The sequence below is a fragment of the Callospermophilus lateralis genome, chromosome 3 (assembly GCF_048772815.1).
Source record: "Callospermophilus lateralis isolate mCalLat2 chromosome 3, mCalLat2.hap1, whole genome shotgun sequence".
Taxonomy (NCBI): Eukaryota; Metazoa; Chordata; class Mammalia; order Rodentia; family Sciuridae; genus Callospermophilus; species Callospermophilus lateralis.
This window is the reverse complement of record NC_135307.1, coordinates 32,728,104-32,800,192: the sequence shown is the minus strand read 5'-3', so window position 1 is coordinate 32,800,192 and position 72,089 is coordinate 32,728,104. Positions and strand designations below refer to the sequence as shown.

General features: G+C 36.9%; 1 protein-coding gene and 1 pseudogene across 5 annotated transcripts; one reads left to right on the top strand and one right to left on the bottom strand.

Annotated features, from left to right (window-relative positions):
* Positions 1–16,792: 16,792 nt before the first annotated feature.
* Positions 16,793–40,119, bottom strand: Med6 (mediator complex subunit 6). Of its 4 annotated transcripts, XM_076848125.1 has the most exons (9): positions 40,063–40,119; positions 33,369–33,528; positions 32,012–32,103; positions 30,105–30,187; positions 29,412–29,520; positions 26,529–26,644; positions 18,697–18,755; positions 17,930–17,957; positions 17,145–17,202 (listed from the first exon to the last, which is right to left on the bottom strand). In XM_076848125.1, exons 1-7 carry the CDS (start codon positions 40,082–40,084, stop codon positions 18,708–18,710), a joined length of 630 nt encoding a protein of 209 aa, XP_076704240.1. In that variant the 5' UTR covers positions 40,085–40,119; the 3' UTR covers positions 17,145–17,202; positions 17,930–17,957; positions 18,697–18,707. The 4 variants fall into 4 exon arrangements, with proteins under 4 accessions (XP_076704239.1, XP_076704241.1, XP_076704242.1 ...); XM_076848124.1 differs by lacking the exon at positions 18,697–18,755 and having other exon boundaries at positions 16,793–17,202; XM_076848126.1 differs by lacking the exons at positions 18,697–18,755; positions 40,063–40,119 and adding an exon at positions 39,753–39,786 and having other exon boundaries at positions 16,793–17,202.
* Positions 40,103–52,347, top strand: LOC143394569 (heterogeneous nuclear ribonucleoprotein A1 pseudogene; annotated as a pseudogene). Its single transcript, XR_013090715.2, has 3 exons — positions 40,103–40,127; positions 40,388–40,454; positions 50,456–52,347. The product of XR_013090715.2 is annotated as a heterogeneous nuclear ribonucleoprotein A1 pseudogene (transcript).
* Positions 52,348–72,089: the final 19,742 nt, after the last annotated feature.

Here is a 72,089-nt window from a genome sequence, read left to right as displayed (position 1 = left end):
TCATGGTTACTTTATTCATGCAGTTTGCTTTCACTCTGCCCCTACCCAACCCACTCCAGACATCTTATGTAGTCCCAATACTAAGTTTACAGCCAAAAGACCCACTTAAAGGGCTCAGAAGTAGTGGTCGATCTCCTACAATTGATGAATTTTTATCCTTAGCTATTCAAAACAAAGAAGGGATATGAATGAGGTAATGGAGTGGGGGAAGTTTTGGGGGCACGGCACACAGCCCAGCTGTCTCCAACCATAGCTTGCAGACATAGCCTTCTCCCCAAATAGCCCACCAGCCTCATGTTCTAAATCCTCAGGGGCTCACTGTGGTATGTCAATATGAACTCAAGTCTAGTTTTCCAATGGCTGGCTGTTGAGTTACCTGGATCAATTCTATTCAATGTCAATTTTCCAAAGGATGCTGCATGAAGAAGATTCAGCCTTGAGTTCATTAAAAAGGTCATAAGACCACAATGAGTGGACTTGAAAACCTCACTACTATTGGATAAACTTACTCTCAGGTAAAAGCTAATCTGGGTCATTTACTGACTTTCACCTAAATGCCAAATTAATAATCTGCCTTGTCTTTGAGATCAAAATTAAAACAAACTTAGAGCCACATTGTTATCACCTACTGTGGGCTTAAATGTCCTAAGTAAGGGTGTCACTGGGATCAGCAGCACAGAGCATGAGCAATACTCTTGGAACTGAAAGTCAACAAAACCATGCACCCATCTAGGTAGGATTCCAAAACTAATGAGTGGCTAATGAATTCCACAGAGGAAACCACTGTCACTAGAAAATACCTCTGACACAAAGCATTTCTGAGAAAGATGCACTCCATTCACCAGATGTCCTTTCCATCTTTCTCTTCATCATATCCTTGGTATTTATTAGAGTTTTAGATAATAAGATGGAAATGGGTAGTGCGATAGGATTATGAAAAAGACTCAGAGAGAAGATAACAACATCCTAACAATTGTCAAAAATACAAGGTTTATAGAAAAGTTTATGGTGAGGAATGTTTGTGATAGGCAAGTCTTCGTCATCAGCAATAAGGAAGGCTGCATTCCCATAAATTACATGAAGTGGTGTCCACTGCACAGTCCTTCCGCTGACATGACTAAAACTCCAAACACCACGAGATTCTCCTTCTGCCTCAATCATTAACTCTTTTTTCAACTTCAAAGAACTACTTCAGACTCCTCAAGAGGCCCATTGTGCCATGTCTCCTTTTACAAATGACCTATTTCAACATTTCTCAAACAAGGGTCACAAACCTTACTAGGTCATGACATCAATTCAGGAAGATTTCAGTAAATGAAACACAATAGAGTAGAGGATATCAGTCAATTGCACACATATAAATGTAACTTGTTAACCTGTCACAAAAAAATAAGAGTCTTTATGCTCCCCATCAACTATGTTCTGAACTACAAACCTAAATTTATGGCAAGACTGTTTAGCTCCACATAATATTCTGCACATTATGTTTCCCCATTGTGAATAGGATTCCTATAGAGTTTTGCCAAGAAGAGCACTAGAAGGAGAATAATACAAAAAAAAAAAAGGGCAAAAACTTTTAGGAATGCTACTTTGGGGGGCGGGGTACTGTATGCATGCCACAGCCATGGTTCTTTGCTCTGGTGGTGACATTTGGTTGATACAGAAACAGAGAAAGCTTCATCAAGTCCCTTCCAAGGTACAAGAGCCAGCAGACAGTGCTCCCTGCTCAGAAGTCTTGAGATCTAGGACATTCCAGGACCCTGGGCAACCAATACAGCCTGACAATGTCCCTTCCTCAGATGTTCCACTACCAGCTCTATCAGACCATGACACAAAGAGCCTTGATGCCAAGTGCAAGTTGAGAGCACCCTCCCTCAGATCTGAGTCGTCACTTTTGGAGGACCTTTTCCCAAGCCCCTATGGTACCACCACTACCTCAGCATCCTTTTCTAAGAGGTCCAGCTATCAGTTGCACCTTTCCTTTGTTCCCAAATGACCAGCACCACCTATCCTCATCTCAGCTCCAGATCTCTGAGGCCCATTATAAAAGCATCTAGGTTACCATAACCCCAACCTCTTCCCCTTTCTTGGAGAAGTAGCTCCTTTTGAGAAATCCCACCTCCTGTACCTCAGTGTTCTCTTCTAATCATTTCAGTCCTCTAATACCTTTTCAAAAACTTCCTATTGTAATGTCTCTTGGTGGGTTTCTCTGTTCTGGACTGGATCTTGACAGATACAGCATCTGGTACCAGGACTGATTCTGAGAGAGAGAGGGAGAAAGAGACAGGCAAATAAGCATCTGGGATTGGTGTGCACATGTGCTTGACCTGAGACACACTGGTGAACTCCCTCCCAATGGGGAATGAGCATGAAGTAGCATCACAATTACATGAATTACCACTCACTGTTGATTGTGATGAAGTGCCCCAGTGTTGCAAGTGTGCAGGGGGACCAAGTGACTACTGAGATGATGTCCATAAGTGCCCCAAGGATTGGGGTGTGGGGCAGCTGGATTTAACTCTACTGATGATGACGGTCCAAGACCCCACTTTCTCAGATCACACAGCTTATACTGATAGATCTGAAAGAATCTCTTCTTTGTTTTACCACATCACCAAGCTTACTGAAGATCAAAATATTGTGAGCAGTGCAGAATCACCATGAGAGTTAAGCACATTCTTTTCCTGACACTCTTGTGGGACATGGTAGAGCAGTAATAGTAAAGGAGAAAACTTTGTTTTTAAGTTGTAGATGGACCTTTACTTAATTAATTAATTAATATGTGGTGCTGTGAATCCAACCTAATGCCTTATATATGCTCTGTGAACACTCTATCATTGAGCCACACACCCAGTCTCAAAACTTGGGGATTTGAAATGAGTATTTCTAGTGGGACTTGGATAGTTGGCAGTATGCTTTACAGTGTAAAAGCCCAGGTCTCTCCTATCTGAGAAACCTAGCTTGAAACTTTGTAATTGCCTCAGGTGAGAAACGTACCCTGCTAAAGGATACTTTGTCTCATATAAATACATACACCTAATGGCCCTCCACACAGACTAAAATATCTTAATATGTTCCCGTGGATCAGGATCAACTCTTAATTAAAAGGCAGTAACCTGTAATACAAAATATTTGGAATTCCTCAAATTATAATTTACAAAGGAGATCTATAGGAACCCATATAATACGATAAAAGATAAAAGTAGTAAGAGACACTGAGCATGGATTTAATACAAAATTCAACAGGAATTTGTAGCAATGTAATAAATAGCTCCAAAATATAGAAACCAATCTTGAGAGACAAAAGACATAGAAAATTCCAGAAGTCACTTGCAGGTATTAAGATACTTCTCTGGGTATTGATAAAAATCAGATAAAAACATATGGGAAAAGGTTTTGGTAATCTATTTGAATTAACCCTCCCTTCCCTTCTTAATGGGCAATTCTGGTGGGAGGTCAGAAGATCAGAATGCCAATAGGAATGTAGACAATAAGGACTGTCCTTGAATTTTTAGAAGGGAAAGGATTCTATTGGGAATTGGACTAGAGGTCATTAGCGTTACATTCTGGCCACAAAGTTTTGCCCATTACTTGAGACTTTCTGTGAGGCTAAATTAAAGGTGATGGACTAATTAAACTGGCAGAAAAATTTCAAGACAACACAGTATTCAGATGTTGGCATGAGTATTACTAGCTGCTTTTTGCCAGGTTTACTGTGATAATTGGGAACAGAGAATAGAAGAGATTTTTTTAAACTTGGATTTTTGGCATGAAAAGCACATGTAAGATTAGAGTCAAAGAAGCTGTGGATGTTGAAGAGATTATCACCGCTAAAAAGAAGCTAAGAACTTGGCACAAAAACTAGGAAAGATATCCTTCAAGGTATGTCAGAATCCACAAAACCACACCCATCACAGGCTCATGGGGATAAAAATGAAAATTCATTTAGTAAAAATTGGGGCACTGTGCTCAAACAGAGTTGCCTAGAAAATTCCTTCCTCAGGATTCATTTCACCATGCTCAATTACCCAGGTACTCAAAGACTGCTGTGGCCATGGTCAAGGAGGCCTAAATACTGCTCGAGCTGGTGGCTAACCTTAGTATCGTCCATGTGGTACTGGTTCTGCAGGAATGCAGGATACTAGAGTGAGGGGCTCATGGAGGCTTCCACCAAGATTTCTTTTATTATTACTATTACTATTATTATTATTATTTAGTTGTAGATGGACACAATACCTTTATGGTATTTATTTTATTTTTATGTGGTGCTGAGGATTGAACCCAGGGCCTCATGCATGCTAGGCAAGCACTCTAGCACTAAGCTATACCCTCAACTCCTTCCATCAAGATTTCAAAGAAAGGCCTGAGAGGCCAGGCAGGCAGAGAAGGGTTAGAATCTCTGTGGCAGTCCCTGAGAAGGTGATATATGAAGCTGTGAGAAGGAAGCCCAATCTACAGTAGTAAGTCCTTATTTATCATTCATTTACCTTGAATGTAAGTGAATTGAATTTCTCCAATTTAAGGACAAAGTCACTGAATGGATTTTAAAAAATATATATCCAGATATATGCTGCCTAAAAGAAACTCACTTCACCTACAGAGACATACATACGATGACAGAAGAGATGATAGAAAAAACAATTCCATGTAAATGGAAACTGAAAATGAGCGAGAGTAGAGTAGTAGCTTAATGGTAGAACACTGGCCTGGCAGGCATGACCCTAGGGTAAATCCCCAGCACCCCCCGCCCCCAAAAAATAGCAGAAATAGCTATAGTTATATCAGACAAAATAGACTAACCAAAAACTGTGAAGGAAATAAATAATAATATTGTATAATGATAAGGGGGTTAATATAGCAAGAAGACAATTGTAAATATATAGGCACCTAACATGGTGCACATTAATATATAAAGCAAATACTAAAACATCTAAAGGGAGAGATAATCTACAATACAAAAGTAGTAGGGGACTTTGGGCTGAGGCTGTAGCTTAGTGGCAGAGCACTTGCCTAGCATGTGTGCGGCACTGGGTTTGATTCTTAGAACCATATAAAAATAAACAAATAAAGGCATTCTATCAATCTACAAAAAAAATTAAAAAATAGTAGGGGATTTTAACAGATGAACAGGTATGGAAAATGTGGCATATATACACAATAGACTATTTTTCAGCCACGAAAAAGTACAAAATCTTGTCATTTCCTGCCAACATGGATGAAACTAGAGAGCATGTTAAGTAAAACAAGCTAGACAGAGAAAGATCATTGATCTTACTCATAATGTGAAATCTTAAAAAGCTGAGCTTACAGAATACTAAATAGAATAATGTTTGCCTGAGGTCATGAAAGGAAGAGAAAAGAGATACAGGATGTGGAGAAAGATTGCTTAATGGGTACAAACTCATAGCCAGAAAGGAATAAAGTGTTGATGTTGTATGCATAGAGGATGATTATATCTGTTTTAGTCAGCTTTTTCACCACTGTGATGAATGGACCCAACCACAACAACCATAAAGGAGGAAAAGATAAGGGATCATGGTTTCAGAGGTTTTAGTCCATAGAAGCTGGCGCCATTCCTTGGGGCTCAAAGTGAGGCTGAACATCATGGTAGGAAAATTTGGTAGAAGGAAGCAGCTCACATGATGATCAGAAAGCAGAGAGAAAGGTCTCCACTTGCCAGATAAAAAATACATACCCTATAGTCACACCCCACCTGCCCCTAGTGCCACTCAGTTAATCCCATCAGGGATTAGTTCACTGATTATGTTAAGGTTATGGCCCAGTCATTTCTCCTCCAAATCTTCTTGAATTGAGCTTTTTGGGGGACAGCTCACATCCAAACCCTAACAATACCTAACACTACAGTGTTATATAATCCAAAGGAGCTAGAAGAAATATCCTAAATACTGTCATCACAAAGAAACAAGAAATGTTTGAGACAATGGATAATCTAATTAACCTGAGTTAATCAACACATGTATAAAGATATCAAAATATCATAGTGTACCCATACAGATGTACAATATTATCAGTCAATTAAAAAATTCACTTATATGAGGTACCTAATATAGTTTCAGAAAATTGATTGGTGGTTGGCAGGAATGCGGCATTGTGGGGGGGGATGAGAAAAGGGGAGTTTAATGACCATAGCACTTCAGTTTGAAACGACTAAAAAGTTTTGGAGATGGATGGTGGTACTAGTTGCATAACAATTTCTATTTAATGCCCATGAATGTAAAAAATTATTAAGATAGTAAATTATTATGTATATTTTACCACAATTTAAGAGATACATACAGATTGAAAAGAAGTAAAACATTTTAGTCAAAACTATCATGATCATAAATGTAGAAAATCCTAAGGAATGTACAAACTAGGCAATTAGAATAACTGAATTTAGCAAGGCAGTAAGATATAGGCTCATTACACAAAAACCAAGTGTATGTCTATGTACTAAATACAAACCAAAATTAATTTTAAACACCTTTCACAATAGCATTAAAAAATAAATTATGCAAAGGGATAAATTTCACAAAATGTGTACAAGAGATGTACTTTAAAAATGCAAAGTTTTCCTGAAAAAAATTAAGCGCTAAACCAACTGAGAAATATATCACACCTGTGATTAAACTGTTCAAATGTCAGTTCTCCAAACTGATCTATAGGTAAATCCTAAGCAAATAGAGAACCACAATCCTTAATATACAAGATTACCTTCATAAACTTAGTATAGAAAAATTCAAATAAAACAAAAGTATTAACAATAAAGGAAAAGATGGCTGAACTGAACTACATTAAAATTAAGAACTTCTGTTCACTTTTAGGTCACAATTAATAAAAAAGGCAAGCCAGAGTAGGAAAAGACATTTGAACATGTCTACCCAAAATATACAAAGAACTTTTGGCACTCTAAAAGGCAAAAAAGATGAAGCAACTGAAAAAAAAAAAAATATGTGCAGAAGACTTGAACACATGTCACAAAAATGGATATCCTAATAGCTATTATATAAATCATATAAAAAGATTCTCAACATCAATAATTACCAGAAAATATAAATTGCAACCTCAATAAGAAACCACAAATCACCCATGGAGATTACTAAATTTTCTGACAGTATAGTCAACATTGCTGTGGTTATATGTAACTCTCATACTTTTGCTAGTTGAAGCATAAACTAGTATAAAACTTTGAAAAACATTTTGATATCATCAGCTAAAGTTTAATAAATGTATGCTTATGGTCCTACAATTTCAATAAAAAAATAAAATGAGCACATGTAAAATACATTTGTTACCTACAGATATTGTTATAGTTTGGATGTGAGGTGTCCCCCAAAAGCTCATGTGTGAGACAATGCAAGGTTTAGAGGACAAATGATTGGGTTATGAGATCTTGACCCAATCGTGAATTAATCCTCCCATGGGATTAACTAAATGAAGGTAGGCAGTGTGTGGCTAGAAGAGGTGGATCCCTTTTGGATATAGATTTTGTATCTGGCCAGTGAAGTCTTTCTCTGCTTCTGATCATCATGTGAGCTGCTTCCCTCTGCCACACTCTTCTATCATGAAGTTCTGCCTCACCTGGAGGCCCAGGGAATGGAGACATCTGAAACCTTGAGTCCCCAAATAAACTTTTTCTCCCCTAAAGTTGATCTTGTCAGGTCTTTTAGTCACAGCAGTGAAAAAGCTGACTTAAACAGCTCCATACCATAACATAACAAAGTACAACGAACTGGGTGATTGCCTTAAAAACAAGAAGTTTATCATCTCAAAGTTTTGGAGGCAGGAAATTCAAACTTAAGGTGTCAGTGGGCCAGGCTTCTTCTGAAACCTGTAGGAGAATCCTTCTTTGTTTTTTTAGCTTTTGGTGATTTGCAAGAAATCTTAGGCATTTCTTGGCTAGTAGATGTATAATTCCAATATTCCATCTACTCATGGCAACCTCCTTTTGGCTCTTCACAAGGCGTTCTTTTCATAAAGGCAACAGTAATATCAGATTAGGAGCCTACCATAACTCTAGCATTACTTCTTCTTAACATGTAAGATTTGCAACAATCATACTTCCAAATAAAGAAACATTCTGAGATACTGGGAGTTAGGAATTTTACATCATCTTGGAGTACACAATTCAGTCCATAACATACACCAAAAAGTATATACAATATTCATGCGTTAGAATATTCTTATATGTCATGTTAGAAGTTCATAAAAGAGACTATTCATAAAAGCAATTTTAGTAACAGCCATAGCTAACCAGTTCAAATATCCATCATCATCAGATTCTAAAAGTTATATTTAAGCAATGGATTATTTCACAGATATTAAACAACTACAATATGGAACAATTTTGTTGAACCTCACAAACATACTGTTGAACCAAAGCCATACATGAAATGCACATGCTGATTCCATTTACATTAAATACAAAATAGACAATCAAAACATTTATTTGCATTGCATGGTTACAAAGGAAAACTGTAAAACCAAATGGTTCCCCAAAAGGTGTCCTCTTATGGAAGGACAAGTATTGTGATTAGAAAGGAACATAAAGGAGATCTAGGGTGCTGGCAATGTTCAATTTCTGTACCCACATAACTCACCATAAGTACAGTGAATTTTACTCCATTATTTTGGGCATTTTTCACATTTCTGTATCCGCTATTTTACTATAGCGTACTTGAAAGGAGTTTTGCTTAGAAAAAGTTGGAAAAACACTTAAATCAAGAGTAACAAACAGGAAGAGATAAAGACAGTGGAATCACATTTTTGGCAGCTCCGTGGCATGAAACTAAGAAATCAGACAGGCAGCTTCTCTGCAAGGTGTGTGATCAAAAAACGGGGCAGTATTTTTCTGGAACCTAAAACTGGACACTCAAAGCAGACTGGGGATACAGGAGCTTGGATATAAAAACTTAAGGAAAAAATCCCCAATAGCATAGCTGCTGCCACAACCGGGCTGGAAGCTCCAGCCAGAGAAGTCCCGCCATGAGCACAGAAGAGAGATAAGGTAATTAAAGGAAACCACATTTTGGGGACATCCGAAGCATGTCTGGGTATACAGCATTTAGAGACAAGGACACTGCCCAACAAACCTGAAGGACTCACTGCATGATATCTATGTGTGGGGGAAAAAGCCATCATCTCTCCAAGCATCGTGCAGAGGACAAAAGAATCATTTTGCAGCTGCAGTGAGGAGGGCTGATTCCTGAAGAAGCTGATTCCTGGCAAACCTGAGTTTGGCCCCAAATACAGGCCCAGTAAACACATGCTGCATAACAGAGTGTGCTTGATTAACCAGAAGAAAATCAAACCTGGAGAGAAGTTTACAGAGGGGACAACTGGTACTGGAAACCCACCCAGCTCTACCCTTCCCCCTCCAATCTAATAGCTAGTGGGACTGGCTGGAAGAAACACATTTAGCCAGGAACTCAGAAGGGCAGGGACAGGACAAATTGTTTGGAGACTGAACCAGAGACCAGGAAACATGGAGTCTGCAGGTAACACAGGGGACTAAGAATTGGCTACCCTACCACACAAATGGAACCCAGGGGAGATCCCTCAGGTAAAGTCTTCCAACTTGGACCAGCAAGTACTGGGCACTAGTGGTAGACTGATTTAAAATCTCCAGACCAATTAGCAATCAGCAAAGAGCCTGGAACCCGACTAAACCTAAACTCCACCTCTAGGAATTCTACCTACAGGATTACCACTCTCACTCTAAAAATACAGAAAGTGGAGCATCACACTCCAGAAGACCCCACCTAAAACTACTGAGAAGCTGAGGATATTTTGATCTCCAATGGAAAGAATTCTTTAACTTTCATCAAGATTTTTTTTTCTTTTTTCCTAGTTCTTTTTCACTGTTTAATTGTGACCTTAATGGTACATGGACATTAATACAGTTTCCTATTTTTTTTCTTCTCATCTCTAGCATTTTTGAAGCCAGTTATTTTACATAGATGAGCTTTTTCTGAACTAGCAAGTTTGATTTTATATTTTAGTTTTGTTTGTATTCTCTTATTTTTAACTTTTTAACTATATATATCTATATATCTATATCTATCTATCTATCTATCTATATATATATATATATATACACACACACACATTTCTCCTGTTTCCCTTGATTCTTTTTGTCTGCTAACAGCCAATTTCTCTTGTTCTCTTTCACTCTTCCTTTAAATCTTTTTTTACTTCTGTCTTCTCTCCTCCTCCCTCATAATCATCACATATTATATCCCTTCTGTTTTCTTCCTATCTACTAATATAAACCCTTTTGCAAACCTGCTGTTTTTATTAAAAGGCAATAACTGATCATATAATTTGTTTATTGTAAGAATTAATATTGAAGACATCATAGTAAGAATTATTTGGTTTAATGCTGTAAATTGTTTGCATTGGTTGTTTTTATTTATTTTATATGTCACCCCCTTACAATGAGGTACTAAAAACCTTCAGGGAAATTTTAAGTACACAGGGTAGAAACTCTACTGCCTCAGATTCATACTTGTTAGATGGGTAGACACACAACTAATATGAAAAAGCAAGGGAACAAGTCACCCCAAGCACACCAAAATACTCCAATAACATAATCCATCAACACCAAAGTGAAAGAAATGTCAGGAGTTTAGAATGTAAATACACTGATCTGCAAAGTAAAGGATGATGTAAAAGAGCAAATAAAGCTGGCAAAAGATCACTTCAGTAAAGAGATACAGTCTCTGGGAAAAAAAAGAAAAGAAAAGGCAGCAGAACACATCAGACACTAGTATGGCAATATGTAAAACAGTGGATGTATAACCAATGTGATTCTGCAATCTGTATATGGGGTAAAAATGGGAGTTCATAACCCATTTGAATCAAATGTATGAAATATGATATGTCAAGAACTATGTAATATTTTGAACAACCAATAATAAAAGTTTAAAAATAAATAAATAAAAAGAAACCATGAACAGAACTTCCCAGAATTATGGGATAATATACAAAGACCAAATTTAAGATTTATCAGGATAGATGAAGGCACAGAAGGAACGCACAATCTTTTTTTTTCTTCTTCTTCTTCTTTTTAAATTTTTAGTTGTAGATGGACATAATACCTTTATTTATTTATTTTTTTAATGTGGTGCGGAGGATCGAACTCAGGGCCTCACACACACTAGGCGAGCACTCTACCACTGAGCCACAACCCCAGCCAGGAATGCACAATCTTTTCAATGAAATAATATCAGAAAATTTCCCAGATATAAAGAATGAAATGGAAAATAATATACAAGAGGCTTACAGAACCCCAGATGTGCAAAATTACAACAGACCTACATCAAGGCACATTATAATGAAAATGCCTTACACAAAGAATAAGCATAGAATTTTAAAGGATATAAGAGAAAAATATCAGATTACATATGGGGGAAACCAATATGAATCTCAGCTAATTTCTCAACCCAGACCCTCAAAGCTGGAGGGTCCTAGAATAACATGAAAGAAAATGGACACCAACCAAGAATCCTATATCCAGCAAAATTAAGCTTCATATTTGAAGATGAAATAAAAACCTTCCATGATAAACAAAAGAATTTGCACCCAGAAAGCCTGAATTTGAGAATATTCTCAACAAAATATGCCAAAAAAAGTGAAAACCAGTGAAGGAGGAACTACACTAAAAGAAGAACTATACTAAACAAAGGAGAAATTAATTCAAATTAAAACTAGAAATGAGCCAAAATGACCATGAACACAAATCATATCTCAATAATAACCTTGAATATAATAGCCTAAACTCATCAATCAAAAGACGTAGACTGACAGATTGGATTAAAAAACAAGGCCCAACAATATGCTGTCTCCAAGAGATTCACGTCATAGACAAAGACACCCACAGACTGAAGGTTAAATGATGGGGAAAAAAACATATCATTCATATGGATCACATAAACAAGCAGGCGTTCTCATCTTCATATTAGATAAAGCAGACTTCAAGCCAAAGTTAATCAGAAGGAACAAAGAAGGACATTTCATATTACTTAAGAGAATTATACATCAACAAAACATAATAATCATAAATATGTATGCCCCAAACCATAGAGCATGTATGTACATCACACAAACCCTTCTCAGGTTCAAGAATGAAATAGACTACAACACAATAATACTGGGTAATTTTAACATGCCTCTATCACCACTGGATAGATCCTCCAAGCAAAAACTAAATAAGCCATAGAAGTAAAAAAAAATTCAATTGACAATAACAGACTTAACAGATATATATAGAATATTTCATCTATGAGTAACTGAATACTCTCTTCTCAGCAGCATACAGATCCTTCTCTAATATAGACCATGTTATATAAGGTATCACATACATTGGCATACAACTACAATATTACCTTAATATTTTCAGTATCAGTAGGGTTATTTTGAGAGTTCCCTTTCCATTAAATTTTTTTGTCCTTGTTTTTTTTCTTGATTAGATATCTTTGATTTTTATCAAATTTTAGCTGTATTATTCTGTATTAGCTATATTATCTCCCCTATTTCTTGTTTCTGCTCCCACTTATTTTTAATTCGTATTACATAACTTGAAAATAATTCATTAATTCTTGCTTCTTTCTGTAAAAGTACTTTAAGTTATAAATGTTCACCTAAGTACTCTTTCATTCCAAAGATCCCAATATTTTAAGCTTTTATTATAACTTAGCACAAAGCACTTTTTATTTACTTTTATTGTGCCTTCTTCCTTGACCTCTGAGATATTTATAAGTGTGCCATTTAATTTTGAAACTGTTGATGTGTGGGAGTGAGGTTTTATAAATCTTAAGGTGATTGATTTCTAATGAAATAAATTATGAAGGAAACAGTCTGCATGATTTCAAATTTAAAAAAAGTAATGGAAAAAAGAAAGAATGACAAATAAGGAGTTAATATCTTTATGTTAAAAGTTCACACCTAAGTAGAAAATAAACAAAATGAAAGTTTATATAACATGCTGCCTTTCATGTAAGGGAAATAAGAAAATATCTACTCATTTGTGCAAACAGAAATACAGTAGACACTTGTTAGGTTGTCAGCTATGAGTCACTATAATGAAATCCATGATAAAAGCTACTTGTGATATAAAAAGGAATTAATTTTGAGGCTGGGCGTGGTGTCACATGCCTGTAATCCCAGTGGCTCGGTAGGCAGAGGCAGGAAAATTGCAGTTCAAAGCCAGCCTCAGCAAAAGTGAGGCACTAAGCAACTCAGTGAAACCCTGTCTCTGATATAAGTCCAAGATTGGGAAGTCCCAATGGTTTGGGTTTCTGTCGAGGGGGGCATATCATAGTGGGATCACGTTTCAAAATGGGTACTCACACCTCAAGCCAGGTAACAGAGAGAAAGAAGAGACCAGTATCCCACAATCTCTTTCAAGGGTAAGCCAATGACTTAAGGACCTCCGACTATACTTCACCTGTTAAGGGCCCGCAGTACTTCCCAATACAGTTACCTTGAGGACCAAGTCTTTATGTATGGCCCTTTGGAGAACATACTTTCAAACCACAGCAGTTACCTGAGACTGTAAGTGGGAATGAGTTGGAAAAGATAGAAGATGTAAAGAAAAGGGTATATATGTAAAATCTGTTTTGGACAGTTCTGACATTTAAAACTACACTAACATTTCACACATCCCAAAACAATACAACAAGACAAAAAGAAATCAGAATAAAGGGAGAAAAAAAAATCTAAAATAAGATTCAAAACAAAAAACTAAACTGAACCATCTAATAAATGAAGACCACAACCAAACACTGACAAGGAAAAAAGAATCTAACTAATTTTTTAACACAGAACAGAACCATATCTTCAGAATAAAGGACAAAAAAAAAACCCACTAAGCCCATGTTTAACTCTCATTAATGGCTCTTTTTGCAGTGCAGACATATAAATTAGCAATTCTAAAATTACTGTGCAATTCTAGGATTAAGCAATTAAATATACTGTAGATAATGGTAGCCAGAATTCTTATCAATGTGGCAGAAGCTTACTAATATAAAAGAGAACAGAGTGAACCCTCATGATTATGGATCAGGAGTACAGGCATCAGTGTGAAGTGATGATGGCTTTTAATCTAGACAGAAGAGACATGATGTGGATATACGTGTATATGTATATTCTCTTACACATGTGTGTATTTGTGTGTGCTTTTCCCCCCTTCCTGTCAGATGAGAGGGCCTAGAAGCAATGAAAACCCAGTGTCAAAAAGCACACCTAGCTCACATCATGATTTCCAAATGCCATTCTCTAAAAGGAACAGGAACCCTCAAAGAAATGTCTGATTTCAAGGTTGGGATCAACCTGGAATATCTTACTATGATAAAAAGCAAAGAAAACAATCAATGAATGATAAGGTCATATCAGAAGGACACAGGAATTGACTTAAAGGGGCTCTTATTAGCCCAATCTGGGACAATTTGCGCATGAATATAAATAATGAATATAAAGTAATATATTCCGTTGAATAAATAAATATCCAGAAGTCCATAATGAAATTAATAAGTAGTGAAGAAATTAGAGCTCTTATTTATGGCAGAAAAACAATAAACATAAATAAAAATGGAATTAGAAAATTATTTGGGCACCATAACAGTAACAAATGACACAGGCAAGAACTATCAGAGGAGGCTAATTAAAGGATAGAAGTTTGAAGAATAACAATTACAGAGCCTTAAAAAAAATTCCCCACAAGATACCTACAACTTACATAAGGAAGAATAATTTTAAAGTAACTTGATAGGCACTACTACCTTAACCGAGTGATCAACAATAAAATGATCAGAAATAGGACAAATTGACAGCATTTGCTCCCATAAGCATCTGAGGTAAATTTAATTATGAAGAATATATTACACAAACCCAAACAGAGAAATATCCAACAAAATAATTGGCCTGAATTCTTAAATATCAAGACCATGAAAAATAAGGAAGATAAAAGAACTATTCCAGATTAAAGGAAACTAACAACTAAAGAGACATGACAACTAAATCCAATGCACAATTCAAGATTCTGTTTTAGTATAAATGGCATTACTGGCACCACTGACAAGATGTGGTAAGATTGACAGACCACTTTTACTTTGACAACTGTACTTGATAAACGTCTTTGATTTGACAAAATGCATACTAAAGTACTTAGGCATGACTAAGTACTTAGGAAAATGGCACAACTGCTACTGAATCTAAAAAAAAGTATGTGTATATAATACATATTACACACACACTCAGAGTAGCAAGTGAAAACAAGAGTTAGAGCTAGGGAAGGAAAGGAAAGGATAAAATATGGAAAATGTTATCATATGGGGATTTGGGGTACATGGTATATATAGGAATTCTTTGTACTATTCTCACAACTTCCCTGTACATCTAAAATTTTACCAAAATAAAAAGCTAAAAAAACAAAAACCTCACAGAAAACCAGACATTCATAAAAGTAGAAAACAAAGAAGAGAAATTTTTCCATAACTTTAAATAATAAAACAGTATTTGCTGCTTATTGAGCACTAAAAATATAAGTAACAATTCTCAGTGGTAGGAGATTAACCTGATACTTTCGTAGTTTGCTTCTTGATTACTCCAGACCTTTTGAGAAAAACAACTTGGTGAGGGCAGGTGACTGGAAATAGCTATTCACACGCTGGAAGCATGTTGGCTCTGACTCATCTGGCACCTTTCACTGATGGAGGAGGCCACCTCTTCAGAGGCTGTTCCATGGGAGCGGCCGCTGGAGGCAACAGAGTTGGACAAGTCATTTTACATATCTAGATCCCTCCCAGTGGACAGATGAAGAATGAGATATCCCTAAGATAATTAAGACAGAAAGCATAGACTCAACTCTTCACAAGAGCAAGGTGAGAATTTCAAGAAATTACAGACTTAATTAAAGTGATTTGGAAAAAAAAAGTGATATGGCCAAGTAGGAGGGAGATTTGGCAATATAGATTTAGAGCAATAAAAATATAGAGTCGAGTGATATTTAGAACAGCCAATAATTTGATATTGAAATTTTTCCTAAAAATATAAATGTAAACATTGAGAAGGCATTATACACAAATATAATCACTAAAGAATCCCAATAGAACACAAGAAAAGTGTAAGAAACCTGAGACACAATCACTAAGAGGAATTATTCAGTCACTAAAATAGATGTTGTGGAGCTGAGGTTGTGGCTCAATGGTAGCGTGCTTGCCTAGCATGCATGAGGCACTGGGTTCAATTCTCAGTACCACATACTAAATAAATAAATAAATAAATAAATAAAGGCCCATTAACAACTAAAAAATAACTTTTTTAATATTGTTGTAGTTGGACACAATACCTTTGTTTCACTGATTTTTTTTTTTTTTTTTTTTTAATGTGGTGCTGAGGATTGAACCCAGGGCCTCACATGTGCTAGGTGACCGTACTACCGCTGAGCCACAACCCCAGCCCAACTAAAAAATAATTTTAAAAAATAGATGCTGTATAAAAACTAAGTAAACATAAGGAAATTCTTACAACAGGCATAATAACATGATAAAGTAAATATATGAACAGAATAATTACAAACTGGTTTAAAAAGTTATCTATGTATAGAGAAAGGAGTCAAAATTCAGAAGACTCTTGTATGATGATATCAGTTAAATTTTTCCTTTCTTTTATCGCCCAAATTACTTTAATACTGAGGAATATGCAACTAATACAAGAAAATTTAACATTAATCCTTTATGTCCTCAAAAGTGCAGCTGAAAATTTTCACAAATAGCTAAGAAGGAAAAAGCCATGAACAAACAAATACCTTTATTTTGTCTTTAAAGGTGTATACTCCAGTACACACGAGAGTAAGCAGGCTGCTTAAGTCCAGATCATAAAAGGTTACAAAAGATACTTAGAAATAGTCATATAGAAAGCAAGATGGGGATAACATCCTTTCTTAAACAAGTACATTCCACACCAATCAGAGAGCTGTGGACCAAGTATCTTAAAGCTCAAGAGCCTACCATAGTACTGAGGTATAATAATTGATAAGAGGAGTCTTGCAAGCTTCCCTTTTGTCCAATTCTCATTGAAGTCTCATCCGTTTCTCAGGGGGACCTTTTGTGGTCACTGTCTGTTGGACATTCTTTGTGGTTTCCTTCTCCTCTGATTTTACAGTTTCTGGTATAGGTTCTGCCTCTTTCTTTGTTTGATCCACTGGACATCAAATGCAGATTTTTTTTTTTTTTAGAGGAATGAAGATGAAAGAATGAGATAAATTTAGACAATGGTTAATATGAACACTCTTTCAAATTCACTTTATTAAAAAATATTTTCTTTAGTTGTAGATTAACACAATGTTTATTTTTCATTTATTTTGATGTGGTGCTGAGAATTGAACCCAGTACCTCACATATGCCAGAAAAGCACTCTACCCCTGAGCCACAACCCCAGTCCTCAAATTCACTTTTAACTGCATATCTCAATTTCCACATTTACCTTTTCCTCAGGCAGCTATACTGAATAAGCTCCGGTTATAAACCTAATAACCTATTATTAACTCAAGGAAATGTACAAAACTAGAGAAGAATACATGGCATTTAAATCAGACATCATATATGTATGAGATATAATTAAGATACATAATTATTCCATCAGTTCCACTGATAGTTTAATTCCTGTTTTCAGTGAAAAAACCACCTCAAATAACCTCAACTTCTTCATACCTCCTCAATATCTACTCCTTCCACTTAATTCATCTTTTAAATACTAGTATTACTATCACAGATACAATATCTACTGGCAATTCAGCAGATCTTAAAGGTTAGGAGTGAAAAACTACAATGGGAGAGTCTAAGAAAAAATAACCATGGCACATCTCGCATGCATTAAACACGTTGTTTGGTCTATTTCAAGTTTAATAAGAGTATCAGATGACCCATACCTGGAACAGGCTTTTCTCCAGACTTTTGCTATAATTTAAAAAACAGGGAGGGGGAGAAAAGAAAGAAGAAACAGAATAGTAAGGTTAGCAAGGTTTTCTTCTTGACTTTACAAATCTTATTAAAATGACACCTCCATCCAAATTTGCATTATAAATGATTTCATGAAGAAATATTGCTGTTCGTGTTCCATAAAAAATAAATCTGTCATTTTCTACTTCTCGAGAATACCCCATTCCAGAAAAGACAAATATAAAACTAAAACAGAATAAAACAACCATAAAAACCCCTGAACATCTAACAAAGCCCTCTGCTTCCACTTGCAGGTTACAATGCTTTACAATAGTAGTTAAGTAGAATCCAATGAGAAAAATAATGGAGACTTCAAGACTCCAGAGGCTTATTTGCTTGGAGGACATAAACTATACGAAGAATAAAGTTTGGATGCAAGCATGGGAACTAAGGAGAGAAAAGAGGTATTTTCCTATGAGCGTAAGGCATGCAGCAAGTGTTCCATTAAAAAATCAAAGTGCATAGCAAGGGCCTAAGCAACTCAGCAAGACCCTGTCTCTAAATAAAATATATAAAAGGGTTGGGGATGTGGCTTACAGATTAAGCACCCCTGGGCTCAACCCCAGTACCAAAACAAAAACAAAAACAATTGAAGTGCAGGGAAAAGTGATGGGGACATCAGAGGTTAGGAACAAGAATTTCTTTAACTTGATTAGGCTCCATTGTCCAATCACACAAATTAAATGCTCTAAAATACCTTCTTCCTCTTCAAGGCTCACAGCTTACTACTCCCTCGAAGCCAGTGACACTTACATCCTATGTTTAAAAGCAAAATGTCAAAACAATAAAGTGCCAACACTACTTCCAATCTCCTTGCAAACTTACACCTTTCATTCACACATGCATGTGCACATACACATTTAAAGTATCTCAAAAGAAAAAAATAATTTCTTCATTTCTAAAGTTAATACTTTCATCTGTTTTCCAGATTTCTTTCTGAATTTAGATATCCTCCTACCTATTCCCATGACTCATATTCTGGTGTCACATGCTCTAGATTCATGATGTCAACTGCCAAAATGCCTACTCCAATGGAAAATACTGTGAACATCTACACTCGACAAGACCAAAAGCTGAGCTCTATATTTTTACTCACTGTGCAGAAAAGGGTTACCATGGAAAGCCTGAAACTGCCATCCTGAGAAAACCCTGATTTGCAAGGTTGGCCCTTGGCTAGTATATCTAGGAACTTTAATTTTGGGAGGGTTCCCACCATCCTCTACCTGTTAACAGTAGCTGGCTGTGCCTAGACTATTTGTATAATGTAATTTATGCTGAATATCTACTTTCCTTCAGAAACTGTGGAATTTTGGTATGTGCTATACAAAGGGAATGTCCATGCTGAACCCATCTCCTTCCCTACCACAAAACAACAACAACAAAAAAAAAACACCTCGGGTGCTGAGTCTCTAATGGATTTCCCAGGGCAGAAATATACATTTTGCTGTATTTTTATTGTTGAAAAAGGAGTACATTTTGCCTTACCTCTCGTGGGAAGGAAAAAGTACAAGGAAGCCTATACATGGAATCCTATACACTCTACCTATGTCTATTTCCTTTGTGATCTGGCTGTATATCCTTACCATATCACAGTAATAAATATCAGCCATTGAATACAACTATATGACAAGTCCTGTGAGTCATTCTAGCAAATCACCAAAATAAGGGAGTGAGCAGAGGAATCCCACACACAGCCACATATCACCTATCTTGTGAATATATGAAGACTTAAACATGTCTCAAGTACTTTGGGGAAAAAATAATTTTTATCACTTTAAATGTATAGAAGGAAATGTATAGAGCAACACTGAAAGGAGTGAAAAAAATTGAGATGGGAAAATTTTCATATAGCTACTCTGAAGCATCTGAACACTACAAGACATTGAAATAACATCATTACTCACCCAACTTACACTGACTAATGTTTTCTAGTGAATACTGCTGGACAAACTAAAGAATATGTTGAGGTGAGCGAAAAAGATGGGAGTGCCTTTCTGGTCAAATGTAATGAGGACTTGGGATAAACCTCAATGAAGTAAGATCCTATTGTGTTCTAGCAGACTCTCAAAAAAATTACTGAAAATATATTCAGTACTATTCTAACTCCAGCAATAACAATAATTCAAATTCAGAAAAAGGAGACAGCAAAGAAGCAGTCCAGGCTTCAATATTCTCCTATTCACCCCCTGATAAATCAATATCCCTAGGTACCAGAAACCCAGCTGTTAAAAAAAATGGATAAGGAGAAGTTAAATTCTGAGCTACAAGTATTTTAGAAAAAACACTGTGTAGAGAATCAGATATGACTGTGAGCTTGAAAACATAATGCTTACTGACCTTGATGGAGGCTGCCTGCAAACGGGATGTTCTGTCAAGGTCTAGATAAGGTAATGGCAAGCATACTTGCACACAAGATGTTTGCTGTCTTCCATGGAGCCTGCCCGCAAAAGGGATGTTCCATCAGGTTTAGATAAGGTAACAGCAAAAATGCTTGAAAACGAGATGTTTGCTGTCCTTGGCAGGGTTTTCCCAAAAACGGGATGTTCTGTCAAGTGAGCTAGGAGGGTGCTAAGAAAATTTTTATCTATTCTTAACAAAGAGCAGAGCTCAGAATGCTCTGGCCCAAGAGTAGATTAAGCCATTAAGCAAGTCATTTCTGATTAGAAAGTTACTTCTGTATACTATGTTTAGCTAGCCTAAAGACCTGATTTATTGCTGTTGGAAGGCTGCCTTCTTTGTTTACAATACTATAAAAAGACTGCTGTATAAAATAAAGGAGCTTTTTTTTCCTTCTGCTTCTTCTGCTTGTTTTTCTTTGCTCATGCTGACCTGTGAGTGAGTTGTTTGAGGCAACACTGTGGGTAAACAGGAGTTCAAATGAGCTAAAAGTGGTCCTAGGATTATTTGCATCTCTAGGATTAAGCAAGAAAGTTTTTGGTAGTTCTAGAGATAACCATCATTTTCCTATTTTTGTTACATATTCTTTTGGGGGGAGTTAGCCACTGACCCCTGCATAGTTAAAAGAAATGTGGGGTTCAAGAAAATGACTACATAGTGTGTATGCTGTCAAACCTTTTAAAAGAAAAATGTAATGTAAATAACTTACTGAAATAATATGAGGAATGGAGTTTGCTTGAAAATAACTGGGAAGAAGTGGGAAAAAATGAACCATGTTTGATAAATGTTGAAGCAAGGCAATAGGTACATGGGAGTTTCTATCCCCCCCTCCACCTTTTTTTATGGTACCAGTGATTGAAGCTAAGGCCTCATGCATGCTAGGCAAACACTCTACCACTAAGCAATATCCCCAGTTTCTTGCTTTTCATTATTCTATTTTTGTATATTTTTGAAATTTTCGTGTTCTATAAGATTATGCTTTTTTTGTTTGAAGAGCTAAGTCTATGTCTAGCTCACCAGGACAGAATAGCATAAATGATTCAAGGCAGGATTCTCAGCCAGAAAAATAGAGTATTCACTCATCAGAGTACCTCAGAACCCAAACACAGAAGTTGCTGAATATTCTGAAGGTTATTCAAAGTAAACAAAATCCTAATAACTATATTTCAACAAAAATCTACTGTTTTTCCTATATTCTGAATTCTGGTTAACAAGCAATACCTAGTCTAATTCTAGGCCTCAAACACCAGAATCATCTTTAATGCCAATCTTACCAAACCCACCCTCCAAATTTAAGTTATCCTAACTAAAATATCTCTTGAATCTGTCTCTTCTCTATCCCATGTTCACAGAATAAATTTAGAATTTCTTCAACCTAAATTCCCTGACTCCAAACTTCAGCCTCCTAAGCATCCCCTACATTGTTATTAGTTATCTTTCTATAATACAAAGTGAAGATGATCATCCTCTTATCCTTGGAGGAAATACTTGCCAAGAACCTCAGTGGGTGCCTGAAACTATAGTAGTACCAAACCTATAAATACTATGTTTTCCCTACAAATACCTATGATAAAGTTTAACTTAATAAGAGATTAACAACAATAAGTAATAATAAAATAGAACAATTAAAACAATATATTATAATAAAAGTTACATAAATGTGGCTTCTTTCTAAAAATCTTACTGTACCATACTCAAAATTCTTTGATGTGAGATGATGCCTATATTATATGAAGTGAGGTGAATGACATAAACAATTTAACATAGTATTAGACTACTATTGACCTTCTCATGATATGTCTCCTTAAATCAGGTTAAATACTGCTGTAATCAAGTTCTTCATTAGCAAACAGCCTCTCCAATAATTTTTATATTCTTTAATCCAAATTCCTAAATCTGTGTAAACATCCCTTACTTCCAGTAAATGGCTAAGTATCACTAATTTCAGATCCTTTGCTGAAGTCTTCATATAGACTCAGTGCTTTCTTGTGCAACACAATGTTCATCAGAATGTGTTTAGTGTTCTAATGTTCCACTTACAAATTTAATGGCTTTTGCATCTTAATTAAGCACTTAAACACTACTTTAATTACAGTTGGAGTTTTGACAGCAAATCTAACATAAATTTCTCTTTTCCTTCCTCACATTATCACAGATAGAAGATCCATTATTACCATACATCTTAGCAATCACAGCATATAATTATCTTTAAGTTGAGAACTTTTATCTTTTCGCTTGAAGTAAGCACTTTACAGCTTACTTTAGCATATGCAAACTATCAGCATAACTATTCTTGTGCTTTGGAGACATTAAGTAAAATAAGGGTTACATTAACACAAGCACTGTGATGAAACAACTGATAACCAAGACAGCTACTAAGTGACTAATGGGTAAGTAGCACACACAGTGTGTATCTACTGGACAAAGGAATGATCATTTACCAGGAGGGACACAGCAGAATGGCATAAGATTTCATCACACTACTCAGCACAGGATGCAATTTAAAATTTGCAAATTATTTATTTGTATAATTTTCCACTTAATATTTTCAGACCATGGTTGAAATAGCTGAAACTGCAGAAAGCAAAATCATATATACGGGGACTACTATATATTACTCTCCTGTAACTACTTTTAAAAATTCCATTAGGTATCTGTTGAGAGCCACAGCTGAAGGGGCCCCAGCAAACTTTCAGACTGCCAGCTGATGATTGGCTCACAGCGGCCCCAGCAACATCTAGCTGATTGGCTCCTCTGTGGTGATGCTCATTGGAGATGCTCATTGAGCTGTTTCCCCGCCCATTCAGACTACCAGCTGATGATTGGCTCACAGCGGCCCCAGCAACATCTAGCTGATTGGCTCCTCTGCGGTGATGCTCATTGGGCTGTTTCCCTGCCCTTTCAGCCCACGGAGCTGCTCATTGGGGGACTTTTTCGGCTCCGCCCACGCGACCCAGCCAATGGGCCTCAAGAGCAGGAGGATTGTGGGAGGTGGAGAGGCTGGGGGTTGGGGGAGTGGCTTGTGGGAAGCCGGTGGTGGCAGTTGGGCTCTGAGGGTTTTTCCTGAGGAGCTGTTTTGTTTGGCGTGTGTGGTTCTAAAAATAAAGTTAGTTTCTTTTGACAAGTGGCTCCTGAATTGTGCCCAGCCAGACTGCGGCAGGTATCTATTGCCGTAAGTAATAGAAATATTAGCTGGTCACTAAAAGTGACCTTGAAGATAGGGAAGAGAGATATTCTAATACACTAGTGCTTTGGAGTATGCACTTAAAATGTATACATTAAAGGGCTTGGGATGTAACTGAGTTAGAGTGCATGTATCCACAAGGCTCTGACTTTGATGTACAGAACTATCAATATGTATTTGTGTATATACACATATATATGTGTGTTTGCATATGTATACACACACACAATATTTAACACTGATTTGACTTATCTCCAATGATAATAAGCTATTATTTTAATACTTCAAGTACCTCTGAATGCAGCTGGAAGCCTGCTATGTTTATGGAGGTGGTAATGAGTTATAGGTTTAAAATAGTGAATCCTGTTCTTCAGGAATAAACCCAAATTTCTTTGCATGGCATACAAAATCATTCTCAATTTGACCTTCATTTTGATGTCTCATCTTCCATTATTATTCCCTTTCTTCCTCAAAGCATTTTTCAATTTCTCAGCACATGTTTACTAAAACTCTTCACCTTTCTGTTTTTCTATTACTATTTTTAGATCAGCATTACTCAAAAGAAATGAGTGAAACATCAGTGTTTACAGCAGCTCAATTCACAATAGCTAAACTATGAAACCAATCTAGGTGCCTTTCAACAGATGAATGGTTAAAGAAATTGTGGAATATATGCACAACAGAATAGTATTCATCTTTAAAGAAGAATGAAATTATGGCATTTGCCAGTAAATGGATAGAACTGGAGTATATCATACTAAGCAAAACCACCCAAAGAACCAAAAGCTGAATGTTTCTCTGTTATATAGATGTTAATTCACAATAAGGGGGAGCAGGGGAAATAGAGGTATTTTGGACTAGACAGAGAGGAGTGAAGGGAGGGAAGGGGGAACAAGGGTAGGATTGATAGAATAAATTGGACATTATTAGCCTATGTGCACATATGATTACATGACCTGTGTAACTTTACATCTGTAAACCAGATGAATGAGAAGTTATACTACATTTATGTTTGATGTATCAAAATATATTCTAGTGTCATGTATAACTAATTAGATCAAAAGAAATGAGTTACAAATGCAAGTTATATCTGTAATTTTAAATTTCTTTTTAATATATATACTGTTTTAGTTGTAAATGGGCACAATACCTTTATTTTATTATTTGTGTGGTGCTGAGGATCGCCTAGTGCCTCACACATGCTAGGCAAGCATTCTACCATGGGGTCACAATCCCAGTCCAATTTTAAATTTCTCAGTCACATTTTTAAAAAGAAACAAGATTATTATATTTCATTTGATGAAATACATCTAAAAAAATTTTTTTGGTTTGTCTTTAAAATCTAGTACATTTTACATTTATATCACAATTCAATCTGGACTAGCTGTGTTTCCAATGCTCAATACATGTGCCCAGTGGCTACTGTACTGAACACTGAACATCCAGGTGTTCCTCCCTCCGTCTATTTGGCAAATACTCACTGAATAAATGGCCAACCACAACTAACCTCTTAAATCCTATAGTGGTTGCTCATCACCTGGCATACAGCTATAATTCATTCATTTACTTACTCAACAAACATTGTTCCATTTTCAAATATAATTCACCAGATTTTTCTAAACAGGCTTTCTTGTCCTATATTCCAATTTTCATCCTCTGCTCCCTTCACTACCAGATAACCATTCCAATAACACATGTTTCTCACTATAAAAGGTCTCCAAAAGAGGAAGGGGAGATCTACTTTAAAGTCATCCCATAGTATGAAACACTTCATTTAATTTAAAACTACCTTTGAAAATCCTTTAAATAACTTCAAAGAACAACAGTATACACTATAGTAGATATACACAATCCTATAAAGTTCCATAAGAACAAAGACTAACCATGAAAATGACATATTCATATAATCCATCTCTTAACCACTTCATTTTAAAAGTTCATTTAGTGGGACGGCAGATGGGTTTACTATTGTAACCACAATAGTAATATATATACCACACTGTGGAATTCATATAACTTAAATACCAATATGGTGTAACTCAATTAGTATTCCCACTTACCCCTTTACTAGACCAAACCCTCTATCACAAACATTCTATTAATTTTGGGGGAATATCAAGGATTGAACTCAAGGGCACTCAACCACTGAGCCACATCCTCAGCCCTATTTTGTATTTCAGTTAGAGACAGGGTCTCACTGAGTTCCTTAGCACCTGGCTTTATTATTTTTTTTTAATATTTTTTTAGTTGGTGGTGAACCTTTAATTTATTTATTTCTATATGGTGCTGAGAATCACACATGCTAGGCAAGCACTCTGTCACTGAGCCACAACCCTAGCCCTAACACTTTTTTGTTTGTTTGTTTTCAGTTGTAGATGGACACAATACCTTTATTTATTTATCTTTATATGGTGCTGAGGATCGAACCCAGGATCTCACACATGCTAGGCAAGCGCTATACCACTGAGCCACAACTCCAGTCCTGCATTTTGCTTTTTCTGAGGATGCCTTTGAACTCAAAATCCTCCTGTCTCAGCCTCCCAAGCTGCTGGGATTACAAGTGTGTACCACCATGCCCCACCTATTATTTTTTGTTACAAAAGAATTCCATCATTTAAGGAGCTTAATACCTACTATAACAGGCTAGAAAGTCAGCTTGTAGAGTGAAAAGAATATGAGTTTTATATTCTAATTTTGTCACTTTCTGAATTAGAGTATTATCTACATGCCAGCCTCATAGTTTGCAAGATTTAGTAAGGAACACAACTCCCTTTATTCATTTCTTCCATTTAGTCTTCTGATACCTTCCCTTTGATTCAGAGGTAATTTTTTAACTACTCAGGAAAACCAGTCATTTTAGGTCATACTTGAAACAGTTGTCAATTTAAAATAAACATGTATGTCACCAAAAAAATGTCAAATTAAAATTAGCCACACATAGTCATTACCTGCACAAACTTGGGTGGAAATTTCTGTCTAAGATCTACAAGTAAAGCATCCACACGCTGTCTCTGAAAAATAGAGCTTGGTTCTTCTTTCCTTTTGGCTTTAGGCTTGACTTTATCTATTAAAATATGAAATCCAAATCAAAACATTGCCTAATCAGTTTGTTGTGTCATCTTACAAATCTTGACCCACTTAGAAATATTTGAACTTCATTGTTGTGGTGGGGGAGGGGTATTAGAGATTAAACCCAGGACTGCTTCACCCATCCCCAACCCTTTTTATTTTTTATTCTGAGACAGAGACTCGATAGGTTGCTTAGGCCCTTGCTAAATTGCTGAGATTGCCCTGAAACTTGTGATCCTCCTGCCTCAGCCTCCTGAGTCACTGGGATTATAGGCATCCACCACCACACAAGGCTCAAACATCATTATTTTCAATGGCTGCTATACCAACACAATTCCCCATATATGCTAAACACAGCACATAATAATGAATTTTTCTTCTTTTTTGGCAAAAATACTGAGGATATTGAACCCAGGTATGTTCTTCCTCTGAGCTGCATTCCCAGTTGTTTTAGTCAGTATGTATGTATGTACTTATTTATTGCTGCTGTAACTAAAGGACCTGACCAGCAAAACTGTAGAGGAGGAACAGTTTATTTGAGGGCTCACAGTGTTAGAGGCCTTAGTCCATAGAAGGCCGGTTCCATTCCTGGGGGTTTAATATAATGAAGAACATCATGGTGGAAGAGTGTGGCAGGGGGAAGCAACTCACATGATGATCAGAAAGCAGAGAAAGAGTTCTCCACTTGCCAGATACAAATGTATATATCCCAAAGCCACACCCCAATTCCCCCTTCCTCCAGCCTCACCCTACCACTCAATCCCTATCAATTCACTGATTGGGTTAAGATCTCAAATCCAATCATTTCTCCTTGGAACCTTCTTGCACTGTCTTTTATGTAAGCTTTTGGGGGACACCTGACATCCAAACCATAATACCAGTCCTTTTAATTTTCCATTTTGAGACAGGGTCTTACAAAGATGGCAAGGCTTACCCTAAATTTGCAATCCTCCTGCCTCAGTATTCCAAGTAACTAGGATTACTGGAGTTCATCACCATGCCTAGCAAATGATGTTCAATTCTAAAACTTAAGAAGCTGATATACATATCTTTTAAAGATACGCAGTTTCAGTATATAAACATGGGTAGACTGTTTTAAGCTTTAATTACCTAAATTACAATCCAGATTATTGGTCTGAAATTGTTTTTGTATATTGTTAGCATATTGTGTGATCTTTTTCCAAAAAATCTTAGCAGCAAATGGAATAAGCATGTTTCACAAACTTAAGTTACCATGCTCAATTATAAAGACTGTGATCCACTGAACAAAACAAAAACAGATCACAAAAACAAGGAAAAAAAAAAGAACCTAAAAGAGAAATTCTAAAGTTATTCACATATGAGATTTGCGCTGGTAGCAGGAAGGATATTGGGGAACTATCTCTTAATGAAGGATTCCAGGTAAGTATTAGTCCAAACTTTCTTAAGGTAAGGTAAAATAGCCCATGGGACAACTAAGACAAACTTTCCAACATCAAATGTTGTTGCCTACAGCTACTATTAGGAACTAAAATAACTATATCTGAAAACCATTCCAAAGGTCTGAATTCTATATAATGGCTACCTTTCCCATAGTAATGTATTATGAGTTGTCATGCTAAGAGAAGGAAAAGCCAGATATAAAAACACATTTCTGGGAATAGGTTTTCCTGGAAAAATATGGTGGAAAAGTGTTATAGTTTGAATATGAGATGTCCCCAACAGATCCTGGGTTAATGCAGGAATATTCCGAGATAAAATGATTAGATTATGAAAGCTATAACTTAACTGATCCATCATAGTTTGAGTAGACTAACCTTGTGTTAACTGTAGGCTGATAGGACTTGACTTGAGGAGGTGGGTCACTGAGGGAGTACTCTAGAAAGTTTCATCTTCCTTGCAGCTCCTCCCCACTCTTTGCTTCTCTGCAGCCATGAAGTAAACAATTTTCCTCCGCTACTGCCCTCCAGCCATAATATTCTGCCCCACCTTGGGTCTGAAGTAATGAAGTCTGCTGAACATGGCCTAAATCTCTAAAACTGTGAGCTAAAAAATAAAGTTTTCCTCCTGTAAGTTGTTCTTGTTGGGTATTTTGCTCACAGCAACACAAAGCTGACTAACACAAGAACAGTAATAGGTAAGCAACCATGGGAACTAGGGAACCTGATACTATGACAAATGATAACATAGAATCATCAGAAAACAGCCTGGTCATCTGGAAATGGAGATCTAAAGGCAACACCTCTATTCCCCACTTTGAAGAGTGGAAGATAAAGGGTTCCAAATTCCAAGATGACTCAATAGTTAGGTAAGCAGGAAACATCTTTGCTTTTCTTCATCACTGTTTCTCCTCTTTATGCTCCAAATATTTCAAAACCTTGAATTACCTTCACAAAGATTATCAGCTATCTATCAGAATAAATTATGTTTCTATATGAAACTTTTTATTACCACATGTAGTATATGAATCACAACTGTAACAATGTCACTACCCTATGAAAAAGTAAAGCACACCTGAAAAACGTTAATAGTCATCATCCTAAAGAAAACAGCTTCTGTATTTCCAGAGACTCTGAAGGTTGAGGATAGAGAATCACAAGTTCAAAACCAGTTTCAGCAACTTAGACCCTGTCTCAAGATAAAAATAAAAAGGGCTAGGGATGTAGCTCAGTTGTAGAACACCCCTGGGTTCAAACCTAGTACCACAAAAAAAAAAAAAAAAAAAAAGTTTCATCCTTAGAGGCTCAAAAACCATTTTAGAAGGGCTTAGGTGTTCTACGTACCTTGCTCTTCATGATCTTTGAAGTGCCACCAATATCCTTTAGAAGGATGATATCGACAGTATGACATAGCTTCATCAAAAGCTGACTGGATGCCATGCACTGCAGTAAGCTTGTAATAAGAAAACAAATTCTAAATTTCTTACTAGGTCAACCAAATTTCCAAAAGTAAATAGTCACAAAATGTTATATATGCAAAGATAGCAATTGTGTACTTTTTAGAACTTAATTAAATTAGTATATAGCTGGAGCTATACTGTATTGGTTCCAGGATTTCTGATACCAAATTCATATATACTCAAATTCTTTATATAAAATGAATTATAACCTACATACACATTCCTATATACTTTAACTCATTTTTAGAATACTTATCAGAATGTTATAATATTATGTAAATAGTTATTATAATGTATTATTAGGGAAATAATGACAAGAAAATAATCTGTATGTGTTCAGCACAGGTGTATTTCTTTTTTTTTAATGTATTTTCATTGTACAGTGGTTAAATCCATGGATGTGAAACTGTGAATACAGAAGGCCAACTGTGTGTATTAGTATTGATTTGGCCTAAAGTAAACAATGTTCAAGACATTCCAGTAGTACTTTATACCACTTACACAAAAGAGCTCCTGCTTGATTCTTAGAAACAGGGCAGCTAAACTGAAAGTTTTCTTTTGTGTTAAGAACACTTACCACTCTGGAGTTTATAACTGATCCCAAGTCTGGTGCCTGATAGATCACTCCAGCAATGATATAGTAATCAGCTAGTGGGATAACTAAAGCATAAGGGAAAAAAAAATGTTTATGAACCAGCTATGAGCACAAACTGCTAGATTTTCACAAAAAAGAACAACTAAAATTTGACATTTGCCATATTGCATCTTAAGCAAGGTTTGGCAATTCCTGTTTTTGTAAATAAAGTGGTACTGGAAAACAGCCATAACCATTCATTACATATTACCTATGGCTGCTTTGGCAATAGTTGCAAATCTGGCTGGGCGTGGTGGTGCATGCCTGTGATCCCAGTGGCTCAGGAGGCTGAAACAGGACTACCATGAGTTCAGAGCCAGCCTCAGCAACGGCGAGGCGCTAAGCAACTCAGTGAGAGCCTATCTCTAAATAAAATACAAAATAGGGATGGAGATGTGCCTCACTGGTTGAGTTCCCCTGAGTTCAATCCCAGGTTCAAAAAAAAAAAGTTGAAAATCTGTCAGAGTCTAAGGCCTACAAAGCCTAAAGAAGTTACTCTCGGCCAGGTAGTATAGGCCTATAATCATAGCAACTCAAGCGACAGAGGCAGAAAGATTTTAAGTTTAAGGCCAGTCTTGACAACTCAGACTCTGTCTCAAAATAAAAAAGGCCAGGGATGTAATTTCAGTGGTAAAGCGCTCTTGGGTTCAATCCCCAGTACAAAATAAAAAATAATTTACTCTGGCTCTTCACAGAAAAAGTATGTTGACTCTTACACAACAGCAGTGCTTGTCAAATAAATACATCTGAATCATATTAAATCAGTTTAATGTGCATCTGGATCTCTTTACAATGAGATGCTTATTTGGTAGGCATATTACATTTCTAACAAGTTTCCAAGTACTGCCGATGCTCTGGTCATTCAACCTAACTTTTGGGAGTAAAAACTTTAAAGCAAAAGATTACCCCAGGGCTGAGTCCTAAGGAATATGACAGCTGCTATTTAGCCAGATGCCATTCTATGCAGCTTCTATATTCTGAATTCTTTCATATGGTCTTGACTTTCATCCAAGGTTCTCTGATTCTCGGTAACGCCTGCATTTTGAAAATAAATTGGATTCTGGAACCACAAATTCTTTAGCAAGTCATTCTCTGAAATCAATACTAAGAGTTGTTTCTAAATGTCTTGATGAGGGTATCTAATTGGGAGTTATAGCTGGGACAGCACTACCTGGCCTCTTATTCTATTAGTATTTGGAGACTGGTCCTTGGGCATGTTGCAAAAGCCCCAGCATGGCTTTTTAAACATTTCCTAAAAGAGAGTTATGCCTGCTTTACCAGCCTACTCAGAAAAAATGTACAGTGAGTATGCAGGCACCTGATTTCCTTCTGGGAGTCTGGAATTCTGTAGAGGATGCCTATTTGATGCATCCTCAAAAAAATATTCTGGGTCCAGGGTCTCAAATGGGTTTCTCTGAGCAGACACAAACATGTGACTACATCTCACTGGTGAATGGAGAGCACACTTAGTGTGGTTCCTCACAAGAGGGAAAGCACAGAAAATTTGCACACAGATTCATATAGACTCTCCCTTATCTTTTTTCATTACTAATCTGGTTGTGCATTCTTATGTATGTGTGTGTGTGTGTATATATATATATATACACACACATATATATTCATATATAATATGAATATATATTCATATTCTTATTCTTATGTTATGACTGTGTAGTCATAACAAATCTTAGCCATGAGTACAATCACAAGCTGAGTCTGATGGGTCTACCTAGCAACATACTGAAAATTATGTGATCCTGGGGACTCAGCAAACAGAACTCAATCCAAAAAATAAGAAATAAATAATGGTATTTTTAAAGAAAATAATGCCTGAAGTTTACATATCTTACCTTGAGCAGGGGACTGCCGCTGTTGCTTCCGAATGATGAAAAGAATGGGCTCCTGAGCATGTAAAAGGATATACTCAACTCCAACCATCTGACTAAAACAGAGAGAAACCCAGAGATCTCTGAATGCCTACAATTTTGTATAACAATCTAAAAGTGCAGCAACATTTTAAATAGGATTAAAACTGCCTATGTTTGATGTTAAAACCTGGCAGTCAAATAGAACTGGCTGCTTTTCCAGACAGGTGATATAAAGTTAGATTGTTTTGTTTTGTTTTTGGTACCAGGGACTGAATGCAAGGGTGCTTAACCTCTGAGCCACATCCCTAGTCCTTTCTAATTTTTTGAGACAGGGTCTCACTGAGTTGCTTAGGGCCTTGCTAAGTTGCTGAAGCTGGCTTTGAAATTGCAATCTTCCTGCCTCAGCCCTGATCCCAAGACCGACTACAGGCATGTGCCACTACACCAGGCAAGATTTATTTTTAAGCAACAAAATTTTTCTACAAAAAATCACCATAAGGGACTGGGGTTGAGGCTCAGTGGTAGAGTGCTTGATGCACTGTGTTTGATCCTGAGCACCACATAAATGTAAAATAAAGATACTATGTCCACTTAAAAAAAACTAAAAATAAATATTTTTTAAAAAATCAGCATGAATTTAAATCTGAGTAATTCAGGCAGAAAAGTGAGCTGAAAGTATCTTTTTCAAAAAGGCATTAAAAATACTATGGTGCTTCCTAATCAAGAACTATAAATATATATAAAAAATAAAAATAAACATAAAGACCCAACTGTACATTTTATCCAAAACACCAAAGATCTTATCCTCACCCCAACACATTTTTTTGACCTGCAACAAAAAGCCATTCAAAATGCCATAGAAATTAATTTCCTAAAATCCACCCCCACAGTATTTTGGGGATAAATGCAGAATTATTATATATAGTTTCAGAAATGTTTTTAATAGCAATAAATTCTTGATTATTTTGCATCCTAAGTCTAAAGAATCTTGCTTGTGTTTAACTAAAATTATATTTTCTTTATTTGTCATACAGAGAAAAACCTATTACAAACCAGAAAACATTAAATTAGATTTAAAGGGGACAATAATCACAATTGTATGATTGAGAAGAAGCTGCATTGCTAAAAACACTCAGAGCAACATTTAAACTTGTTATTATTTTAAATTTATAAGTTACAAGAGACTTCTAATAATTTCCTTGAATGTCATATTTATAACAAACGCACACAAAATTTCAGTTTCTTTACCAAATCTTGTACTTCATGATTCACAACTTAAAAAAATGTGTACTACAAAATCTCTAGTCCACAAAGATGTTACCTTCTTAAAATAACTTACTTCAGGTGTTCTAATGTTAGCCTCTGCATTTTGACCACTTCATTATTACAGGTCCTGTCATAAAAAGGATTACTTCTTTCTGAAAAGTAATCCAGGACACTACCACTGTTCAAAATGGGGATCCAAGAGCTGTCAACCCAAGAGATTCCCAGGAGATTATCTACAGGGGGAAAAAAATAATAATAAAGAATTAGAAAAGCAAAAGAATCTAATCCGAGACATCCTTATGCATCTAATATAGCAGGACCATGAATAAAAGAATAACATGAATACTAATCTATGTACTAAACAGAAGAGAGAAATATGCAAGAAAACAATGACAACACAAAATAAAGTGTTAGAATATCTAAGTATTAGAATTAGGGTATGAATAATTTGAAAGCACCAAGGAAGGATAAAAATACCTAGGGAATACCTAGATTTTTCATTGAGGGGAGGTGGGTTTTGGCTCTTTTATATTAAAGAACAGAGAATCACATGGAGGAAAAGGTACAAGCAAAGAACACAGGAAGGTATGAAAATATATGCATATGTTTAATATATTTTTACTTTACATAGTATATACATGAATATGTAAAATATGTTTAACGAGTAATTTGATTAAGTGAGAGAATATTAAGATTAGAGATCTAGAAAGTTCTTTTTAAAAATTGGAAATCCTGGGGCTGGGGTTGTAGCTCAGTGATAGAGTGCTTGCCTAGCATGTGTGAGGCCCTGTATTTGTTCCTCAACACTACATAAAAGTAAATAAAAGTTATTGTGACCATCTACAACTAAAATATATATATATATATATATATATTAAAGAGAGAGAGAGAGAGAATTTTTTAATATTTATTTTTTAGTTTTCGGTAGACATAACATCTTTGTTTCTATGTGGTGCTAAGGATTGAACCCGGGCCGCATGCATGCCAGGCGAGCGTGCTACCGCTTGAGCCACATCCCCAGCCCCTATATGTATATTTTAATTGGAAATCCTGCCAGGCATGGTGGCATATCCCTGTAATCTCAGTTACTCAGAATGCTGAGGTAGGAGGATCACAAGATTTGAGGCCTAGGTAACCTAGACCCTATCTCAAAGTGAAAAACGAAAAAGAAAAAAAAAAGGGGGGGGGCTGGGCATGCAGCTCAGTGGTAAAGCACCCCCAGGTTCAACCTCCAATACCCTCCCCTCCAAAAGGTAAATTTTGAGTTTTTATTTGTTGGCATATAATTCAAAAATTTCAAACACATTCACAGCCAACAGTTTGAGATCTCTCAATAGGAACAAATAAGTTTAGGAGCTATTATTATAGACAAGATGATAACGTGTCAAAATTAGGGGGCAAATGATTAGGTAAAATTCCCTTCTTATAATCACATCGTTTCATATTTCAGAGTAGAATTAATTAAATTTTAAAAAGACATAGTAAATAGACACCTTGAATGAATGACTTTTTATTGTCTACTGACTATGATAAATAGGCCTAAATCGTGAATATCAAAATACCTATATAACCTGGGTATGGTGGCACACACCTGTAATCCCAGCGTTTGGAGGCTGAGGCAGGAGGATCCCAAGTTCAGAGTCAGCCTCAGCAACTTAGCGAGGCCCTAAGCAACTCGGTGAGACTGTATCTCAAAATAAAATATAAAAAGGGCTGGAGATGTGGCTCAGTGGCTAAGTACCCATGGGTTCAATCCCTGGGACCAAAAAAAAAAAAAAAAAAAAAAAAAAAAAAAATCTATATAATACTAGTTGAAAAACTTCAGCATCCCCTATATTGCAATTGCTTCTGGTATCTTTAAAGAAGTCAGAAGAAATTCAAGGTGACAAGCAATGCTGAGCAAAATAAATCAAATGAAAAAAAGTTCAAATATTTATTTTAAGTAAAAATGTAAACTATGCTTTGTGTCCTCTAAAACATAGGTGGAGACAAACAGATGAAGTATGCTGATGACCAAATAATTAGTATGTTCATCATCAATATATCATGCCATAACCAAATATACAACAGAACAAGAAATAAAATTTTCTGAAAATGATGTTTTTTCTAATGCAAGGCAATTTAGGATAATCATTAGCTTTAAATTCAATGGTTCAATTATTAACAGTTTTATTTATAACAAAATTACTTATACATTTCTTTTAATTTCCAAGGAAAATTGTCTCTTTTTCTCCCTAAAAATGTTTCTTGTGTGTCTTTACTTTTCTAAGCATTGCCACTGTCTTCTCTACCAGGCTCTCATCATTTTAAATCCTTACCTATTAATTCTCCATAATTGTTGGTAGGTAGGACCTATAATTATACATACTAGATTATATATGTAAAACACTTAGCACACTGTAATAGCCCAATAAATTTCAAATATGTTGATGGTGGTGGCAGCTTTTTCTCTGTCCTTAACAGCAATTTTTGCACGTTTTTGTTATTAATACCTGTAACTCGGAAATACAAATGTGCTTCCATTAAACTCTTTGAGTTTTTATTCATCAGCAACTTTCACAGGACCTGATTCACAGTAATGAGCAAATGCTTATTAGTTCACGACTGAGGGTCAAGGACAAGTATGATGTGCTTTAGTAATCATACATCTTTTTGAACTCATTAACACAGACTCCAATATTCAAGAATGTTCATCTTCAAAATGGTTGATATTAAGAATATGGGCTACAGCTAGAAAACCACAAATTATCTATTTCCACTTGGAATGTATATGTGACTACAGCCTCATAAAGACTGCAACCACTTCTTACTACCTTCATTGTTACACTCTACTTTAAAACTACCTCCTAATTGCCACATATTGCAGAAGTGGCCTACTAACGGATTTCTCTAATTCTACTCTTGACCTCCTTCAATGCTTTCAGCAGCCAAAGTGATTTTTATTAGGAGAAAGAAAAAAAAAGAAGTTGTTGTTAGAACGGTCATCCCTCTAGTGAAACCCTTCCATGACTCTCCATTTCACTCAGAGGAAAAGCCAAAGACCTTACCCCAGTCTGACACCCCTCTAATCCAATCTCCTTCCCACATCATCTCTATTTCACCCCTAGCTATACCAACCTTCTTGCTGTTCCTCTAATACACGATACACTTCTGTCTTAGAGCCTTTACTATGACCCTAACAAATCTAAATAAAAAGTAAAACATCACAAAAGCCAAACATCTGAATATAGTCGTATGGAATAAATGTTTCTCTCATCAGCAAAACAGCCTTTTGACATAGCTCAAGTACAGCATTCTAACAAACTGAAAGTAGGCATTTGAAATGATTACTTACAATGAAAGACAAACAGGTAAAAAACATGATCCAGAAATGCTGACGATCACTAAAGAACTATCAGTAAGTCTTCTAGACCTCAATTTGATTAACATAGAAAAAGGCGCCTCTCAGCCTCACAAACATTTCAAAAATCAAGTATAAACCAAAAAAAAAAAAAGTCTTCCTGCTACCCAAGATCAAGGAAGCAATTAAGAGGTCACATCTCCATATGTTTACTCACTAATAGAACAAATATTTGAATGCCTCTACTGTTCAGCTGTGAAAAAGAAACAACCCTGCCCCCAATAACTAGTGGGTGTTCAATGGAAGGTATTACAAACCCAAAAATAAAATTTACCACAGAAACACTTCCCATCCAGACACACATCGGGTATGACCTAAAGAATAAGGTGGCCCAACAAAAATGTACATGAGAGAAAAAGACAGTCATTTTAACAAATGGTGCTGGGCAATCTAGTTATCCATATGTAGAAGAATAAGACTAAACCCTTATCTCTCACCGAGCACAAAAATCAACCCAAAATGGATCAAAGACCTAGGAAGTAGACCAGAAACCATGCCGCTTCTAGAAGAAAACACAGGGTCAATAACTCAGCACACAGGAACAGGCAACAACTTTCCCATAGGATCTCAGAAAATAATGCTAAGAGTTAATAAGTGGGATGGCATCAAATTAAAACACTTTCACAGCAAAAGAAACAATTATGAATGTTAATAGAGAACCTACAGAATGGGAAAGTCTTTTCTAGCTACTCTTCTGATAGAGGATTAACATCTAGAATATATAAAGACCTCAACACCAAAAAAAAAAAAATTACTAAATGGGCAAATAAAAATTTCTCAAAAGAAATATAAATGGCCAACAAATATATAAGAAAATGTTCAATCTCATTAGCAATTTGGGAAATGTAAATCAAAATTACATTGAGATTTAACTTCACACCAGTCGGAAGGGCAGTCATCAAGAATACAAATAATAAATGCTGGAGAGGATGTGGAGGAAAAGGGACACATTTATACTGTTGGTGGGACTGTAAATTAGTACAACCACTATAAAAATCAGTACGGAGATTCCTGAAAACACTAGACAGGGAACCACCAAATGACCCAGCTATACCACTCCCGGATATTTATTCTAAAGAGTTAAAGTCATTCTACTATAGTGCTACACGCATACCCATAGTATAGCAGCACAATTCATAATAGCTATAAACTCTAGAACCATGCTATATGTCCATCGATAGATAAATGCATAAAGAAAACGTGGTTTGTATACACAGTGGAGTTTTATGTGAAGGCAATCCCCCACTCACTGTCTTGACAGGGTCACAGTGAGAAAAAGTGCTGGCAAAGCGGTTCTCCCACTGTCTTGACAGGGTCACAGTGAGGATGAATGCTGGCAAAGCCGCGCTGGTTGGTGGAAAACCAAAACCATGAGACCCATTTTTTTTTTTTTAATGTAACTGGGACTTTTCATTTTCATGCTTATGTTCCTGACAGGAGGCATGAGCATGTTAAATGCCAAGCAAATTAAATTTCAGATGGCTGAAAAATAATAGGTAGTTCATGCCTTGGAGGCTGTTCTACTACCCCTCAGCATATCAAGGACAAAGTAGAAGGCTGTTCTTCTATCTCAGTACATTGAGGCAAATCTGATAATGGACAACAATCATCCTCTGAAAGGTCATGAGAATTTTAGGCATCACATTGATTATAGAACCCAAGCCCATATTTCCGGCCTCTTAGAAAACCTAATCATTATGCTTATTTTACAAAGCTCACCACATGCAGTCTCATTTTTGATTAAGGAAAGTTATATTACACACTTAGGAAAGTTAAAACATATAAAGATATATTCTTCTCTTTTTATAAACCTTTTTTTACTTTACATAAGGATTTATGATGAGCAGTTAATATTGGTGGAAAGTAGATTGATGTTTAGAACTTACTTTCTATTGAGAAAGATTATAAAGATATGAGAACTAGTGCACCTTGACTGAGAAACAAAGAAACTCTTTGAGAAAGCAGCTCAACCAGTTTTATGAGAATAAATTTAGGAATTAATTAAAATAGCTTTATAAGACACAGTTTCAGAATAATGATAGAAATATTATTTTATTTAGATTCTTAAGTTTAGAAATTCTTAAGTTTTTAGTTGTATGGGTTTTTGATATGTTTTAAAAATGATTTATAAACTTTAGGATGTTTTAAGTATAAGATTTAAGGGGACTTCTTTAGATGGGAATTTTAGATAAAGTACAAGTGTACTTTAAACTTAAAGGTTAATAATTGGTTAGGAGACTTAGAGTCTGGTTGCGTAGTTTGGCATTAGTTAATAAGAAAATAGCATATCTTGGGGAAAACAGTAAATCCTGGGAAAATGTGAAAAATGTAAATTAGTGACGTATTTTATTAATGATTCTGTACTTTTAATAATTAAATAACTAAAGGTCATATTCTGGAAAAATGTAAATTAATGTTACATTTTTTTTGTACTCCTAATCATGGTTAAGGAAATGTCATGTCTTGGCAAAGTTTTAAATTATATAATCAATGACGTATTCTGAATCTATAATGATGAGAAAAATTGTAATAAAAGATGACCCAGAGAAAGCTGCATTAGAGCTCTCTCTCTCTGGAGATTGCTCCAATGGAACGACTCCTGTCTCATCTTTTCAGCGAGGACACTCATCCTTCAGGACTCCCTGGACCCCGCTAGGGCAGGACCCGGGCACATAAAGAAAAATAAAATTACGTCATTTGCAGGAAAATAGATGGAACTAAATATCATCATGTTAAGCCAAATAAGGTGAAGGGGTCGTATGTTCTCTCTCATTTGTGGAAGCAAAAGAGGAAAAAGGAAAAGAGGGGCGAGAATCTCATGAAAATCGGGAGATCAGTAGAACAGAGGAAGGTAACAAGAGAGTAGGAGGCAGGGAAGCAGGAGGAAGTGTCGAGGAGTCATATTAGCCAAATTATATTGTTATAATCTGTGCATAACGAATATGTAACAACAAATCCCACCATTATGTACAATTATAATGCACCGATAAAAAGAACTGGGGAAAAAATAAGGACAAGCCCCCAAGATATCAATCATATCAAGTCGGCTGATTATACCTTTCCCCTCTGCCCAGAGGCCACCTCTTCGCCCCGATATAACTGCCCCAGTATTGCTGCAGAGATAGAAGTGTAGAACAGTACACCAGTTCTGAAGGCTCAAAGTCTATGGTTGCTTCAAATTCCTCCCCTTCAACGCTTTTAAGAGACTCGTCAAGAACTGAGGGAAAACTCTTGTTATCTTTTCGCCAGATTAGAGCCTTGGGTCGTCCATAAAAATGATCCAAAAGAACCTAAACTTTCCCCGCGACCTACAAACCCCCAAATCAGTCCACAATCAGGGAAAAAAAAGTATAACGGGATAAATCACCTCGGATATCCACCGCCGCCATACTAGCAAAAGCATTCTAATGCTCCTTCCGGCGCAGAGTAAGCGTAAGAACTATTACGACAAAATGTGAGGGTTGAATATTTTACGGATAGTGACGAGGGACATAAGACTAGGAGCGCGAAGCCGAGAAGAGAGGGCAAAGCAGCGAATAGGCCAGGAGATAGGCGGGGTTGGAAGGTGGGAGCCGGGCTGGGAGGAAGGGGACGTGGCTCAGTGGTGGTAGCTGCGAGAGCAAGCGGCGGTAGAAGGTTAGGTAGGAGCCGGCGGTCCGAGGAGACTGGGAACTGAGGGGCGGGGCTGCGAGCCGGGAGCAGGCCGGATAAAGGGCGCCTAAAGGCTGGCAGGCAGCTGCAGCAGCGACAAACTGGAAGGTGAGGGCAAGGCCAAAGGAAGGAGACCAAGAAGGGGGGACTGACTACTGGAAAAATAATTGGGAGACTTTCATGGAAAAGGAGGTTGAAGCGGGGCCAGCCCCAGGTTCATCAGGGAGGAATTCGAAAATTTACTCTTGATCTCCCATGACTGTCAAAAAGACAAATTCTGATGCTGCAGAGTTAGAAGTGGGAGCCACTCTAGTTTCAAAAGCTCCTGACATGTATCCAATGAGCTATTAGATTTAAGAGCTACTGGACGTTCTCTTTTTAACCATGCTCCAAATGTGGGCTGGTACTGTATTTAGGATTTGAGAGTCGTTGGCTTTTATGTGACTAAACCCCCTAAACCAATCTGAGACCAAAACCACAGGGCCGGAAGTCAACCATTAAGATTAAGAAGGAATACCCAAAGCAATGGTACAATGCCTGTGTTTCAAGTTTCCTGAAACAGGTCGCAAGATTTCAGACAGGGAAATATTCTGTGGTATGAGGAAAGCCTCCGAAAAGACTCAAGCTCCAGTGTGGCTCTGTGAAAGCAAAATGATGGAGATGCAAAAGGCACAGAGACTGAGAAGAGGATCCCAAAATCTGAAGGCGGGATCTGGGATGAGTGCCTATATCTTCAAAATAGGGATTATGAAAGATCCTTCATAACCCAAGGAGAGGCCCATGAATTTAATTGGGATTTTCTACCTAATAGATGGGGAATTCAATTTTTAAAAAGTATTTTTTCTTATATTTCTCCAAACACATTTATTCAGAATCTATGCAGAGCCTTAATTTTCTACCAACTCACATTATAAACTCAAGATTCATTATGTTCTTGCTGTTACTGCTAAAATACTTTAAGTTTCAGTAAGTGAAAGATACTGTATCTACAATATATTTTGCTTCAAATATCTACATATATCAAATATAACATGCATAGGTTATGGAAACAATGCTATTTAAATGAATGTCTCAATTTTATACAGACACAATGAGAGACATGTGGGACATATGCTAACATTTTTATCTAAAATATTCATCGTATACCACATTTTAGTTTTAGATTTGCAGGTTACAGGGAAACAAAATAAGAGCGACAAATCTGGAATAAAAAAAAAGTGGGGATGGATTCCATTCTCCATGAACTAAAGAGAAAAAAAATTTTTTCTAAATGTGGTATAATATTATTTGTTCATTCTAATTAAATTTAATAGTAAAATATACAAAACATAATCACAGACAAAAATGCATAATTACTTGTTTTCTGAACTAGAAAAGGAAACATTGCTTTGCAATACAAACCTATGTGGAAAGAACATCCTCAGTAAAAATAAACCCTTACCAGAGATTACCTGTGGGCAGAAAGAAAAAGTAATAGAACTTGGCAGAAGACACTAGTGGTCCCAGTTTTATCTTCAGTGTTTCCTTGGTTGATCTCAGTGATGCTTACATGACTATACTATCATCTTTGCTTTTTATATTACTGAAAATTTAATCAATTTTAAGTAAAAGTACAAAATGTATTTTATTTAAGAAAAAGTACAAACATGAGCATATTTAATATGTATGTCAAATATTATTATAATATTTTACATAATACATATCATGATCATTTATGTTCACTCCAAACCTTTGAACACTTCTTACTTATTTATCTTTCATCCTTTTAAATTTGTATCAAAATATTTTTTTAACTAGAAGAAAATAGAAATAAATCTTAATCTAATTTTGGGTTAATGAAAGCTTTCTTTTTAAAAAATTTTTTTAATCCTAATTTGTTATATGTGACAGAAGAATGCATTACAATTCACATTACACATATAGAACACATTTTTTCATATCTCTAGTTGTATACAAAGTATATTCACACCAATCATGTCTTCATACATATACTTAGGGAAATGATGTCCATTTTATTCCTCCATCTTTTTTACACCCCTTGCCCCCTTTCTTCCCCTCCCTCTCCTTTGCCCTATCTAGAGTTCACCTAATCTTCACATGCTTCCCCTTCCAACCCCATTATGAATCAGCCTCCTTATATCAGAGAAAACATTCAGCATTTGGTTTGGAGGGATTAGCTAACTTCACTTAGCATCACATTCTCCAACTCCATCCATTAACCGCAAATGCCATGATTTTATTCTCTTTTAATGCTGAGTAATGGTCCATTGTGTGTTAATACCAAAGTTTTCCTATCCATTTATCTACTGACAGGCATCTAGTTTGGTTCCACAGTTCAGCTATTGTGAATTGTGCGGCAGTAAAGAATGACGTGGCTGTGTCCCTGTAGTATGCTGTTTTTAAGTCCTTTGGATATAGACCAAGGAGTGGTATAGCTGGGTCAAATGGTGATGCCATTCCAAATTTTCCAAGGAATCTCCATATTGCTTTCCAGATTGGCTGCACCATTCTGCAGTCCTATCCGCAATGTGTGAATGTGCCTTTTACCTCACATCCTCACCAACATTTATTGTTTGTATTCTTAAGAGCTGCCATTCTTACTGAAGTGAGATGAAATCTTAGAGTAGTTTTGACTTGCATTTCTCTAATAGCTAGAGATATCAAACATTTTTTCATATATATGTTAATTGATTGTAATATCACCTTCTGAGAAGTGTCTGTTCAGTTCCTTGGCCCATTTACTGAGTTATTTATTTTTTTGTTGTTGTTTGTTTGTTTGGTGTTTAGCTTTTTGAGTTCTTTATATACCCTAGAAATTAGTGCTGTATCTGATGTGCAAGTGGTAAAAATTTGCTCCCAAGATGTAGGCTCTCTATTCACCTCACTGATTGTTTCTTTCGCTGAGAAGAAACTTTTTAGTTTGAATCCATCCTGTTTATTAATTCTTGCCTTTTAATTCTTGCACTATAGGAGTCTTATTAAGGAAATAGGGACCTAATCCGACATGATGGAGATTGGGGCCTACTTTTTCTTCTATTAGACACAGGGTCTCTGGTTTAATTCCTAGGTCCTGGATCCACTTTGAACTGAGTTTTGTACATGGTGAGAGATAGGGGTTTAATTTCATTTTGTTGCATACAGATTTCCAGTTCTCCCAGCACCATTTGTTGAAGGGCCTATCTTTTCTCCAATGTATGTTTTTGGCACCTTTGTCTAATATAAGATAACTGTAATTAAGTGGGTTTTTCTCTGTGACCTCTATTCTGTACCATTGGTCTACCAGTCTATGTTGCTGCAATACCATGCTGTTTTTGTTACTATTCCTCTGTAATATAGTTAAGGTCCGGTATACTGATGCCACCTGCTTGATTCTTCTTGCTAAGGATTGCTTTGGCTATTCCATGTCTTTTATTTTTCCAGATGAATTTTATGATGGCTTTTTCTATTTCTATGAGGAATGTCATTGGAATTTTAATTGGACTTGCAATAAATATGTATAGTGCTTTTGGTAGTATGGTCATTTTGATAATATTAATTCTGCCTATCTGAGAACAAAGGAGATCTTTCTATCTTCTAAGGTCTTCTTTAACTTCTTTCTTTAGTATTCTGTAGTTTTTATTGTAGAAGTCTTTCACCTCTTTCATTAGATTGATTTTCAAGCATTTTTTTTTGAGGCTGTTGTAAATGGGGGTAGTTTTCCTTGTTTCCCTGTCAGAGGATTTGTCACTGAAATACAGAAATGCCTTTAATTTATGGGAGTTGATTTTGTATCTTGCTACTTTGCTGATTTCATTTATTAGTTCTAGAAGTTTTCTGATGGAATTTTCTGGGTCTTCTAGGTATGGATTCATATCATTGGCAAATAGTGGTAATTTGAGTTCCTCTTTTCCTATCTGTATCCCTTTAATTTCTCTCATCTGTCTAATTGCTCTGGCCAGTGTTTCAAGAACTATGTTAAATAGAAGTGGTGAAAGAGGTCATCCCTGTTTTGTTCCAGTTTTAAGAAAGGAATGCTTTCAGTTTTTCTCTGTTTAGAATGATGTAAGCCTGGGGCTTAGCATGGATAGCTTTTACAATGTTGCGATATGTTCTTGTCTTCCCTAGTTTTTCTAGTGTTTTGTTCATGAAGGGTGCTGTATTTTGTCGAATGCTTTTTCTTCGTCTATTGAGATGATCATATCTGTAAGTCTATTGATGTGATGAATTACATTTATTGATTTCCTTACATTGAACTAACCTTGCATCCCTGGGATGAACCCCAGTTGATCATGGTGCACTATCTTTTTGATATGTTTTGGTATTTGATTTGCAAGAATTTTATTGAGAATTTTTGCATCTATGTTCATTAGAAATATTCATCTGATGATTTATTTCTTTGATGTGTCTTTGTTTGGTTTTGGAATCAGGGTGACATTGGCCTCATAGAATGAGTTTGGAAGTGCTCCCTCATTTTCTATTTCCTGAAATAAATTGAAGAGTATTGGTATTATTTCTTCTTTAGAGGTCTTTTAGAACTCGGCACTCAGCTGTGTATCCATCTGGTCCTGTGCTTTTCTTGGTTGGTCAGCTTTTGATGGTGTCTTCTATTCTGTCACTTGAAATTGATGTGTTTAAATTGTGTATATCATCCTGATTCAATTTGGGCAAATCATATGACTCTAGAAATTTGTCAATGCCTTTGATATTTTCTATTTTATTGGAGTACAAGTTTTCAAAATAATTTCTAATTATCTTCTGTATTTCTGTAGTGTATGTCATGATATTTCCTTTTTCATCATGGATGTTAGTAATTTGAGTTTTCTCTCTCCTTCCCTTTGTTAGCATAGCTAAGGGTCTGTCAATTTTATTTATTTATTCAAAGAACCAACTTTTTGTTCTGTCAATTTTTTAAATTATTTTAATTTCATTGGTTTCAGTTTTAATTTTAATTATTTCCTGCCTTCTACTGCTTTTGTTGTTAATTATTCTTCTTTTTCTAGGGCTTTGAGATGTAATGTTAAGTCGTTTATTTGTTGGCTTTTTCTTCTTTTAAGGAAGGAACTCCATGCAATGAACTTTCCTCTTAGAACTGCCTTCATAATGTTCTGGAGATTTTAATACATTTTATCTGTGTTCTCATTCACCTCTAAGAATCTTTTAATCTCCTCTTTTATGTCTTTTGCAACCCATTGTTCATTCAGTAGAATATTATTTAGTCTCTGGGTGTTGGAGTAGCTTTTATTTTTTATTTTATCATTGATTTCTAATTTCATTCCCTTATAATCTGGTAGAATCCAGGGTAATATCTCTACTTTTTTATATTTGCTAAGAATAGATTTATGGCATAATACATGGTCTATTATAGATAAGGATCCATGTGCTGCTGAGAAGAAAGTGTATTAGTTCATTGAAGGATGAAATATTCTGTATATGTCAGTTAATTCTAAGTTGTTGATTGTATTATTGAGATCCATAGTTTCTTTGTTCAGCTTTTGTTTGGACAATCTATCCAGTGGTGAAAGAGATGTGTTAAAGTCACCCAGAATTGTTGTGTTGTGGTCTATTTGATTCTTGAACCTGAGAAGAGTATGTTTGGTGAACGTAGATGCTCCATTGTTTTGGGGGCATAGAAGTTTATTATTGTTATGTCTTGTTGATGAATTGTTCCCTTAAGCAGTATGAAATATCTTTCTTTATCATTTTTGATTAACTTTGGCTTGAAGTCTACTTTGATATGAGAATGGAAACCCCTGCTTGCTTCTGCAGTCCATATGAGTGGTATGAGTTTTTCTCAATCTTTCACCTTCATATTGTTGGGTCTTTTTTTTTAATCAAATTTGCCAGTCTATGTATTTTGATTGGTGAGTTTAGGCCATTAACATTCAAGGTTATTATTGAGACAGATTTGTATTTCCATCCATTTTGTTTATTTTTGGTATTTAACTTGATTTGGTTTGTCCTTTGATTCATTTCATTTTTCCTTCAGTGTAAAACCCCCTTTGCTAATTTCATTGTTGTTTTTCAATTCCTCTTCATGGAATATTTTGCTGAGGATGTTCTGTAGTGCAGGCTTTTGAATTGTAAAATCTTTTAACTTCTATTTGTCATGGAAGGTTTTAATTTCATCATCAAATCTAAAGCTTAATTTTTCTGGATATAAGATTCTCGATTGGCATCCATTTTCTTTCAGAGCTTGATATATGTTGTTCTAGGACCTTCTAGCTTTTAGGGTCTGGATTGAAAAATCTGAACATACTCTAATCAGTTTCTCGCATATGTAATCTGATTCCTTTCTCTTGTGGCTTTTAATATTCTCTCCTTATTCTATATGTTAGGCATTTTCATTATAATGTGCCTGGGCGTGGTTCTGTTGTGATTTTGTACATTTGGTGTCCTGTAAGCTTCTTGAATTTGGTTTTCTAATTCATTCTTCATGTTTGGAAATTTTTCTGATATTATTTCACTGAATAGATTGCTCATTCCTTTTGTTTGGAAATTTATTCCTTCTTCTATCCCAATAACTCTTAAATTTAGTCTTTTTATACTGTCTCATATTTCTTGTATGTTCTGCTCATGGTTTCTTACCATTTTCTTTTTCTTTTTCTTTTTTTAAAGAAAGAGAGAGAGAGAAAGATAGAATTTTCTTTTTTAATATTTATTTTTTAGTTTTCAGCAGACACAACATCCCTGTTTGTATGTGGTGCTGAGGATCGAACCCGGGCCACATGCATACCAAGTGAGCGCGCTACCGCTTAAGCCACATCCCCAGCCCAGTTTCTTACCATTTTCATTGTGTGATCTACATTATTTTCAAGATTATATATTGTGTCTTCATTGTCTGAGGTCCTGTCTTCCAAGCATTCTAATTTGATGGTGATGCGTTCAATTGAACTTTTAATTGGGTTTATTGTTTCTTTCATTTCAAGGATTTCTTTTTTAAAAAAACCTTATCTCCCTATTGAAGTAATTTTTGCTTTCTGTATTTGTTTATGTAGCTCTTTGTCAATATGATCTTTTGCTGCCTGTATCTACTCTCTTATATCATCTTTTAATTTGCAGAACGTTTTAATTCTGTACATCTTGAACTCCTTCTCTGTCATATCTTCGGCTATTCTGGACATGGATTCTAATAATGTGATATCTTGATTTGTTTGGAGAATTTATTCCCTTGTCTTTCATATTGCTTGTGTGTCTTCCCTTCTAGCACTGTGGATCTTAGGCATACCAATTTTACCCTATAGGCTTATTGTGCCCCTGTAGGAATCTAATACCTCTCCTTTGAGGTGAAGGACAATGTTATCAGATCCCAATATAAACAATATACACCCTAAAAGAACAAATGTTTGCTAATAAGATGTTTACAGTTTGTTCACAATGTACAGAAATGGTGAATTCAATTATTATCTCATGGTAGACAAAGAACAGGGTTGAGGAGTAGGATGATATGCTGAGGAGGTAGGAGGTGAGGACATAGATTTGTTATACGTTAGGAACTGTGAAAGAGAAATCTAAAGAGGAAGATTAGTAGCAGGAGAAAGGAGAGAAGTACTTTTGGGTAGACATGTGAGTGGGAAGATAGTAGGGTACATAAAACAAAAACATACATCAAGAAAAATTAAAATGTTAAAAATAGCAGAAATCGGAAGGAAAAAAGAAAAAGAAAAAAATTTAAAAAAAATAAAAAAGAATGTACTACACAACATAATATACTATTCAGTCGTCCCAGACCTCAGAATCCTAACTCATGCAAAGTATTTAGTTTTACATATGTTGAGGATGTGAGGGTAGGAAAAATTAGAGGGAAAGGGAAAAAAAGAGAAAGAGAGAAAGAAATCTTCAAGGAAGACCCAGGGCTTATTTTGGTTGGTTATCAGTATCTTTCCTGCTTCCCTTCTCATCCAATAGGTGGGGGTCTGTTGTTAGCTGGTTTCTCCACCCTCAGGATGGTGAAGGTAACCAGGGTGTTACTGTGCCAGGTTAGCGGCTATTGGGGACAGTGTGAGTTAGAAACTGGGTACCAGGAAGATGGTGATGAAGGTGATCCAAGATGGAGGCACCTGCTTTCAGCAGTAGGTGTCAGGTCAGGTGGGGGAAACCTGGCGATGGTGTTGGACGATGAGTTCAGCAGCGAGCTCTGTGGTTTGCAGTGTTGACTGACTTCAGAGCCTGTGTGAAGTTCCTGGACACCAACAGGCTACTACTGCCCATAGGGGACTATGTCTGCTATTGCAGAGTCCCAAGATGGCAGTGACCAGGGGATGCCCCATGTTGGTAGATGGGGGTCCACACAGGGGTGGCAGCAAGAGTTCTTACCTGCAGGAAGCTACTGGGTGTCTTTCGTGGGAGCAGTGTCTGTGGGAGCGTTGTCTGTGATTTCTGCTCGAGTGGGTGGCCTACAGTTCACGGGTGCTACTGCCACCACCTCTGGTCTCACTTGGGTATCCAGTAGTCCGGCATGGGCGAGTAGTTGGGATACCTACTCTGCCACTGAGGCCTGGAGCCCTGGATGAGCATGGTGTTTCCCACATGGGGGGCAGGAATATTGCTGGCAGAGAAGCCATATTCTCACAATTTGAACCCATGGTCATGAAGCGTCACAGAATGTTGCCTCCCACTAGCCCACCATCTTGGAACCTACTCAATTTTTAAAAATCTTAATGTAATAAAAGTATATTGGTTATATACTTCTATTTTTGTGGGGGAGAGGGGTATCAGGGATTGAACTAAGGGGCACTCAACCACTGAGCCACATCCCCAACCCTATTTTGTATTTTATTTAGACACAGGGTCTCACTGAGTTGATTAGTGCCTCACTGTTTGTAAGGCTGGCTTTGAACTCATGATTCTTCTGCCTCAGCGTCATGAGCTGCTGGGATCACAGTCATGCACCACTGCGCCCAGCTTTTTATTATATATATATATATATATATATATATATATATATATAGTAATTGGACACAATACCTTTATTTATTTATTTTTATGTGGTGCTGAGGATTGAACTCAGAGCCTCACACATGCTATGTGAGCGCTCTGCCACTGAACCACAACTGCAGCCCACCTCAATTTTTTACCTAGGGTTTTATACCTGAGATTGTATGTATAAAACAGTGCCTCAATGGAAGTATATATATATATACACTGAACATAGTTTTGACAGATGGAATTTTCCAGAAGGAAATATCAAGTTTTTTGTTTTGATTTGGTTTCCTTATATTTATATCAGGAGAGAAGGAGATTAGGAAGAAGTGTGCCAGAATGTACATCTGTAGATAATAGAATAATCAGTTAACATGATAGCCAAGCCTGATTGCTCAACAATTATCCCGTAGGCCATAGGAGATATGTAATTGAGCTTCCAGTTTAGAAATTATGGAGAGCAAGCTGTGCCCTATTTTGAGTTACCCCATAATTTTCAGGCTGTGGCTAACTCTGAGTTACTCCATTTTGTAAAGCAGTAGTTTTCCACTTTGAGTCTAATTGCCAAGGTAAAATGATGCTACACCTTGTACATACAAGTAAGCAATCATATCTGCCCAGCACAACCATAGACACAATTTGAAAAATATTTTCTTTGTACCAACTTATTAAACTAAATCCAGGAGCATGTGGACATGTGGGTGTCCACAATCATATCAGAAACTCTAGACATGAACCTCTCACCAAACACAATGCCTTCACCTAAGACCTATAAAAGGAAAAGCTCCCCTCAGACTGGACACAGAGCACCATGACCCCATCGCTTGGTTACTCTTCTCAAGCCTTCCCCAGGAAACTCTCCCCCAATTCTCTGTCCGCTGGCTTCAGCTCGTCATTGTTTCTCCTGCCTGGACCAATGACAAATAAATAACCCACTCAAAGCAAACACTTTGAAAGAGTTATCAGTCCAGACCTTCACCTGATAACTCTGGGGAACTAGTTCATTAAAACCCTTTTCTGGGCCTGGGGGTGTGGTTCAGTGGTATAGAGCTTGCCTAGCATGTGTGAGGCACTGGGTTAGATTCTCAGCACCACATATAAATAAATAAAGTCTATTGACAACTAAAAAAATATTTTAAAAAGAAACCTTTATTCGCTTTCTGCCCGTGGGCGCCACCGAGAAAGCATCATTAAAATCTCCCTTCCTACAGCTTCGTGTCTGAATCAGACTCCCCTAATGATCCTGAACAGCTGCAGAAGCTATTCCGAGGACTGAGCTTTGAAACAACTGATGAGAGTCTGAGAAGCCATTTGGAGCAATGTGGAACACTCACGGGCTGTGTGGTAACAAGAGACCTAAACACCAAGTGCTCCAAGGCCTTTGGTTTGTCATCTGTGCCACTGTGAAGGAAGTGGATGCAGCCATGAATTCAAGACCACACAACGTGGTTGGAAGAGTTGTGGAACCAGAGAGAGCTGTCTCAAGAGAAGATTCTCAAAGACCCGGGGCCCATTTAACTGTGAAAAAAATCTTTGTTGGTGGCATTAAAGAAGACACCGAAGAACATCACCACAAGATTATTTTGAACAATATGAGAAAAGTGAAGTTATTGAAATCATGATTGACTGAGACAGTGGAAAGAAGAGGGGCTTTGCTTTTGTAACTTTTGACAACCATGACTCCATGGATAAAATTGTCATCAGAAATACCATACTGTGAATGGCTACAACAGTGAAGTGAGGAAAGCCCTGTCAAAGCAAGAAATGGCTAATGCTTCATTTAGCCAAAGAAGTCAAAGAAATTCTGGAAACTTTGATGTTGATCATGGTGGTGGTTTTAGTGGAAATGACAATTTTGGTCGTGGAGAAAACGAGTGGTCATGGTGGCTTTGGTGGCAGCGTGGTAGTGATGGACATGATGGCAGCTGGAATGGCTATAATGGATTTAGTAATAATGAAAGCAATTTTGGAGGTGGTGGAGGCTACAATGATTTGGGTAATTAAAATAGTCATCAAATTTTGGACCCATGAATGGTGGAAACTTTGGAGACAGAAGCTCTGGACCTTATGGTGGTGTAGGCCAATAACTTGCCAAACTGTAAAACCAAGGTGACTGTGGCGTTTCCAGCAGCAGCAGTAGCTCTGGCAGTGGCAGAGGTCTTCATACTGCCAGGAAATGAAGCTTAGCAGGAGAGGAGAGCCAGAGAAGTGACAGGGAAGCTACAGGTTACAATAGATTTGTGAATTCAGCCAAGCACAGTAGTGGCAGGGCCAAGCTGCTACAAAGAAGATGGTTTAGACAAAACTCATGTGTATGGGCAAAAAAAAAACTCGAGGATGGTATTTGTGACTTATTGAATAACAGATTATTTTAGTTTCTGTTCTGTGGAAAGTGTGAAGCATTCCAACAAAGGGTTTTAATGTAGAAGATGACTACTTCTTCTTCTTCTTCTCCTTCTCCTTCTCCTTCTCCTTCTCCTCCTCCCACCCCCTTCTCCTCCTCCTCCTCCTCCTCCTCCTCCTTCTTCTCTATGCTGTTTATTGGTAAATGTAATGGTCTGATCATAATGCTGAATGTTTCTTAAAAAAAAAAAAAAACCTTATCTGACCACCTACAGTAACTCTTTGCATTCCTGTCTGCTCTCTGCCTTTGCTTTTGGCATAGCATCCTTTAACCAGTTGTTCTCCTTAACACTTTCTTAGTTTTTCTGTAACATTGTGTGAAGTATGATGTGTGACTCCAGTATTTTTTGAACTTAAGATGGGATAAAAGAACTTGTGATTGCCAGGCTTATGACTATCAAGTGACCTACAAGTTCTAGGTGAATAGCAACTGATTAAAGTGGTATAGCTTGTGAATTTATCGTTTAATAAATTCTGACATTGTGGAAAGACACAAATGTGATTGGTCTATATTAATGGCATAGCTCGATCATGACAGGAAGATTATTTGAGGAGGATGAATTAGAAATGTTTATAAGACTCAAAATGGGTAGTCCATTTAGGAAGTTCTTGTAAACTAAAGGATGTCTACACTAATTCATAGGGAGAGGAGAGAAAGGGTTTAAAATGTTTATGTGATAGAAACAAAGAGACAACTAGTGACTAGTAGACAACAATTAATACAGCCAGATGAGAAAGAGGAATTAAAAATGAATCCCAAGAGCCGAGCGCAGTGGCTCACACCTGTGATCCCAGTGGCTCAGGAGGCTGAGGCAGAAAGATCATGAGTTCAAAGCCAGCCTCATCAACTTAGGGAGGCCCTAAGCAACTCAGTGAGACCCTGTCTCTAAGTAAAAAAAAAATACAAGAAAGGACTAGGGATGTGACTCAGTAGTTAAGCACCCCTGAGTTCAATCCTAGTACCAAAAAAATAAATAAATAAAAATAAAAGTTTATCTTTTTGTTATTAGCTTCTAATCATTGGCATTATTTTCAGAGATTATGTTCTATATGATACACATTCTTTGCTATTTATTTATATTTGCTGTATGCCTTATATGAATACATATGCTTAAGGAGTAAATACACTCTTTATGTGTTGGACACAGGATTTGGAAGCATCTGTATTTTCCTGGTCTATAATAGTACCCCACAACTGCTCTGTTACCTCCCTGGCTATTCTTATTCTATTTAGGATACTGGCTCCTTTTCCTCTCTTTTATTCACAAATTCAGCAATCCTGAATTCCATGCCTCATCGTTGCCATCTTCCTGCTTTTTACTCTCCATATGGTCTCTTTCACACAGTAGCTATAATGTCCATCTTAGGTTAATATACTTGCAAAGGAGCCTACTCCAGACCGCCCTTCTAAACTCTAGGGAGTTTATGCAAATGCCCATGGGATAGTTCCAGCCTACTATTCTCTCTTTTTTTCTTTTTCCAGTTTACTATTCTATGTCTCAGATTGAAGATTTTCACTCCTCCTTATATTCTTGATCTTAAGTAAGAAACCTTTCCTCTCCCTCTTCCTTACTGACCACATTCTATCTAATGCCAAATCTTACCATCTTTCTCATGCACCTTTCTTGAATTAAGAGTCATCTTTGCATTTCCAAGGCTACTCTTTTAATCCTAACACCCATTCTGTCTTGCCTGACTAGAACATATTGCTAAAGAGTTTTGATTTGGGTTTTTTCCCCCTGGTACTGAGGGTTGAACCCAGAACCTTGTGCATGCTAGGCAAGCACTCTACCATGGAGCTACATCCTCAGCCCCCACCACAGACTCTTTTTTTCTTTTTTTCATTTTATTTTGAGACAGGATTTCACTAAGTTTCCCAGGCTAGCCTGTAACTGTATCTGGGATTACAGGTGTACGCCACGATACCCAGTTTAGGATGATTTTTTAAGATACTGTTTTCTTGCTCTAAAATGCTACTGACTTTACCTTTTGCTCATAGGATGAAATGTAAGTGGACCCCATCTACTTTTCAGCTTTACCCCAAACTGAGACAGTTAGGGACCACCATGGAAACTGAAGACAAAAAAGAAGCAGCCTTAGCCCTTGGTCTGTCATCAGTTAAAAGAATTGTATGCAGAAAAACATCTGAGGCCTAACCTATCATTCCTTAAAATTGGCATGTATTTTTTCCTTTTCTTTCCATTTTCCATTCCACATTTTCAACAATCTTATCACAAAGTTCAGGATGGCCATAAAGCCAGGTGCCCCATAAAAGTAAGAACACTGGAGCCATACTCCAAGAAGAAACCAAATGACTACAGATCCATATCTTCCTCAAGGAAGAAATTCCTTGAAAAAATACCACACTCATGACCAGTGGAAAATTACCAGACCCTATCCTACCTCAACAACCCAATACAAACACTTGTTCCTTTCCTTGTTTGGGAAGCAGCCTGATCTCTATATATTGGTGCTATCTCCTTTCTCCTTGAGATAAACCCTCTTCCTCCTCCTCCTCAATTAAACCTTTGCCTGTGTGTTCTTACTTTGAGGCTCTATTTCAATTTTTCTCTTTGTAATTTTATAGGCAATATTTTAAAAACATATTCTATTTCATTTCTATTGGAATCAGTCACAGGCTCCTGTCTCTGGCATCAAAACGACCACCCTGCACTCTGAACCCCTACAACATCAAGGGTCCCACAGCTTCCAGCCTGCATGAAATGTTTGTGTCTTTAGGACTGTGGAAATGGTTCTACCTGGAAATTTTAAATGCTGTCCTCTCCCTTTCCTCACTCACAATCTCAGCCTAGTACACAGACAGTGAGTATGCATACACACACATACATGTACACACATTTACCTGGAAAATTCTACTCATATGTAAGGAAGATCAGGATGAGGGGAAAAACTTAAAAAGATTTATTACTTTGCAGATGCTGACAATTCATAATTAATGTGATTTTAGTTGGAGAGGAATATGTGTGAGTAGGGAGAAGGTAGAAAATAGTTCATGTCTGTAGGCAGTCCTCATCATCCTCTCTCTTTTGACTTGTTAAGGAAATTTTCTAAAACCCCAACAACATTATAACATGCTAATTTCCACTTCTTCTCAGACACTTAATTGCCCAGGCATTTAGATGATTTTATCTCCCAATCCACATTCATATTACTTTCTCCTGGGATTAGTTGCCTGGTAACCCTGATCCTAGGCTTTCCTTTCTAGTAATTAAGGTTTTTTTTTTTTTTTTTTTTTTTTAATTCTCCAATCATTATCTCCAGCTGAGTTTTCCTGCAGTGTACACTTATTTATTTCTAAATCTAGGATAGGTAGACATAAAGAAATTATTCTATTTTGTTAGAGTAATATACAGGGTGTGTTTATATAAGACCATTAACTAAGTATTTATTGGTAGAAGAATATTTCTGGGTTTTTGTCCTGTTTCCTGCTAGATGAAAGTGACCTTTTCCTCAAGAATCTCTGTCTTTATGGGAATGACTTTATGTGAATCTGATGTACAATGTGAGCTGATTCTGGACTTTTTTGTGACTGTCAAAAGTAAAATTCAATGTCATCTTACAGATCAGGATTTTAAAGAGATAAAAAAATTCAGTAACAGTCAAATAAACCTTGATAAAAAAAATGTTTGAAATGACAGACTTTGTACAATTTCTTTTCTTATGCCATCAGTCTATATCTAATAAGTTATTCCCAAATTATGTGTAAATGAAGAACATTCATATAATTTTTGTTCGTATACTATACATACATAAAACGTAAAACCATATCATATATGTGCTAGCTTTTTGGCATTTTTAAAAAGATGCTATTTATAAATGTGAAAATATCTTTCTGATTTATGGGCAGATCACTAAAAAAAAATCCAATTTGTTGTCTTTGTCTTCATTTATTTATTCACTCAGCTTTTTGTTTTGATTGGGAACAGAATGGCCATGTAAATCAGTATGGTAATGCAAAGTGAAAAATTATGTAATAGGTGTTATAGATTCAGAAAAGGCTAATCAATTGAAAAGTCCCAGTGAAAGAATGAAATTATGCTTTAAAATACAAATTTAACATGCTTAAATTTGTATTTTAGATGAATGAGACATATTTGTACATGTGTATACAAGGATTAAAAATTTATATTTTTGCTGTTAATGTATTGCCCCTCTTACAAGAAAACTGAAAACAAAAGAGTTTGTCAAATCTCAAAAGCAAGATTAGAAATCACAGTGATATTTTAATACAGAATGAAAATTTAATTAATTAATTAATTATTTTTATTTTTATTTTTTTTGGTACTGGGGATTGAACCCAGGGGCGCTTCACCACTGAGCCACATCCCCAGTCCTTTTCTTAATATTTTACTTAGAGACAGGGGTCTCACTGAGTTGCTTAGGGTCTTGCTAAGTTGCTGAGGCTGGCTTTGAACTTGCAATTCCTGCCTCAGCCTCTGAGCTGCTGGGATTACAGGCGGGTGTGCACCACTGCACCCAGCTCAGAATGAAAATAAATTCGACTTTGATGTGTGGTTGAAATTAAAATAAGTTAAAATTGAAATTAGTATGAATAAATCCAAAGTGGTATTAAAAATTGTCCTTGCATGTACACAGTCTATATAAATTTTTTTTCTCTTCGTAGAAATAGAAAGCCTAAGTAGAGAGATTTTACAAAGTTAAAGTCTCTATCTGGGAATATTAGAATTGCTTATTATTAAAGGAAAGTACTAAAAATACCTGAGTGGATGCTAAGAATTCTTGAAATATAAAAGCTTGACCTGGCCTAATAGTTCCTGATTGAGTAAGACTTAAGGGATCCCTGCCACATGGCACATCAGTATAGCTTGCCCAGGCATACCTCTTGACATAACAGCTGTAAGCAATATAAAGGAATTGACAAACTAGAATTGATGATGCTATTATCTCAGTTATTCATTTCCCCTGAACTAATATAATACTAGGCATAAAACATCAGTTAAGCTAAAATAATAGCAAAGTTAAAATACAACTGGGTTGAAGACAATATCTGTAAAAATAAAAATTTAAGAGTTAACATTGACATATTAAATACTAAACGATATACCAAGTCCAGTCCTGGGCACCGTAGAAAACGGTTGCATTTGATCCTCCCAACAACCTGATGAGGTATTTATTGTTAAATCATCAACTTACATGCAAAGAAATAGAAGCTTAGGGAAATTAAACTAGTCATGATGACAAACGTGATCCAGGGGACCTTACTCTCCAGAACCTTTACTCTTTCCCGTTTTGCTGTTCTGCCTTTAACATTGAACACAACCAAAGTCTGAACTTACTATTGAAAGCTAAGTGTGATTTTCCTTGGAAAGGAAATGGGTACATTGCTTTGGATGGGGGAATAGCTGTGACAGTCATAAAAGTGGGAGGGATTTGATTCAGAGAAGATGAGTATATTGTGCCATGAGCATACATTGTGACAGTGCTGCAAGTGGATATTGAAGGAGCACATGGGCCCGGCTGGTTACAGATATTATTTGCTTAGAAATTCTGACTTTATCTAGAAGGCATTAGCTAGTCGATAGAGGCCTGCATGGGAGAATGAGAATTCACATGTCAATAAGAAGGGTGAAGAGGAAGCAGTATATTAAGCAACAGTCTCCGACAATCCAGATAAAAGACAAAGTACAATTAAACAAAGATGGGAACTATCAAAGTAACCAAGATATAGACCTTGGTCCTCCAAATAAAAGAAATTTGCTCTCCACTCACTCAGGCCCACAGGTGGGAACACTTCAGTTTAAACTTGTCTGTTGGGTATGGTGAGTGGTGGGAAAGCAGTGTGGAGATTCCTCAAAATACTCGAAGTGGACCCACAATACGACCCAGCTATCTCATTCCTTGGTATTTATCCAAAAGAACTAAAATAAGCATTATACAGTGATGCAGGTATACCAAGATTTATAGCACTATTCACAATAGCCAAATTATTAAAACTGCCTAGGTGTCCCTCAATAGACAAGCAGACAAAGAAAAATATATACACACAATAGAGTTTTACTCAGCCATAAAGAAGAATGATTATGTCGCTTGCTGATAAATGAATGGAACCAGAGAATATCATACTGAGTGAAATGAGCCACCCTCAGAAAGTCAAGGGTTGAATATTTTCTCTCAAAACTGTGGAAGCTGAAATCAAATAAGGAATTTTAAAATGGTCAAGGGGAGATCTCATGAAAATAGTAGGAAGAACTGTGGAATAGAAGAAGGGGATCAAGCAGGGAGGGAGAAGGAATAGGAAAGGGGAGGAAACACCGAATGAAACTGACCAAACTATGCTAGGTACATGTATGAATATATCACAGTGAATTCCACTTGCATGTGTAACTATAATGCACCAATTACAAATATAAATTAATAGAAGAAAGACCAATGAAGTAAAAAAAGCAGACAAGGGAAGGGGATATTTCTAAAGATTGAAATGGATACGACATATTCATTTATGAATAAATCAAAATGAACCCTAAAATTATGCATAACTGTAATGCACTAATAAAATTTTAATTGAAAAAGAGGGGGTAACGGGTCAGCAAAAAAAAATCTGCCTTGAATTTTTCACACATCACTATTTTCTGCTGTGGGATTTTAAAAATTAATTTAAATAAGAAATCATCACTTGTGACTTTAGAGGAAAGAGTAATTGCAAAGTCATTAGGTTTCCTGAATGAAAAAGTATAATGTATTCTAAGAAAATAAGTGAACCACCATAGGGCCAGTGTATAATTTAAAGCTGCGAAGTGGGTCATTGCTGAGTGTCCCAAATCTAGTCTACATGTAGCACATTCATAATCACACTCCATCTGGCTAAAACTCGTCATGTTATTCTGTATGCCAAGAAAAAAATTATTTTAGAAAAGAAGGAAAGGAAAAAGGAGGGTTTTAAAAATATTTGACCTTCCTCAATCCTACGAGGATTCACTGCATCAGCTTTCACCACAGGAGACCTAAGTATCAGCACATAGTGTTTAATTTGAGAGCACTGAAAAGTCTCCCCTTGTCTGGCTGGGATGCAGGTTATATCAGAAATCTCTTCAATGTGTCTCCCCAGTCTCCATTCTCATTACCTCTCACTTCGATTCTCTAATAGACTGTCCCTGATAACTGTCCCTGGCTCTGGTTTACTTGTCCCACTGGAATAATAAACAATAAGAGGAAATAAAAGGAGCTTCTTTGGAAGTCAGATGTGTAGAATTGGTAATTGAACCCATGGGAATGCACAAGATCTCCTAGATGCAGTGTAGCCTTTAAAAAACCAACAATCTTTTTTACTACTGACCTAGGGAGAGAGCACATATTGTTCTTTTATTCAATAAATAAGTATGATGAATACTATTATACAGTTACTATAGGATTAAAATATTCTACCTGGGAACTAATGGGGGTAATGGGGTGGAGATTTCAGTAATGACTTCATACAGGAGATCACATTTTAATGGACGTGAAAGTGAAGAGGTATTTCCCGGATGTGGTGGGGAAGAGACAGAAGAGAGAAGATGGGAGGAGAAAGAAAGAAAGGACAAAATATGTAGGCACAAAACATCCTGACATATTCCAAGTTTTGCAAGCATTTCCTGTGTCTGGAAATTAGGAGTAATAGAGAATGATAATGTGAAAGACTCATATGAGATATATAACATGAAGCAAACTAAGCCCAGTAACTGGAGGCCTTGTATTCTTCCATGTAACTATTTTGGACTTTATCCTACAAGCAATGGGTTAAGCATTGGGAAGTTTTACCTAAAAGGTAATAAGACTTTTTTTTTTTTTTTTTTTTTTTTGTCATAGGAAGCCCAGACTGGCAGTTTTATAAAGAATGGATCGAAGGTTACAAGTGAATACAGGCACAACTATCTATAGTCAAAGAAAAGAAAGAATTTGGACCTGAATTGGGAAAACAGCAATGAAATGAAGAGGAAAGAGTAGATGTAATGGTTATCAAGGAATTAGAATTTAAAGAACTCGGTGACTGAATGAACGTGGGAGTGAGTGAGAAAATCGAGGATGACTCCCAGTTATTTGGCTTGAGTGAAAGGCAAATAGTATTCACTGAAATAGAGAGCAAGGGAGAAGAGGGGAAGTTGTGAACCTATGAAGGTGAGATAACTATTGAACCTACAAACAGTGAGATCCAAAGGGTAGTTGGAATAAGAACAGATTTTAGGGAAAGCTGTGAACTAGAGTTATGCACATGGGAGATGTTGGAAGCAAAGAAAAAAAAACCACCTTTCATCTCTGTAGTCCTGCCAATGACTTTACTTATGATCTTGTGATCTCTACATTTGTCCATTAAAATTACCACCATAGTGATCTTTCCAGTTCATTCTTCACATTTTTCACATTCCCATCAAGGTGATAGTTCTAATATATACTAGAATATATATATATATCACATATATTCTAATGTATATTATATAATATATACTCATACTCTCTCACTTTAAAACTCTAGTGGCTGCCTACAAGTCTGCAAAACAAAATCCCTACTTCTTGCTTTGGGATGTTTGACAGTTAGAGAATAAGGTAGCCTCACTAAAAATGTCTGTTTTTTATTTGATGTCTTACAAGGATTTCACTCTATGATTATTCCAAGGAAATCTTGTTCCTATCCTACATGTCTGTGATCACACCATAGAAAGACATGGATCCTGTGCCTCCGGATTCTTTAAAACTTATTCTCTATTGCCACCGTAAATCTCAGAAATGCCAGCTACATCTTTGGCCTCCAACCCCAACTGGAGATTCGGGGCCTGTGGCATCTAGATGTGAGCCACCCAGAATAGGTAGTTTTAAGAACTCTAAATGAAAAGCAGATAGAGGAAATTCCTTGGCCTCTCACTCCTAGACCTTTTCCTTAGTCATTACTTCAAATATTTATTACCTTAGTGATAATTTCAATAGCTAAAAATGACTCAAGTGAATAATGGCTAGCCAGAGTTCTAGGATATGAACCAGAGTTCAGACTGTCAGCTGCTAGACCAAACTGTACTTGCAAACATCTTTTTGTTAGGCAACACTTAGAATCTCTGAACAATTTTTTGCTGTGGTGGTGGCACTAGGTATTGAACCCAAGGGCTCCCTACCACTGAGCTCCATCCCAGCCCTGTTTATTTTTCATTTTTGAGACAGCATCTTGCCAAGTTGCCCAGGCTGGCCTCAAACTTGTGATCTTCCTGCCTTAGCTTTACTGGGATTACAAGTGTGTGCCACCATGCCCAGCTGGACAAGTTTTTTTTTAAAAAAAATCTTTATTCCTTTCCTACTGTTAAAATGTGAAAAATCAGTCTGCTTTAGAGATGTGGGTAAACTTTACATTTTGACGATTGCAAATCAAGTAGAGCTATAGCAGTATTTTTCCTTAGATGGGGATTTGATTTTCAGTTCATCACCCCTGACTCAGTTCAATCATGTGGAGTAGGCTAGCGTTTCTCAATCATTAAGATGCATGCAAATCACCTGGAGAGTTCTGTTAAAATTCAGATTCATATTCAGTAGTTGTATGGTAAGGTTCTAACAAACTCCCAGGTAATGCTAAAGCTGCTGGTCCGAGGAAGCATACCCTCAGTGGCAAAGAATTTGGGTAGATAGGATAGTAGTTAAGTGCTTCTTATGCCTCCAATGGTGTGGTTTTAGATCTGAGTTCAGTCACTTACTGGTTCTAAGTGGGTAAGTTCCCTGGGAAAATTCCTGTATTAACTGTACCCCTGCTTCCTCATTTATAAAATTGTTCTATTAATAGTTCTTAAATTATTACATGTAAGGTTGAATTATTGTAGGTGACAGTTCTTAGAAGAATGCCTGACACTCAGTAAAAAATTCAATAAATATGAACTATTATTATTTATTATTGATGTTACTGTGGTTATTCTCATGTTTAAAACTGTGATGAAGTCTGAACTCCTGGGGATGGCTTATAATGCCTTTCATGATCTGGCCTTTATTTTCCTCTCCTCTCTTAGCATGATCTGGCCTCTATTTTACACTCATCTCTAAGCACTCTGCTCTCTCCCTAGAAAGTATACTCTCATCCTGATCCCTCTGCCCATGGAGATCTTAATAATACCAGAGACAGGAACTTCTGACCCAATGACAATAGAAATGAAACTGGGAAAAGAATACAAACACATAGAGGGAAGAAGTAGAGGCTTTACTTTGAGGAGAAGAGGACAGCCCTGATCAAGAAAATATTCAGGCTGACCTCTGAAGAAAGAAAGGAGTTAGCCTTTTATCTAGAGCAGAGGTGGGCTATGCTTTGTTACTTTTCCACTGGAGATGTCCTAGCATCACCTTGCATCTGGTCTCTGTGGTTGACTTGAATAAGAATAGGAGAGTTGGAAAAGGCACGTTCCATACAGTGTTAAAAGGGGGAGGGAGGAGAGAAAGATTTGAGTGGGAAGAATTAAGGCCTGAGAGTTTATTTACCCTTTTGTCTTACTCCCTAGTGATTTTATTCTTCTTATTCTTTTTTTTTTAATTTTAATTTTTAGTTGTAGATGGACACAATACCCTTTTTTTAAAAATTTCTTCATGTGGTGCTGAGGATCGAACCCAGTGCCCAATGTATGCAAGGCAAGCGCTCTACCACTGAGCCACACAACCCTAGCCCTCCTTCTTATTCTTAAGGGGTGAAAGGAGAGACCAGTTCCCTATCTTCTCATAGCTTCTTCCTACTGATGTATGGATGTTGATACTATCTGTCCTTGGAGGCTATAAAAATCTCTCACTGCCTGATCAGATGGGGTCAAGTTTGGCACTGCAGATTTTGGTCTGTGATGGTTCAGAAACTGTGGGTGAGCATCAGCTTGACTTCAAACTGATGAAGTTTGGAAGACACAAATCTTAAAAGCATATTGAAGAAGCAGAGACCAAAGATCAAAAACAGAATAATGATGACTAATGGTTCTAAAAATGGTAGAAGCCGGGCAAGATGAGGTAGCATTTGGCAGATACCTTCCATAGATCCTTTGTAGTTATATTTATGTCGCCATTCAGCTTCCTTGTATGTTTCCTTAATGTCAACCTCTACATATCCTGTGTTTACCTAAGTACAACAGGTACAGTTTAGGAGCACGCAAATCCCTCCCTGCTATGGTAATGAGAAAGGTTAGCTTCCCCTATTTTTCATCCCAATAATGGCCAAGGAATTTAGTATAAGCTGAAGATCAACCAGTGCATCTGCTGGGGTATTTTCCCCCCTATTTTCTCAAGGACTTCATAGTGTTACTTTTTGGTAAGTGAAGCTGCTCCAGATAGCAAGAGATGGGACAGTCCCCTACGGCTCCTGAGGAATCTGTCCTATAGCACACTTACATCAGTGTGTACTGAGGACCCTGGTTTTGTTGGAGATTATTATCTGTGCAGGGATGGCATGTCCGGAAGTTACTCTACCTAATAGCACCATTGTTGCTATCTCTGGCAAGCAGCTGAACCATCCTGGAGCCCCAGGGCTTATCTGTGGGAGAAATGACCTATTGGTCTTGGGATGGGTTCCTGCTTTGGGGCTAGGACCCCTAAAGATAAACCTGGTTTTCTATATATGACTTTTTTTTTTTCTCCATGTCTTTGGTTACACGGCATTTAAGACTAGGTAGGGAGCCCTTATGTCAGCCTCTTTTCAAATTGGTAAGGTCAGTCAAAGCCCTCTAAGAGTTACTTTTAGAGCCTCATATTGGCTTATTTTAGGTCTTTCCTCTGCCAGCTGTCTCATCTTCAAGGACAGGACAGGATCTTACTGATCCTGTGACTTCCCTTGGAGGAGAGCTCCCTTTCCAATGACTCTCTTCTCTGAAAAACGTGCACTGGTTGGTTCCTGGTCTCTAGGGATCTCCAGATCCCCTGATTAGGAGGTCAGGTAACTCACTGGAGTTATAGGACACTTTTAGAGGGGCCCTGTCATCCCCTAATCACGGAAGTGGTGGTGGAAGGTGAGAATCAACACACTGACTGTATTCTTAGCCCTTTTATCCTTCTTGGGTTTGGTCTCCTCATTTTGGTTGTTGAGCACCCAGAAGGCTAGTTCCATCAGTCTTGAAGAGGGAGTAGTATGTTATAATTTTAACTTTTTCAAATTTCATCATTACCCTTCCATTTAATAAGGGTCAATATCAGTTCTGGGAGTCAATATCAGATTCTGTTGTAAAAGTGATGGCTAACTTCTCAAAATACTGTTCCGGTTGTTCTGTTAGAAGTTGTACTTTTTGCAAAATGTTAACAGGCAACAGTTATAAAGTTGTACTTGCAAAATACAAAATAAAACTAACAGGAGCAAAACAAATCCAGTTTGTACAATAGTTCTGAACAAAGAAACATAATTTTCACAATAATACTCATATTTATCAGACATTTGAAGAAACCCCAATTTGTTTGGAAAAAAAACAAATCTAGTTGAAAACTGCGTCGATGATGACATTTTAGAGTTTTTTAAATAAGTCTGATTGCAAATGTTTTAATGAAAAATCTAAGCTGTAGATAAAAAAAGACTTAGAACATCCATGGTTAGAATTTTGAGGAGAGTTTACCAATTGACAAAACAATCTAGTTATTTCCATTGTAGATAGCATTTAACATAACAATTATGACTGATAGCAATATAGCAGGAATATGAAGCTTTCCTTATTTTTTTTTTCAGAAATACTTTGCTACCCCAGTGTAAACTATAATAACTTTGAGTCCAAAGTGGTGACCCAAACCTTTAATTCCAATGACTCAGGAGACTAAGGCAGGAGGATCAAAAGTTCGAGGTCAGCCTGAGAAAATTAATAAGAACATGTTCCAAAATAAAAAATTAAAAAGGGTGAGGGTGTGCCAGGCACAAAACTCAACTCAAAGTAGATCAAGGACCTAGAAATTAAACCAGAGATGCTGTGCCTAATAGAAGGGAAAAAGGGCCCAAATCTTCATCATGTCAGATTAGGCCCCAACTTCCTTAATAAGACTCCTATAGTGCAGGAAATAAAATTAAGAATCAATAAAAGGGATGGATTCAAACTAAAAAGCTTCTTCCCAGCAGAATAAACAATCAGTGAGGTGAATAGAGAGCCTACAGAATGGGATTTTTCCCACACGCACATCAGATAGAGCACTAATCTCTAGGATATATAAAGAACTTAAAAATCTTAGTACCAAACTAATAACCCAATCAATAAATGGGCCACGGAACTGAACAGACACTTCTCAGAAGTCACAATTGATCAACAAATATATGAAAAAATGTTCGACAACTCTAGCAATTAGAGAAATGCAAATCAAAACTACTCTAAGATTTCATCTTGCTCCAGTCAGAATGGCAGCTCTTAAGAATACAAACAACAGTAAGTGTTGGTGAGGATGTGAGGGAAAAGGCACACTCATACATTGCTGGTGGGACTGCAAAATGGTGCAGCCAATTTGGAAAGCAGTATAGAGATTCCTTGGAAAACTGGGAATGGAACCACCATTTGACCCAGCTATCCCACTCCTTGGTCTACACCCCAAAAAGTTAAAAACAGCAGGGACACAGGGACACAGCCACATCAATGTTTAGAGCAGCACAATTCACAATAGCTAAATTGTGGAACCAACCAAGATGACCTTCAGTAGATGAATGGATAAAGATAATATTATACACACACACACACACACACACACACACACACATACACACAATGAAATATTACTCATCATTAAAAGAGAATAAAATCATGGCATTTGCAGGTAAATGGATGAAGTTGGAGCATATAATGCTAAGTGATTTAAGCCAATCCCCAAAACCAAATGCTGAATGTTTTATCTGATATAAGAATGCTGATTCATAATGGGGATGTGTGGGGAGGGCATGAGAGGAATAGATGAACTCTAGATAGGGCAAAGGGGAGGGAGCAAGGGGAAGGGAGGGGGTGTGGGTAGAATGAGATGGATATCATTTCCCCATGTACATGTATAAAGACACGAGTGGTGTGACTCTACTTTGTGTACAACGAGAGACATGAAAAATTGTGCTCTATATGTGTAATATGAATTGAATCACATTCTGCTGTCATATATAACAAATTAGAATACAATTTTTTTTAAAAAGGGTGAGGATGTAGCTCAGTGGTAGAGTGCCCCTGGGTTCAATTCTCGGAACAAAAACAAAAAACAAACAAATTAACCCCAAATCCCTGTAACTTTTGTGTATAACTTATCATTAATAAAGTTACTTTTATCTAATTACAAAATATTAAATGCCATAAATAAATCATCATTTAAATTCTTACTTTTTGAATTTTCTTGTCTTAAAAATAAATAAAATGATTTAAAAAATAACGTAAATGTGGTTCTCCAAGTACAATGTTCTTGTTTACGATGTACTCCCTAGGTTACCGGTACATAATCTTTTAATTATCAGAGTGGCTTGGAATGAACAGTGTTTGGGCATGTCTAATTTATCTTTGTTCAAAGATGAGGGTCATAATACAATTAGGAACACACAAACATAACCCTGAAAAAGGCTATCATTACTAACCATTTTTGTTTAGAGACATAAGCTCAATTAAAACATTGTTTGTTTGTTTGTTTTCAATACTGGGATTGAGCCAAATTCTTGTACATGCTAGGCAAGCACTTTACCACTGAGATATATCCCCAATCCTTTAAAAATATTTATTTTTAAATGTTTGAGACAGGATCTTACTAAGTTACCCAGGCTGGCCTCGAACTTACAGTCTTCCAACCTCAGCTTCCTGAGCAGCTGGGATTACAAGTATGTACCACCGTGCTCAAAAGAAAAGTGTTTTCTTAAGCACTGCATTTTTAGAAAACCTGTACATTTAACAGACAAAGAAGCTAGTAATATTTAATACACAAACTACTACCCAGTATAGTTTTATATATTAACTTAGCTTATTTTTAACTCTAATCCTAACCCAAACACACACACACACACACACACACACACACACACACAAATGTTCTGACAAGAGTTCTGAAACAAAGAATATTAAAATTAACCTGTTTTTTTTAGTCATTATCAAGTCAATCATCATAAACACAAAACAAAAGCCAGACTAACAGATCTAAGAACATATGAACCAATTACATTAAGTCAGAGTACTCTTTCAAGTACAGAGGAGACAAGAGGGGAGCCAAAGTAAGAGAGGAAAAAGTAGGAAGGTGAGAAAAAAGGAGTACACGGCAATTAGTTAGGGGACTTGCACCCGCTTCCATGTGGCAGGGAATTTAATTCCCTTAATTCCCTCTAACACGTCAGTAGTAGACTCAAACCCCTTCCAGTCAGCAGACTCACACCTCCCTCTACTTGGCAGGGGACTCAACCCCTGTCACAAGCTCACCAACTACTTCAGGGGATCAGGCCTGCTTTCTTGTTGGCGGCTCTCAAGATGATCCATCAACCTTGGTGAGAAACTCCCCATGAATCAACCAGGAGACAAGAACCCCTCCCAATACTAGGGAGATTTCCTTCTACAACAAATATCAGATTCCCCAACTCAAATGGGAGCCAAAAGGTAGGAGAGAGAAAAGTAGAAAGAAGAAGGAGGGAGAGAAAATGAAGTACTGCTTGCAGGGTGGGAGACTGGAGGCTTACCTGTCAGTGACTTTGGAATTAAGAAGGTCCGAGAGGCCATTCTTTTGGTGGCAGAGGTCATTGTCCAGGGATCCCAAGTCAAACACGTCTTCCCCCTAAGCTTATTTCCAAGATCCCACTGGAGTGGATAAATGGGACCAGAGACAGGAACTTTTGACCCAATGACAATAGAAATGAAATTGGGCCAGAATACAAACACACAATCAGGGCTTTAGTTGGGGGAAAAAGAAAAAAAGAAAAAAGGGAGGTCTTCACCTCCAGAAGAGGAACATCCCTGATGGATAGAGAATTCAGACTGGCCCCTGAAAAGAGGAAAGAGCAGCTGAGGTGAGTGAGGGTCTGGAATTTTTGCCCAAGTCCCATGTATGATAATATTTTAAAGGAACTTCTTTCATGTGGAAGATCCTTGGAGACATCTTGACATCATCTTGCATTGGGTCTCTGTGATTAGCTTTAGAAGGGTTGGGAAAGGCACATTCCAAACAGTGTTGAAAGAGTTGGGGAGGGGAGGGGAGGGAAAAGTCTTAGCAGATAACAGGTTATGTATTAAGACCCGGGAGTTTATCTGCCCTTTTGTCCCTATCTCATTTCTGCCTAGAATAACCTTCCTTCTCTTGAGCTAGTCAACTCTTAGATGTCCCTTGAAATTTAGTTGGGAAAACTCAAGTTAGCTGAGTTGAAATTCTTCCCAGATCTTCCCCATTATCACTGTGAGTTAGGTTGCTCTCATACAGGCTCCTATAGCATCCCAAGTACATCTCCGTACTCAGTCCATATCACAATGTATTTCAATGGTCACATTCTCTCTCTTCTTTGAAAAAAAATTCCTGTGATAGTAAGCTTCCTGTCAATGTCCATTGTGGAATAAATTAATACATGATGAAATACAGTATTGGTGCTATTTCTGAACTATACTGGTTTGAATTTTTTGATGGACCGCTTCTTTTATGGGTCCTGGGTTTCTGGCCTTTAAGGGTTGAGGAAGGCTATCGCCCCATCTCTCACATCAGGAATGCCCACCCAGCCACCACTGCCATGACCCTGCCAAGTACCTGAAAGCAATACAGTAGACACTGCAGAAGTTCTTCCATTCTCAGATTCAAGAATGTGACTAAGTAAGGTGCAAATGCAAGGTTCAATCATCAGCTAAGTGGCTAGCCCAGCCTGGCAGATTTAGACCTAAAGTGAGCCAACTCAATTCAAATTTATGCTAGATACTTTCTGTGGACCATTTTTATTTAACCCTGCATGACTCATTTTTATGGCCTATGAGACCTCTTCTGATCTCACGTTTGTCCACCTCTCTAGCCAAGTCTCATTGCTCTATGTTCCAGCCACATGGGCCTGTTTGTTTTCACTTCCTGAAAGATACAGCTACCTTCAGCAGAATCTTCATGCAAGCTAGTTTGTTGACCTTAATTGTATCCTTATCCCACACACTACACACACACACACACACACACACACACACACACACACAGCCTCCAAGCTATCTCTTCCTCCTTTTTACCTTCTGAATGTAAGACCCTTGAGACTAGGATTTTTTTTTTCACTCCCTTATTTCAAGCACCAAATATAGTGCTGGGGTGTAGCTCAGTGGTAAAGCACTTGCCTAGCATCAAAAAATGAAAAGTAGGGGCTGGGGTTATAACTCAGTGGTAGAACGCTTGCCTCACACGCTTGAGGCACTGGGTTTGATCCTCAGCACCATGTAAAAATAAACAGATAAAGTGAAGATATTGTGTCCATTTACAATTTTAAAAATTTTTAAAAAGAAAAAGAAAAGTAAACCTAACACCAAGAGTAGTGCCAGGGCACATGGTAAGAACTCAATGAATGTTGTTGAATTAACTCCTCCTAGGAGGTCTCTGCTTAACAGAAACCTCACAGAAAGGTCTCTGATGCTTGCCCCATCTAAAGGCAGCCTCCCTCACCCTTCAATTCTCTATGAGTTCCCAGCTGTGTTTGTACTTCATGACACCTATCACCGATTTTTTTTACATATATATATTCTCCTTTGTTTACTTTCTCGCCTGTGTTCTCTCTAATAGATACTAAGTTCCAAGAGGAAAGAAATATGAATTTTGTTTGATGTTTAGCACCTAGTAATTGGTAGATAAACATTTGTTTTTAAGAATTGCTTAGTGAAAATTAACCAGCGAAAGAATGGTGGCACTATTTATTCCATTTTATTTGATATGATAAACAAAATCCCCAAAAAGTTTTAAGGGTCCTTTGTAACTTTAAAAATGAAAGAAACAGAATTAACCATAGCAAGTTGGAAAAGGAAAAAGCATTAGATTTCATGTGGTCCATTTTCTTCATTTTGCAGGTAAAGAAATTAGGTACCTAGAAGGGAAACTGATGTGCACAACTAGTCAATAGCAAGATTAGAAGTAAAGCCCATGCTTTCTAACTCTCAGCCCAGTGTTTTTACTGCATGATTGATTCATCCTGCCAAGAGTAAAATTTTATTAAACAGCTCTCCTGTTGAGTGGACTTTAATGATGTGCTCAAAGAGAAGCTAGGCTTTGGGCAGTGGTTTTCAGCTTTGGTTGCACACTGCAGTACCCAGAGATCCGTAAAGCATACTAATGCCAAGGATCCAACCCCAGAGTTTTTCATGTAATTAGGTTAAGTTTCTGATGCCTAGTTATAGTTCTAACTAATTAAATCAGAATCTCTGGGAATGGAGCCTACAGGCCATCATTTCTAAAGCTCCCCAGATGAGCTTAAAAGAAAGACAGGGATACACCTATGTTGATTCACCTAGATATGGAGTGCAGGAACCCTGGCTACCATCAGCCCAGGTTTTCTTCTGTGTTTTTTTTTTTCTTTCCTGATAATTATCAGTCCTTTTAAGTGTCTCTTGTAAAGAACCATCCCCAACTTGTCAAGACATGGCCCACTCTACTGGTATGTTTGAATAATCTAGTATGTAAGGACTTCTGAGAGACTTAGTTGATTTCTCTATGACACTGTCTGCCCAGTGGAAATTACCAATGGTTAAAGAGGAACAAAACATATGAGCTTCGTACAAGAAGCAAAAAGCTACTGAATAAAAAAAAAATCATCTACAAAAGAAGGTTCCCTGGTATTTTGACATTTATGCAAATAAGGAACAGGAATTCCCTTTAAAGTCTCAGATTACATGTATTTCAAAATATTTAAGGGATTTTGCAGACTATACCATCTTTTTTCTTTTAATAGCCTATATTAGTATCTCCAACTATTTCCATAGTCCAGGAGAGTTTTGACTGCCAGATCTAATCCCCTGGTAGCATCTCCAGGTGTTCTGTTGGGAAAGCAAGGTAGGGCATCTAAAGCTACCCAGTTGCTACATCAAAGGCAGATGCAGATAAAAGAATGTAGACTGCTATTTCTTAAGATCAGGTTTTTTCCTTTTATATAGTTGTATTTGGGCTTAGTCACAAAAATTGCATTCACTTCTATTTAAGCTCACACGAAGTTCTCTTGTAGCCAGTTTCTGGGGGTGGTGGTAGTAATTAAAAACAATTACACCAAGACTTAATTTTGATAATTTTGTATTGTCAACAAATGACTCACAGTTTTGGCAACTGCAGTTGGTTAGGAAAATTCTATGGAGAAACTGTCACCTTGGATCATGCTTCCTCAACGAAGGTGATGGAAGCTTTCAGGGGTGAGGAAGGGGTGCAAAAAAGTGCTCTTTTAGGTATAAAGCTTGGCTATGTTATGCAGTACATAAACAATTCTATTGTTTATCCATAGTATTAAAATTTCAGGGCAACCACATATTGTATAATTCTTTTCATACAAAATTTCCAGAACAGGCAATTCTAAAGAAATAAAAAAAAAGCAGATGATTGTCTTGGAATGGGGGGAATGGGGATAGGAGGTGTTGAGGGTTATTTACTAATAAATAAAGTGTTTATTTGAGGGCTAATGAAAATGCCCTAAACTTGAGTGTAGTGCAGTTTTCATTCTGTATATATACTAAAAGCCATTGATTTGTACACTTTAAATGGGTAAAGTATATAATTTGTGAATTACTTTTCAATAAAGTTGTTTTTTTTTTTAAAAAAAAAAAAAAACTTTCCTCAAGAAAAAAAAAAAAAGCATGAGCAGGGGAGGGTAGTTAGGGGGAAAATGACTAAGAAGATTCCTGAAATGACCAGCAATAAAAAAAAAATACTGAGAAATACTTCCTTGAACCAAAGAACTAAATTTCACTTTTGATCTCTGTATTCCCAGCCCAAACAGCAGTGGTGACCCGTCATCCCCTAGTTGGCCTCCACAGGTTCTGGATTCTGTGAGCCTCTACCAGTAGGTGGAGTCTGGAGCTAGCGTTGCAGCCCACAGTTGGTCTCCGGGTGACTGGACTGTTTTATGGGGATCAGGAATCATGGGAGTCACCCATTAGGAACGGTCTCCAAGGTTTTACCCAGCCAGTACCGAAAGGAACTTCACCTTTATGTATATGTAGAAGAAAGGAAATGTAGTAGAGTAGAAGAAGGAGAAGAGGAGGAGAGAGAACGGGAGGAAAAGAGGGGATGGGAATTAAAATCAAATTCCTTGCATGTACGATTTTGTCATAATGAACCAAATACTATGTATAATTTTAATGCTTTAATTTAAAAAAAAAAGAGAGAGAAACTGTCTCCAAGGACTAAGCATATAGTGCCATGGTACAGGACCTGGGTTCACTCCCTAGCACCAAAATTAATGTAAAACAAAATGGAAAAGCAAAACCCAAAAACCCATAATCTATCTCCTGATGGTGGATTGCTTGAGGCCACTAGAGGTGTCCTAAGCACAAAAGTCTCTAAGCTGGCAATGCAGGCTAAGTCCTCAGGAAGGCAGAC

Coding starts and splice junctions, on each gene's coding strand:
- Med6 (XM_076848124.1), bottom strand. CDS start 40,084: ATGGCGGCGGTGGATATCCGAG. Junction 30,188..32,011: donor GCGGCAGTCCCCTGCTCAAG/GTAAGATATGTA, acceptor CTTATGCTTTAG/TTATCCCACTAGCTGATTAC. Junction 17,958..26,528: donor TTCCACCCAAGTTTGTGCAG/GTAATGACTATG, acceptor TTTAAATTATAG/CAAAAGTCTGGAGAAAAGCC.